This window comes from Mytilus trossulus, chromosome 9 (assembly GCF_036588685.1).
Source record: "Mytilus trossulus isolate FHL-02 chromosome 9, PNRI_Mtr1.1.1.hap1, whole genome shotgun sequence".
Classification (NCBI taxonomy): Eukaryota; Metazoa; Mollusca; class Bivalvia; order Mytilida; family Mytilidae; genus Mytilus; species Mytilus trossulus.
This window is the reverse complement of record NC_086381.1, coordinates 78,375,860-78,447,948: the sequence shown is the minus strand read 5'-3', so window position 1 is coordinate 78,447,948 and position 72,089 is coordinate 78,375,860. Positions and strand designations below refer to the sequence as shown.

The 72,089-nt window shown below is 32.2% G+C and overlaps 2 long non-coding RNA genes across 2 annotated transcripts; one reads left to right on the top strand and one right to left on the bottom strand.

Moving 5' to 3' along the window:
• Positions 1-33,187: 33,187 nt before the first annotated feature.
• LOC134684223 (uncharacterized) lies at positions 33,188-44,123 on the bottom strand. Its single transcript, XR_010101208.1, has 3 exons — positions 44,009-44,123; positions 40,948-41,032; positions 33,188-33,359 (listed from the first exon to the last, which is right to left on the bottom strand). It is a non-coding gene; the product is annotated as an uncharacterized LOC134684223 (long non-coding RNA).
• A 12,944-nt stretch (positions 44,124-57,067) lies between these two features.
• Positions 57,068-67,871, top strand: LOC134683442 (uncharacterized). The gene is made up of 3 exons (XR_010101026.1): positions 57,068-57,183; positions 66,355-66,563; positions 67,567-67,871. It is a non-coding gene; the product is annotated as an uncharacterized LOC134683442 (long non-coding RNA).
• Positions 67,872-72,089: the final 4,218 nt, after the last annotated feature.

The following is a 72,089-nucleotide window of genomic DNA, read 5'->3' as shown; positions in this document are numbered from 1 at the left end:
TATTAGCACTTTCTGAATTTTTACGTATAGGATAGACCTGAGACTACTATAGACCAAGGACATGGAAATATAATCATAAATACGTGCCTCAAATATGTGTAAAAACGAGGATTTAAAAAAAAAAATCGTTTATTGAAAATAACGTTAAAATTAATTATGAAAGTTATGTCCGTATTTATTTTCATTAATACTGCAAATTTAAAGTTATTTTCTTTGTTTAAATATTGCAACATTATTTACTTTTTTTTAAAACAAGGAGGTCACATAATAACCTCTCGGAATACTTTTCGTCATTAAAATGCGACTGATAAGTATAGATATTCAATATGAAAGGACGAATTAAATGTGCCACTTTCATTACGACTGATAACATAAAAATGAATCATGCATGCATTTTAAGCAGACTTAACCATGGCCAGGTAAGCGATAAGATATCGAATACAAAAAGAAGATATGGTTTGGTGTCAATCAAAAAAGCCCCGAAATGACAATGTAAAACAATCAGTCAAAAAAGAAAATAAACAAAGTCCGTATCATCGTATGCGTAACTAAGTTTGCTCACCAGAGGAACGCTAAGCAAGCATTTAAACCCGCGTGTCATAAGTTTGAAGTACGTCGAAATGCAAAGGTATACACGTGGTGAACGCTCTTCCTTCAGGAAAATTTTAATGGAACATAAAAAAATTCATTCAGCTCAAGCGTTTGTCAAGCGTATACCTGTAAACTGCACGTACACAATATACACGCTACACTAGCGTTGAAAACGCTACAGATAAGTTTGAGACGCGTTAAGGGCAAATTGCATACACAAATACTCGTCGCCTTAAAGCTTTCATTCAGGAGAAGAAGCCCGATACGGGTAAAACTTCATCAAACCTTCAGGAGATATTACACCCTCTCCAACCATGCAGCATGAGACTAGACATAGAAGTACAGGAACTACTCCCATTAGTTTGAACTGTACAAGATCTACAAAAATATTCTGCCTGCCTCAAAGGTGCATAGGATCGACCATGGTCCAGCACTAATGATACAAGTACCAACCAGAGTTATAATGACGTGGTAGTAAGTCTTTAAATGCCACCGAGCGGCCTCCAAAAATGAAAAATCTATTTAGTCGGCAATTAAATGCTCCGACCATTAAGATTTTTAAAAAAATCCACAAAACTAAACAGCCTTATTGATTACAAAAAAAATTTACGAAAAAACTTGACCGACATGAATTACGAACAACAACCACTGTACTATACATGTTTCTGGCTTTAGAATGGACATTGGCACATAAACAATGTGGTGGCGATAAACCCAACCCTCCCTAATGAACCAAACCTAAAGGACAACACATCCCAAGAAAAAACTGTTAAATATCAGTTGCAATTCGCGTCCCTAAAAATATGGGTACGGTGCACAATAATCACTTACATGAAAACAAGACACAACTCACTGAAATAATCGCACTTACCGGCGAAAGCTATTTCAAAGCTAGTGAACATGTAGACGAACCAGTGGACATATACGGACTGGTAAACATGTACATGTAAACAGACTGGCGAATGTGACAGACTTATTGACAAACATTCACATATAGACAGACCTGCAGTCGGTAATGTAGAAAGACTAGGAGAAACGCATATATAGGTACGCTTTACGCACACCCAATACACGTTTAAGGTCGTTGTGCACACGATACAGATATGATTGACAGGTTGAATGCATCAAAATTACTAGCGTATTGGTAGCGTGCATGATTGTTTTTAACACGGCCGATGTACGTTGGACCTATACGTTGGTGTGTGAAGCCGGTATTATGATTAAGTAAACAATCAATGTCAGTTTCTAATTCTTATACAACAAAAGTAATATAAACAATACATCTTTATTCAACAATTGTCTAATATATAATGCCAAACAAGCATTTGGGTTTACGATTGCATTTCTTTTTTTTAAAGAAAGCAACTTGTTTTATTATTCTACACATTTTGTCGTAAATTTAGACAAAAGCGTTTTACACGGATTATGTGTTATAATCTTGGACGAAGGTCTTCAGTGCGTTTACTCTATTCAGTTTATTATTTATTCTCGGTTTGGACTATAATAATTTACAAATACGTGCCGGACACTTATTACAGTTTTAATCTTCGGTTATTTCTAATTTTGCATCTATTAATCCTTTATTTGCTTGTGCTTATGATGGTGTCTTCCTCGAATGCCAACATTTTATATGTGACCTATTCCTTGAATGCCAACAAAAATATTTCAATAGATGTTTATATAATAACAATAGGTGTTTTTAGAACTATCTAAATGTTTTTAAAAGTATAAAATAATTAGTGAACTTGATAAAATTGCAACATTTTATTACTTAAGAAAAATGGTAGGTTTTAAGGTTAAAATTATTGTGAATTTTAAAGAAATAAATAAAATTAAAACGTTTTTACAATTCCTTGCTTTCTATTAAAAAAAGATAATTTGGGAACGAAAGTGTTTATTTACATAAGACTTATTAGATATATCAAAGAAATTTTAGTTGAATACAGATATTTCAGAAGAAAAAAGAATTTAAAGATTTATTCAATTCCATTTCATTTTAAATATTTTACAAGTTAATATAAACTATACGAAGATTTCAATTAAACAATTTGTTTGACTTTAAAAATCATCAGAATTAGTTAATATATAAGTGAATCTGATAACTTCCAAGCTGGAAACAATACAAGGTTTTAAGAAATCCATAAAATAGGGTAACAAGAATTCTGATGATTTGTGACCATAACAATCACCTTAACAATTTTATTCTCTATGAAACCTTACTTAAGAAAATTCTAAAAGGTTCCATGGAACTAGATACTAGCTTTTGATCATTAACAAGGTTCTATCCAAGTTTGGCAGAAATCAATGACAGTTTAAGAAAATTATTATCATTTTTAAACCTTTTACCACAGAATGAATATTTGAGGAGGCTGCCGCAAACTACGACGGAATGTAGAATGGCTATGTATCACTTTTGCGACATCAGTGGCAGGCTCGACAAAAAAGAAGAAATATTAAAAACAAGAAAAATATCTGAACAAACTGAACAAAATAAAACATAGTAATCTAACATGAGATACAAAATTTCAAGAAATTCCATCAAGTAATATGGGAGAATATTACAAAATAAGACACACATCTATATAAATGTTGAAAAAAAAACTTTGAAGTCCAAAGAGAATTTGAGCAAATTTGATTTCATGACAGTATGCACATGTTGACTTTGTTTCATTTTAAGATAATCCATATTTATTTAAGTACAAATGCAGTAACAGCAACACATGATTTGTTGTGATAACTACTTGCACCTATTCATTGAACGCCAACATAATTTTACAGGTAAATTGTCGGTAGATCAAAGGATGTTGGCATTCAAGGAATAAACCCTTATGATATATTGTTATTGTTATGCATGCATGTTATATTGCATTTAGTTTGGAGTTTGTTTTTCTATCTTGCCGGACTGCTAAAATAAAAGATTAGGAGCGAGAAAGTCCTTCTCTATTTACATTTAGCCGGAACGCCATTTTACCCAGCTATAGAAATATAAAAACTGAGTTCTTTATGTTTATAAGGGTGAACAATAATTGGAAAATTCGTATATTTTTTTTTAAATGGGAAAGTGCTGCATATAGCATATAATTTGATATTATCTATTCATTTTTATTTTTGTCATTCTTTGACTAACATCTCAAATATCGTTTGACATGTCTGGTTGATACATTAATTTAAAAAAAAAAAAAACTGAATAGATTATCAGTTGGTGTTTCAACTATTTTGGATTTTTTCTATTTCTTTACAAAAAACGTTTTGTATGAATTAACGGTCATACTTCATTATTATTTTACTAACATCATATTAAAATAATACGCGCCTGGAATATTATTTATTTTTTTACCCTGATGTATGGATTGGATATAGACGTTTTATAAACAGTTATTTTATTAGAGGGAAAACTATTGGAGAATAGTCTTAACATGATGGGATAACGTTAACTTCACTGAGGGTTAATCTGTTAAGTTTCTCAATAATAAAGCAATCAAATGTAAATAAAATGCAATTTAATGTCCAATATTATACATATCAAGATGTAATAAAGATGTCATAGAAGTAATTAATAATGTCTTCATTACCTGACAACTGTAACAGATGCTCATCTCTGACCACTATGATAAGCACCATGTATGTAACGGCTTATTCTCATTTCGCCTTAGCTGTCAAAATTTATTTATAAAATTAATCCCAGTTTGCCTTAGTACAAATTTTCAGGTACACACAAATTAACTAACTAAAGGCGAAATGGGAGCTTCTGTAAACAATAAAATTAAGTTATGTTTTGTTTGTATTGCAATTAGTTGATATTTGTTATTTTGATGTCAAATTCTACCATTAAATACTTTTTAAAGGAATGATATATTTTTTTTTTCATTTTTGGTGTCCCACTTTTTATAGTTGCTCTTTTCCCACCTGAAAGTGTTTTTTTTTTTTACTTATGTGTTATATTTTGAAAATAAAGTCTTATTAGAATGACAAATTGGATATGAACATTTCATATTTTAATGAATAAATAAAGACAATTATCATGCAAGTAAAAGGGACTGATATACACATTTGAAAATTATCGCCACTCTTCGGAGAAACAATACAAAAAACTTAAGATAAAGCAATTATTGCTCAAAGAAAGAAAATGGCAAAAAAAATTAAACACATTGAGATCCAATAACTCAAAAGAGTATTGGAAATTACTTAACAGTAGAAAAAAGAGAGCCCAACCTGACATCCCTATCAACAAATTATTCGATTTTTCAAAAATCTGAACGCCGCCCCAGAAATTGAGGAAAATACAAATATTCCAACTGTAAACCGGAATGATGTCGATAGGCCTAATGAAGATCTAAACAGAAGAATTTCTAAAGACGAAATTCTTAAGAGCATCAACAACCTAAAAAATGATAAAGCATTTGGGGATGATCCTATAATAAATGAATATATCAAGTCTACAGCTAGTTTATTCATTGAATTTTACGAAAAAATATTTAACGTTATATTTCGCACTGGTATTAACCTGACAGTTGGCTAGTTGGTTACATTAAGCCTGTTTATAAAAATAAAGGTAACAAGTTGGACCCCAAACATTTTAGACCATTTACCATTTTGAGTTGTATGGGGAAACTTTTCACCGCAATTTTAAGCGAGAGACTAAATCTTTTATCTGAAGAATTCATGACTTTAAACGAAAACCAATGTGGTTTTAGAAAGGATTATTCAACAACCGATAATTTATTTGTGATATATAATTAGCACAGTTTTGGAGATTTTTTAATATTTTTTTTTATTAAAGTTTATGTTATGTAATTAAACAAGTCTGTGAGAAAATATATTTTTTGCTTTCTATTAAACTTTTTGTGTTGCATAATGTGAAGGATAATTAAATTATTTTGATTTTTCTAACTGCATGAATTAAAAAAAAATGCAAACAATATTTCAAGAGAAGCAACTTTCCAACTACATTTATTTTCTTGTAGATTTTTCCTGATTTCACAACTTTTGAAATCACTTAATTTATTTTAAAAAAATAATTAAAGAGAAACAAATCCCTAACTACATGTTGTTCAAATTGCTATAAAAACACAAAGGTTTTATTTGTTTATTTAATATTTTTATCTAAATTCACATTTCGCCTTAGTTCAATTCCCATCTGGCCTTAGTATATTTTATACCTTTTTTACCTGGAATTCACAGCTAAGGCGAAATGGGAACACACCTATGTAACCGAATACAAAATAATCATGCTTGTTTCCATTGCATATAATTGGGGTCTGATTTAAATTTTGTAGATTTTTTGGCTGTTATCAAAGAAGCTACGTGATTGTGCAACATATATATATATATATAAAAAAGAAGTGATATGATTGCTAATAAGACAACTGTCCCCAAAGAGACCAAATGACACAGTGAAAAGACTATATAGATTTATAATTTTATATTTAAACTTTATCTTCCTATATCTATTTAAACGAGAACTCGTGCAGTTATACCTACAAAGTTATATGGTAATGACGTGTGTTTAACCCGCTTTCAAATCCAAATTTAGGAATGCTTGTTGTCCTTTTACCAAATTTATGACACATGTCCTCCTGAAAAATACTGCATTTGAAATTTTGTAAATATATTCTTGGTTCCTCTCCAAAGCAACATACCGTATAGCGGGTTATTTTCACGGATGTGAAATTTCTCGATTTCCATAAAGGTATACGAAATATTTCGGCGGATGTAAAACTTTTATCAATACCCTTACATGTACACATTAAATTGGCGAAATTTATTTTGGCGATTTTATTATATCCGCGTAAATAAGCGAAAATAACCCGCTATACGGTATACATGTATAGCTATTTGAATAAATTGGTGGAAAATTGCTGTGACGTTACGCTCGATATTGTGAAAGATATGAGTATACTGTACATCATTTGAGATGAATATCAATTTAATTTTTTCTACAATAACCAGTCGATGGAAGAAGCGTATCGATAAAAACTTTTCTTATATCAATGAGCGATATTGTCTAATATCAATTGTAAATATGCAGACATTCAATGCGGAAAATGTTGTTTTCGGCAACGAAAAATTAAGAAAATACTAACTTCAAAACTTATTGTTCAAATATAAACAACAATTGAGTCTAAATATACCTTCAGAAGTTAGTTAGAAGCTAAAGTTTATGTCCGTGTAAAATTTGAAGTGCTGTGTTTTTCTTATATACATAAATAAACAATGCGATGCTTTTAAAATATCATTGCGATACTTTTAAAATATCAATGCGATACTATTAAAATATCAATTCGATACTTTTAAAATATCATAGCGGTGTTTTTGTAATATCGATATTAGTAATTATTAGTATTAATATTTGACTGCTGTATCCATATTTTGACCATTTTACCTATTATCTCTGTTTTGTTCATGCATCGTTGTAAATATGACAGAATTTGATGATACTGTCATGCACGTGACAGGTTTAGCGCAATATAACCAGGTTCAATCAACCATTTTCAAAATTTGAAAATGCCAGTACCGATGGGGTTTAATAAACAATGTCGTAATCAAATAGCTAAGCATCAAAATCATTGTTCACATATATATAACATTTAGCAAATTTATAATGAACGCACCGAAATAATATATATCAGATATGCTCGCAACATGGAAGACTTTCTTTTGAAAACAATGAAACTAACTTTTGACAAAGATGAATCATACTGTCCTCGTTCAGATTGATTCGACAAAATTTGGCCTGTGCATTTTTGAATCTCTTTTTTTATACAAATTAGACTGTTGGTTTTCCTGTTTGAGTGGTTTAACACTAGTAATTTTTTGTTTCCTATAGCGTGGTGTTCGCTGAGAGTTTAAGGCCCTACTTTGATCTATACTGGTTTACTTAAAACAAACTATTACTTCTTAATATTTCTATAAATCTTATATCAGATAAACCTCTTATAAATAACTGCTTTCCTGTCCTTCAAAACGTCATTTGGGTGCTGAATCTTTTGTTAAGTGCAATATGAACAATAAAATTGAGAATGGAAATGGGGAATGTGTCAAAGAGACAACAACCCGACCAAATAAAAAACAACAGCAGAAGGTCACCAATAGGTTTTCAATGTAGCGAGAAATTCCCGACACACTTCTAAAGCTTTAAAGGTAATGACAGTTATGTTGTTACAAGAACGATTACGTCAATAAAAATACCAAATAAACAGTACTGAACGATCTAAATGTATAAATATAGAAAAAATATATACACATTTCTAACGTCAACAGACATTTATTCATTTGTTTTCTAAACATTTTTTTTAGTATTCATTAAAGTTACATCTTCTGACATCAGACTCGGACTTCTCTTGAACTGAATTTTAATGTGCGTATTGTTATGCGTTTACTTTTCTACATTGGTAAGAGGTATAGGGGGAAACCTAGTATAGAGGGAGGGTTGAGATCTCACAAACATGTTTAACCCCGCCGCATTTTTGCGCCTGTCCCAAGTCAGGAGCCTCTGGCCTTTGTTAGTCTTGTATTATTTTAATTTTAGTTTCTTGTGTACAATTTGGAAATTAGTATGGCGTTCATTATCACTCAGTCGGAAACCAGGTTGAAATAGAACAAAAGAATCGAAGCTCTTTTTTAGAGAAGGCGATAAATGTTTACTGTATTGTTGACTATAATGACAAAAATTTTAAAAGTTAATAGAAACAAACAAAATTGCAATTTTCTTCTCAATTACACCATTTGCATAAGTTTTCAATTTATCTAGTTCATAGTTGAGCAGAACAATTAAGTATCAAATCGACGACATGGGTATCTTTCAAGTTGGATGAAAAAAATGCATAACCTCCGATTTTTTTGAAAAAATTAACACGGACGGAAAACATATCAATCTATTAGTTCAGTAATTTTCATGTCTGCCCTTCCATTATGTGACTGGAGAAAAAAATCCAAAAAATGGGTAACAACTGTATCGAAAAGAGAAAATCGAGTGCACCTTTTTATGTTAGGGCGTGTTTGAGTTGAGTATTTTGTCTTGATATTATACAAAGCAAGAATATTTCATACATCGTCTCGCTTCAGATTCAATTATTTTTATATATTAAAGCTTCAGTTTGACGTTAAAACACAAAGAAATCACAGTACTAAAAGATGAAATCATGGGTCAAATGGATAGAGTCTATCCTTTCCTTACTTATAATATCAATTTATTTGTATTATGTCGAAAAGCGAGGCTCCGCCGAGCTTTTCTCCTGTTTCGTAGCGAGTACAAATACATTTTTTATTTTCCGACAATGTACATATATTGTTTTTATCCTAAAATTTAAACTCAGCACTCGAAACTTTCGTTGTCGAAAGTAAATCATATCTCTAATGTTTCAAAGAGATCGACAGTTTAAACGCGGACCGCGATGAGAACACCCAAAATGAACTGGTTCAGAAAAAGAAAAATCCAAATTACCCCCTGCTCACATGGGAAGAGGGGCTATTGGTGTTTTACGGTTTTCCATATACAAATAACAAATAACACAAATGTATACTTAATCTCATCTTCACAGGTGAAATGTGTAATAATGTATAACATCGGGAAATATTCTGTAGATGGATATGTCGGATTGTCCTGATAAATTATCATGAAATTAACGCATTTGCAAGTCATGCATTATGATATCTAGACTGACCTCACGTCGTCATTGATTAGAGACAGTGATCAAGTTGAATCTGATTTAAACTTTTTAATTTATTTTTCTGTTCCGTTCCGTTCCACAAAGTACCAATTGCTCTGAGGAATTGGTATTTAACGGAAAAAACGGAAACAGACATCTTTAATGTAATTAAAGTAGTGTTGTCAACGGTTAACCGGTTAACCGGTTAATCGGTCGAACGACCGAATACCGAATACCAAAAACGCTAACCGGTTAACCGGACTTTTTTCAATTTTGATAAATTTGATATAAATCTGTATTCATAAAAAATCATAAAAAATTTCGTCGTGTTAATTAATTTGACAGATCAATTGTCAAGTAAATTGATTGCTATTGTTCATCCTAAACAAATTAAATTGATAAGACTTCAGGGCAGGATCTTAAAGAAACATAATTAGTATACATGTTTTCTTAACAGTAACTTTGAATCAGTAATGAGATTAAATTTTACTAATTACTTCATTATTTCGTTTTTGATCTAATATTGTGTAAACCTACATCAGATGTGCAACCTCCGTAGTGCAAGGGTTAGTCTTACTTTAAATTTAAAAAATTGTGAAATGCAAACCAATGTGAATGTACTCAATGTATACGTGTTAGTACGAGTAACACGCGTTAAGAAAAAAGCAAGCACAGTAAAGAAACAGGTCGTACGAAGACCTATAGTTGTTATTTTCTGAGTCATTTTGGTCTCTATTGGAGAATTGTCTTATTTGCAATCATACCACATCTTCTCTTTTTATAATTAATCATTTCAAATTGAAACACACCGCATTATTTTCGGTTACAACAAGAGAAAAGTAAAGAATAATCGGTTTCAGACAAATGAAATATTCAGTTCTACGATATTAAGATTTTATTTTCAATCTGAAGTTGTTACAAACGCTATATTTGATACGGTATATTTGATTATTAAAAGTCAAACTACGCCAGGAATCCTCACGGACAAGCCTTATAATGTTAAAGGAAAAAATTCAATTCTAAAAGCGTATTTATGTCTCGGATGAAAGGTTGTCAAATGACACTCATACCACATCTTATAGCTATGTGGAGGATTCTATTGAGAAGACTTTCAAACACCAACTTAAACTACCGGTTAACCGGTTAATCGGTCGAACGATTATCCGAGTAACCGGTTAGACAAACGTGTACGATTTGACAACACTAAATTAAAGCAGTATGATAAAAAAATTTGTCTGACACCTCTTTTTGCATGAGTGGTATGTGTTTTAGATAGCATTTTCGACTTGATCAATAATAAAAAAATTTAACACAAAGGCAGGTTACACAAAAAGTCTTTCTCCTTCCATCGATAATTATATTTTAAAAAAGAGGCCTTCAACAGCCCGTTCCGACGATGATTAGAGACAGTGATCAAGTTGAATCTGATTTAAACTTTTTAATTTATTTTTCCGTTCCGTTCCGTTCCGCAAAGTACCAATTGCTCTGAGGATTTGGTATTTAACGGAAAAAACGGAAACAGACATCTTTAATGTAATTAAAGCAGTATGATAAAAAAAATTGTCTGACACCTCTTTTTGCATGAGTGGTATGTGTTTTAGATAGCATTTTCGACTTGATCAATAATAAAAAAATTAACACAAAGGCAGGTTACACAAAAAGTCTTTCTCCTTCCATCGGTAATTATATTTTAAAAAAGAGGCCTTCAACAGCCCGTTCCGACGATGATTAGAGACAGTGATCAAGTTGAATCTGATTTAAACTTTTTAATTTATTTTTCCGTTCCGTTCCGTTCCGCAAAGTACCAATTGCTCTGAGGAATTGGTATTTAACGGAATCAACGGAAACAGACATCTATAATGTAATAAAAGCAGTATGATAAAAACAAGTCAGACCCTTCTTTTTTGAATGAGTGGTAAGTGTTTTAGATAGCATTTCGACTTGATCAATATTTAAATAAACAGCTGCGCCATGAGCGCATGATACGCCCGTCGTCTTGTGAAAAAACATAAATCTTTTTTGAATAACACAGGGTTGTACAGGATGTCATGCTTAGTATATCCTGACTCATTCCTTATTCCCGCTCAATAGGAAGATTGTACAAGATGTATTTGGAAACCCGACGCAACATTAGCCTGTTAAGTTTTAAGCAATAGAGATACAGCGCAACATGTGAAAAAAAACTCTTTTTTTACAAAAAACTCAATAACTCGAAAATATAAAAATGAATCATCACCAAAAAGTATACAGATCTTTAGATTAATATAACAAAGAAGTGTGTAAAGTTTTAAGCAATAATCATAAATCGTTTTTGAGATATGGCGCGACATGTAAACCCCCCCTTTTTTTTTTTACAAAATACTCAATAACTCAAAAATGAAATTTTGAATCATCACCAAAAAGTATACAGATATTAAGATAATTATAACTAAGAAGTATTTAAAGTTTTAAGCCATGATCAAGAATCGTTTTTGAGATACGGTGCGACATGTGAAAAAAAACACACCCCTGTTTTAGTTACAAAGTGCCGTAACTCAAAAAGTTGTAATCTTATTTTCACAAAAAAGTATACAGATCATTTGACCATCATAAGAAACAACTATGTTAAGTTTCATGAAATTTGGATAAGTCGTTCTCAAGTTACGGTGCGACATGTTTACACCGGACAGACGGACGGACGGACGGACAGACGGACGGACGCTGGACATTTGTATACCATAAAACGTCCCGTCAAAATTGACGGACGTATAAAAAATAACACAAAGACAGGTAAGACAAAAGGTATTTCTACTTCCATTGGTAATTATAAATTAAAAAAGGGGCCTTCCGAAGATGATAAGAAACAGTGATCCCCATTTCCATTCTCAATTTTATATTAGAAACAAGGTCTCATCAATATTAAAACATATGTTTAAAATATATCTTCATAAAAAATATGAGCACTAAACACTGGTTTACACTATAATAAAAAAATGTTTGCAAATTGTTAAAACATTTTCGGATTTATCAAAGCACTATAAAAAAAAATGGTAACTCCTTAAAAGTCATAAAACCACAATAATAACTGCTGTTAATCAAAGTATTTATAAAAACTAAAAGTCTGTTATGTTACAAAACATATAGGCAAAGGTCTTACTATAATATCAGCGGGAAATTTCGGTTCTAGAGGTGCATTCCGTATTTAATCTGGTTTTTTTTCCTGACGACAGCTGGTGTGTCCGTAGATATTGTTTAAATTTTCTATATTTTCACTTTTTAATAAGTTTACCTGCACAATGGCGCAGAAGCGATATTTATTTTTTGGCGCAAATGAAAAACTACAACTTTTAAGAATTGGCGCAAAAGCAATTCGTACTTAAATATCAATCAAATTTGACCGTGCCCACAAAACGATTGTTCAAATTACGAATAGTTTCAGCTTAAAATCCATGGCACTCTAAAATGCAGATTTTTGAAATCACATAAATTCCATATCGATATACGTATATTTGGATCTATGCAATATGTTTATCTGGACATCAGCATGCTAGCTTAGTTCCGTCATTTCAATAACATGGATGGCAATATGTTTGATTGATCTAACCATACGTTAACCAGTGTCCTTTGAATACAGTGATCATGCATGATGTGAACATTTTTTTCTATAGACATAGGTAGATTTGATTAATCCAAATAATATAGGTATAAGGCATACCGGTGTCCATGCAATTCATAATGCAAAACAACAATATATAGAAATAAATTATGTTTTTTTTTATGAAATGTATGTGCTTATGCAACATTATTAAACTGCTGTAATGCATTAGTTATAAACTTTGAAAGAACCGATGACTTTTCATTCGTTTTGAAACTCAAATGTACTTAAATAGCACATTTTAAACCGGAAGAAATTGGTTTATCTCTCGAAAAAAACTGAACTGTTCTCGAAAAAAACCCGAACTGCTCTCGAAAAAACTTGGACAGATGGAAATGAATATACCCTTAACATTGCCTTTTAATTACAATAACTAAAACTTTTGTTATAGCATATCTGTAAATGTAAGGATATAAAGACATCATGTGTGCATGCTCTTTGAAATTTGCATTGGTATGTGTATAGAAATTGCTTTTTTCTATATTTTGGCATAAAAGCATTATTAGGCCAAATCAAACTTTTTTAACTGCAAAGTATGTATGGTTGGCAACATCCTTTCATCACAAATACTTACTTAACTTGTTTGATCTTGTAAATTTAGTTTAAGCATTTATTTTACGTGTTAAAGGAAAACATGTCTGTTTGTTTACATTTTTAGTCATAATCTCTCGAAAAAACCTGGACGCTCTCGAAAAAACCCGATCAAATCACTCGAAAAAACACGATCTCAACCGGACACTATACCTACGGTGGTAATACTGATACGTATTATTACATATCAGTAAAAAAAATCTACAAACAGTATGTTAATAAAGAGTTATGAATTCGAAGTAAAATGTACATGGGACAAAATCACAAAAAATACATAGAATAATACAAATTATCAATGAAGAGGTGTTATATGTCAGTTTGGTATGGTCAAGACGTTTGGTAAAGATAACATCCTTTTAAGAGAGTTATAACATCAACTGCTGATATGACCCCTCGATAAAGACAACATAGAAAGTGTCTCAATTGATCCTTTTTTTACTTATAACATTACCTGCTGATATGACCCCTCGATATAAACAACATAGAAAGTGTTTCTATTGATCCTTTGTTTACTTATAACATCACTTGCTGATATGACCCCTTCATAAAGACACCATAGAAAGTGTCCTTATTGATCCTTTGTTTACTTATAACATCACCTGCTGATATGACCCCTTTATATAGACACCATAGAAAGTGTCTCTATTGATCCTTTTTTTACTTATAACATCACCTGCTGATATGACCCCTTCATATAGACACCATTGAAAGTGTCTCTATTGATCCTTTCTTTACTTATAACATCACCTGCTGATATGACCCCTTCATATAGACACCATAGAAAGTGTCTCTATTGATCCTTTTTTTACTTATAACATCACCTGCTGATATGACCCCTTCATATAGACACCATAAAAAAATCTCTATTGATCCTATCTTTTCTTATAACATCACCTGCTGATATTACACTCTAATATAGACACCTTAGAAAGTGTCTCTATTGATCCTTTCTTTACTTATAACATCACCTGATGATATGACCCCTTCATATAGACACCGTAAAAATTGTCGCTATTGATTCTTTCTTTACTTATAACATCAACTGCTGATATGACCCCTCGATAAAGACAACATAGAAAGTGTCTCAATTGATCCTTTCTTTACTTATAACATTACCTGCTGATATGACCCCTTTATATAGACACCATAGAAAGTGTCTCTATTGATCCTTTTTTTACTTATAACATCACCTGCTGATATGACCCCTTCATATAGACACCATTGAAAGTGCCTCTATTGATCCTTTCTTTACTTATAACATCACCTGCTGATATGACCCCTTCATATAGACACCATAGAAAGTGTCCCTACTGATTCGTTGTTTACTTATAACATCACCTGCTGATATGACCCCTTCATATAGACACCATAGAAAGTGTCTCTATTGATCCTTTTTTTACTTATAACATCACCTGCTGATATGACCCCTTCATATAGACACCATAAAAAATCTCTATTGATCCTATCTTTTCTTATAACATCACCTGCTGATATTACTCTCTAATATAGACACCTTAGAAAGTGTCTCCATTGATCCTTTGTTTACTTATAACATCACCTGATGATATGACCCCTTCATATAGACACCGTAAAAATTGTCTCTATTGATTCTTTCTTTACTTATAACATCAACTGCTGATATGACCCCTCGATAAAGACAACATAGAAAGTGTCTCAATTGATCCTTTTTTTACTTATAACATTACCTGCTGATATGACCCCTCGATATAAACAACATAGAAAGTGTCTCTATTGATCCTTTGTTTACTTATAACATCACCTGCTGATATGACCCCTTTATATAGACACCATAGAAAGTGTCTCTATTGATTCTTTTTTTACTTATAACATCACCTGCTGATATGACCCCTTCTTATAGACACCATAGAAGGTGTCTCTATTGATACTTTCTTTACATATAACATCACCTGCTGATATGACCCCTTCATATAGACACCATAGAAAGTGTCCCTATTGATCATTTATTTACTTATAACATCACCTGCTGATATGACCCCTTCACATAGACACCATAGAAAGTGTCTCTATTGATCCTTTTTTTACTTATAACATCACCTGCTGATATGACCCCTTCATTAACTCACCATAGAAAGTGTCTCTATTGATTCTTTCTTTACTTATAACATCACCGCTGATATGACCAATCATATAGACACCATAGAAAGTGTCTCTATTGATCCTTTCTTCACTTATAACATCGCCTGCTGATATGACCCCTTCCTATAGACATTAAAGAAAGTGTTTCTATTTATCCTATCTTCACTTATTACATCACCTACTGATATGACCCCTCGATATAGACATCATAGAAAGTGTCCCTATTGATCCTTTCTTTGCTTATAACATCACCTGCTGATATAACCCCTTCATATATACACCATAGAAAGTGTCCCTATTGATCATTTATTTACTTATAACATCACCTGCTGATATGACCCCTTCATATAGACATCATAGAAGGTGTCTCTATTGATCCATTGTTTACTTATAACATCACCTGATGATGTGAGCCCTTCCTATACACACCATAGAAAGTGTCTCTATTGATCCTTTCTTTACTTATAACATCACCTGCAGATATGACCCCTTCATATAGACATCATAGAAAGTGTCCCTATCGATTCTTTCTTTACTTATAACATCACCTGCTGATATGACCCCTTCCTATAGACATTATAGAAAGTGTATCTATTGATCCTTTCTTAACCTATAACATCACCTGCTGATATGACCCCTTCATATATATACCATAGAAAGTGTCTCATTTGATCCTTTCTTTACTTACAACATCAACAGCTGATATAACCCCTTCCTATAGACATCATAGAAAGTGTCTCTATTGATCCTGTCTTTGCTTATAACATCATCAGCTGATATGACCTCTCGATAAAGACAGCATAGAAAGTGTCCCTATTGATCCTTTCTTTACTTACAACATCAACAGCTGATATAACCCCTTCCTATAGACATCATAGAAAGTGTCTCTATTGAACCTGTCTTTGCTTATAACATCACCAGCTGATATGACCCCTCGATATAGACAGCATAGAAAGTGTCTCATTTTATCCTTTCTTTACTTACAACATCAACAGCTGATATAACACCTTCCTATAGACAGCATAGAAACTGTTTCCATTGATCCTTTCTTTTCTTATTACATCACCGCTGATATGACCAATCATATAGACATCATATAAAGTATCTCTATTAATCCTTTCTTCACTTATAACATCACCGCTGATATGACCAATCATATAGACACCATAGAAAGTGTCTCTATTGATCCTATCTTCACTTATAACATCACCTACTGATATGACCCCTCGATATAGACATCATAGAAAGTGTCCCTATTGATCCTTTCTTTGCTTATAACATCACCTGCTGATATAACCCCTTCAATTATACACCATAGAAAGTGTCCCTATTGATCCTTTATTTACCTATAACATCACCTGCCGATATGACCCCTTCATATAGACATCATAGAAAGTGTCTCTATTGATCCATTGTTTACTTATAACATCACCTGATGATGTGACCCCTTCCTATACACACCATAGAAAGTGTCTCTATTGATCCTTTCTTTACTTATAACATCACCTGCAGATATGATCCCTTCATATAGACATCATAGAAAGTGTCCCTATCGATTCTTTCTTTACTTATAACATCACCTGCTGATATGACCCCTTCCTATAGACATTATAGAAAGTGTCTCTATTGATCCTTTCTTAACCTATAACATCACCTGCTGATATGACCCCTTCATATATATACCATAGAAAGTGTGTCATTTGATCCTTTCTTTACTTACAACATCAACAGCTATTATAACCACTTCCTATAGACATCATAGAAAGTGTCTCTATTGATCCTGTCTTTGCTTATAACATCACCAGCTGATATGACCCCTCGATAAAGACAGCATAGAAAGTGTCCCTATTGATCCTTTCTTTACTTACAACATCAACAGCTGATATAACCCCTTCCTATAGACATCATAGAAAGTGTCTCTATTGATCCTGTCTTTGCTTATAACATCACCAGCTGAAATGACCCCTCGATATAGACAGCATAGAAAGTGTCTCATTTGATCTTTTCTTTACTTACAACATCAACAGCTGATATAACCCCTTCCTATAGACAGCATAGAAAGTGTTTCCATTGATCCTTTCTTTTCTTATAACATCACCTGCTGATATGACCTCTTCCTATTCACACCATGGAAAGTGTCTCTTTTGATCCTTTCTTAACCTATAACATCACCTGCTGATGTGACCCCTTCATATACATACCATAGAAAGTGTCTCATTTGATCCTTTCTTTACTTACAACATCAACAGCTGATATGACCCCTTCCTATAGACATCATAGAAAGTGTCTCTATTGATCCATTGTTTACTTATAACATAACCTGATGATGTGAACCCTTCCTATACACACCATAGAAAGTGTCTCTATTGATCCTTTCTTTACTTATAAAATCACCTTCAGATATGACCCCTTCATATAGACACCATAGAAAGTTTCCCTATTGATTCTTTCTTTATTTATAACATCACCTGCAGATATGACCCCTTCATATAGACACCATAGAAAGTGTCCCTATTGATTATTTCTTTACTTATAACATCACCTGCTGATATGACCCCTTCCTATAGACATTATAGAAAGTGTCTCTATTGATCCTTTCTTAACCTATAACATCACCTGCTGATATGACCCCTTCATATACATACCCTAGAAGGTGTCTCATTTGAACCTTTCTTTACTTACAACATCAACAGCTGAAATGACCCCTTCCTATAGACATAATAGAAAGTGTCTCTATTGATCCTTTCTTTACTTATAACATTAACTGCTGATATGACCCCTCGATATAGACAGCATAGAAAGTGTCTCTTTTGATCCTTTCTTTAATTATAACATCACCTGCTGATATGATCCCTTCCTATTCACACCATAGAGAGTGTCTCTATTGATCCTTTCACATTTCTTTACTTATAACATCACCTTCTGATATGACCCCTTCATATACTCTGAAACTCATTTAGCCTAAGTTTGGCTGAAATTGATACAGCAGTTTCAAAGGAGAAGATTTTTTAAAGTAAGTCAATATGATGAACAATTTCTGAAAAAAGTCTTTAAAGGGCAATTACTCATTATGGGGTCAATTGACAATTTTGGTCAAATTGATTTATTTGTAGATCTTACTTTGCTTAACATTTTTGCTATTAACAGTTTATCTGTATCTATAATAATATTCAAGATAATAAACCAAAAACTGCAAAATTTCTTTAAAATCATCAATTCAGGGGCATTATACCTGCAAAACCAGTTACCAATTTCGGCTGAAAATTTCAGGACAGGTAGACCTTGACCTGATAAATACTTTAACTTTCTGTCTTATTTGCTCTAAATGCTGTTTGAGTTTTTAAGATATAAGCCAAAAACTGCATTTTAACCTGTGTTCTATTTTTAGACATGACGGCCATGTTTTTTTGACGGAATAGAAAATAAAATACAAACTTTATTTTATACACCCTACTGATCATTCAGTTGAAGTTTGGATGAATTTGGTTGAGTAGTTTTAGAGGAGAAGATTTTTTAAAGTTGGCATATATGATGAACAAATTGTGAAAAATTGTCATTAAAAGACAATAACCCCTTAAGGGGTCAATTGACAATTTTGGTCATATAAAACTTATTTGTAGATCTTACTTTGCTGATCATTTTTGCTGGTTACAGTTTATCTTTATCTATAATATATTCAAGATAGTGACCAAAAACTGCAAAATTTCCTTAAAATTACCGTAAGTGGCAGCAACCCAACAATGGTTCGTTTGATTCATCTGAAAATTTCAGGGCTGATAGATCTTGACCTAATAAACAATATTACCGCATGTCAGATTTGCTCCAAATGCTTTCGTTTTTGAGATATATACCAAAAACTGCATTTGACCCCTTTGTTCTATTTTTAGCAATGGTGACCATGTTTGTTGATAAATCACAACTTCGGATACTATTTTTGAACTAGATACCCTAAGGAACATTCAGTTAAAGTTTGGAAGTATTTAGCTTAGTAGTTTCAGAGGAGACGATTCTTGAAATAGTTTACGACGACGACAACAGACGACGACGACGACAGACGACGACGGACGCCAAGTGATGGCATAAGCTCGGTTGGCTATGCCAGGTTAGCTAAAAAAGGATCAATAGGGACACTTTCTATAGTGTCTATATGAAGGGTCATATCAGCAGATGATGTTATAAGTAAAAAAAGGATCAATAGGGACACTTTCTATGGTGTCTATAGGAAGGGGTCATATCAGCAGGTGATAATATAAGTAAAGAAAGGATCAATAGAGACACTTTCTATGATGTCTTTATGACGGGGTCATATCATCAGGTGATGTTATAAGTAAAGAAAGGATCAATAGAGACACTTTCTATGATGTCTTTATGAAGGGGTCATATTAGCAGGTGATGTTATAAGTAAAGAAAGGACCAATAGAGACACTTTCTATGGTGTCTTTATGAAGGGGTCATAACAGCAGGTGATGTTATAAGTACAGAAAGGATCAATAGAGACACTTTCTATGATGTCTATATAAAGGGGTCATATCAGCAGGTGATGTTATAAGTAAAGAAAGGATCAATAGGGACACTTTCTATGATGTCTTTACGAGGGATCATATCAGCAGGTGATGTTATAAGTAAAGAAAGGATCAATAGAGACACTTTCTATGGTGAGTTAATGAAGGGGTCATATCAGCAGGTGATGTTATAAGTAAAGAAAGGATCAATAGAGAAACTTTCTATGATGTCTATATCGAGCGATCATATCAGCAGGTGATGTTATAAGTAAAGAAAGGATCAATAGAGACACTTTCTATGGCATCTTTATGAAGGGGTCATATCAGCAGGTGATGTTATAAGTAAAGAAAGAATCAATATAGACACTTTCTATGGTGTCTATAGGAAGGGGTCTTATCAGCAGGTGATGTTATAAGTAAAGAAAGGATCAATAGAGACACTTTCTATGATGTCTTTATGAAGGGGTCATATCAGCAGGTGATGTTATAAGTAAAGAAAGAATCAATATGGACACTTTCTATGGTGTCTTTAGGAAGGTGTCTTATCAGCAGGTGATGTTATAAGTAAAGAAAGAATCAATATAGACACTTTCTATGGTGTCTATAGGAAGGGGTCTTATCAGCAGGTGATGTTATAAGTAAAGAAAGGATCAATAGAGACACTTTCTATGATGTTTTTATGAAGGGGTCATATCAGCAGGTGATGTTATAAGTAAAGAAAGGATCAATAGGGACACTTTCTATGATGTCTATATCGAGGGATCATATCAGCAGGTGATGTTATAAGTAAAGAAAGGATCAATAGAGACACTGTCTATGATGTCTATATCGAGGGGTCATATCAGCAGGTGATGTTATAAGTAAAGAAAGGATCAATAGAGACACTTTCTATGGTGTCTATATGAAGTGATCATATCAGCAGGTGGTGTTATAAGTAAAGAGAGGATCAATAGAGACACTTTCTATGATGTCTTTATGAAGGGGTCATATCAGCAGGTGATGTTATAAGTAAAGAAAGGATCAATAGAGACACTTTCTATGATGTCTTATGAAGTGGTCACATCAGCAGGTGATGTTATAAGTAAAGAAAGGATCAATAGAGACACTTTCTATGGTGAGTTAATGAAGGGGTCATATCAGCAGGTGATGTTATAAGTAAAGAAAGGACCAATAGAGACACTTTCTATGATGTCTATATCGAGCGATCATATCAGCAGGTGATGTTATAAGTAAAGAAAGGATCAATAGCGACACTTTCTATATGGTGTCTTTATGAAGGGGTCATATCAGCAGGTGATGTTATAAGTAAAGAAAGAATCAATAGAGACACTTTCTATGGTGTCTATAGGAAGGGTTCTTATCAGCAGGTGATGTTATGAGTAAAGAAAGGATCAATAGAGACACTTTCTATGATGTCTTTATGAAGTGGTCATATCAGCAGGTGATGTTATAAGTAAAGAAAGGATCAATAGAGACACTATATATGATGTCTTTATGAAGGGAGCATATCAGCAGGTGATGTTATAAGTAAAGAAAGGATCAATAGAGACACTTTCTATGGTGTCTATATTAAGGGATCATATCAGCAGGTGGTGTTATAAGTAAAGAAAGGATCAATAGAGACACTTTCTATGGTGTCTATATGAAGGGATCATATCAGCAGGTGGTGTTATAAGTAAAGAACGGATCAATAGAGACACTTTCTACGGTGTCTATATAAAGGGATCATATCAACAGGTGATGTTATAAGTAAAGAAAGGATCAAAAGAGACACTTTCTATGGTGTCTATAGAAAGGGGTTTTATCAGTCTGGGATGTTTTAAGTAAAGAAAGGATCAATAGGGACACTGTTTATAGTACCTATAAAAAGTTGTCATATCAGCAGGTGGTGTTATAAGTACAGAAAGGATCAATAGAGACACTTTCTATAGTGTCTTTAGGAAGGGATCATGTCAGCAGGTGATGTTTTAGGTAAATAAAGGATCAATAGAGACACTGTCTTTGGTGTCTTCACGAAGAGATCATATGAAATATATTGTCATAAGTAAAGAAAGGGTTCACAGGGACACTTTCTATGGTGTCTATATGAAGGGGTCATATCAGCAGGTGATGTTATAAATAAAGAAAGGATCAATTGAGACACTTTCAGAATTGTTTATAGGAAGAAGTCGTATCAGCCGATGAGGTTAGAAGTAAAGAAAGGGCCAAAAGAGACACTTTATATATATATTATGGTTCATCTTTCACAAAAAAATATCGAAGAATTTAGTATAATTTTACAAAACATTCATCATGTCTTGTGCAGAAAATATTTAACCACATGTACATCATAGTGTCATCTTTTATCCCAATTTAATATTGTTACATGGGAATTAATGTTAAAGTGTAATGGCAACTTAAGGATGTCTGCTTGCCATGATTTGTATTTTTTGTCAGATTTTCAGAATCCTCTGGTTTTATCCATTTTAATGCCTTAAAAAAAATCCCCATGGACCCCCATTTTTCTTTTTATAAATCTTTTACATGTATAATAATAAGTCATTTGTGAAAGTCTTATAAAATTTTATTTATTTTTTAATAGTATTTGAGCACTTGAACTGGTCAATGATAAAGCTATGAAAAATCAAGAGAGAACATTCTCCCGCTAAAATTCCAATGGCTAATATCTCGAAAACAAGCGCATGTACCACTATATTTTTTTTGCTATTTTGATTCCTAAATTTATTCCCTATCAATACATACTAGTTTTATGAAAAGTTATTTATTTTGAAACTGAGCAGCGAACATCCTTAAATTAAGGGGTATCCCTAACAATGGAAAAAGCTAGGAAAGCATGTTTTAAGATTAAGAAAACAATTTGATTGGATAATCCTTGTAAACTTTTAGAAAAATTATTTGATTCATTAGTAAGTCCAATATTGCTGTATTGTAGTGAGATTTGTGGTGTTTTTGATAATTCGGGAGACAATTCCATTATGAAATCATAAAAGAAATTCTAGTTGTTCATTGCAAAGCGATTAATGCCTTTATTGTAGAGCCGAACTTTGCACGCTACCGTTGTGGTAAAACATCTCATTTTATTTATTAAGTTTTTTTAACATATGTTTAGGTCTGAAAACACACTTGTATCCAAATTTTTCTGGCAACTGAAAAGAAAGAACCCGTGCACAAATAAATGCATTCTATTACACAATCTAGAATTTTCAAACCTACCTGGTGGGGGGGGGGGGGGACTTGACTATATTAAACAATGTTTAACAAGTATTAAACAACGATTATTTGATCAGTGCACACAGGATCAATCATCAAAAATGCACGATTCATCCAAATTAAAAAACTTTATCAATAATTTCATAATTCAAGTCAGCGTAGTTCTTATGTTGATGTTCTAAGTACATGTAATACATTAGAAAGGTAATCTCTGTGTAAAATGAGATTAAGTGCACACAATCTTGCTATTGAAAAGGGCGTCTTTTAGTTTACCCAGGCACCGATGAACGAGTTTGTAATGTATGTAAATCGGGTGAGGTAGAAGATGAAAATATAAACTTTAAAACTGTTATATTAAATATACTTCCGACATGTTGTTGTGAAAATCAGCTTAATATTAAAAGCTGCATTAATAGTAATTCTTTACAAGTCCTAAAAGTGACAAGTTCTTATCTACATAAATATCTGGTATATATAGAAATGTGAATTTGGCTTCTTTTAAAACTATAACATATTTAATTATGTTGTTTAATGGGTTACACGCCATTATTCCGACAGCCCATTAGTCCGATATCCCATTGGACCGACAACCCATTAGTCCGACAACCCAATAGTCCGACAACCCATTGCTCCGACAGCCTAATACTCCGACAACCCATAAGTCCGACACTTATCAAGTCAAGTACCAGGGTATCAGGGTAAAATAAAATTTGTCTGTCTGTATTATTACGTTTAGATATGTACTAACATATTTTAAGAAATATCTCCGTATATATAACATAAGGCTAAGGTTGTTCGAATACTTTCTATATACTCATTATATACTCAATTCAAAATCTGTATAAAGAATATAACAGAAAAGAATATGTCATTTTCCAAATTAAAGGATCTTTAAAGATCATATAAATCAAGAACAACCATTGATGGTACGAGCTACTGATGAGAACATAACGCCCAAACATTTCGGTAGACAGGAAGCGTTTGAGTTATGAATCTAAAAAAGCACCACACAGTATAACTGACTTATATAAATCTTGAAATCAAATTTGAGAAATCATTGTATTGTAGTTCCTGGGGAAAATGTGCCGACAATTTTCCACTTGGCTGTCATGTAATGAGTAATAAATTTGAAAACGCATCACACGACATAGCCGACTTCACTAAACCTTTCAGAAATCCTTGTTATGTAGTTCATGAAAATGATGCAAAGAAAATATTTATGGGACGGACGGACGAACTGATGGATGGACGGTTAGACGGACGGACAGACAGAAATAAAACAGTATACCCCAACTTTTTTTTTAAAGCGGCGGTCTAATGATTGGGTCAACATTCATGCCATTAAGACATTATTAATTATACTATTACGATATAATTATCTTTATAGCCCTATAAGCCTCAGTCACCAAGACAAAATACAAAAAAAAAAAACTAACACATTGATATCAAATAACAGTCGGTATCAAGACATGTACTACATAATTCAAAAGAACTAACAATGTAATCATCATTCCCCCCCCCCCCCATAATAGTAAAAAAATTGTGTTAACATCGAAAAATTATCCAATTTGTCTTACTTTTTAAAGTTTTTACATGTGCTCGAAATATGGTGAAAGAGTTCCTCTCTCAAATTATTATGAAGTGAGCATTCGATTGAAAAATGACTCTCATCCTCAATTTTATCAGCTGTACAATACGATTTTTTTAGTATCTATAGCATTTTCAATGAACCACCTTTCTTAAAATCAATTAAATTTAAATATTTTTCTTCTTCTTGAAGACAATCTTTAAATGAAAAATAAGTGTCAAGTTTCAAACAAAACCCCTAATGTACCATGTTTTTAAAATTAGACAATTTGACAAAGACATGCACAAGCAGGGCAAGAATGTCACACATTGTCTTATATTTTTTACTAGTTTGGCTTTCATACTGCACTCATTCTATGTGAACAGTCAAAATGCGTTGACTGTATATTTCTGCGACAAAATTAATTTAAATAAAACTCAGATGAGTGATACAAGGAGAGAAAGTGTTGCGACCAAAGAGGGTGGGTAGTGTTATCCAACTCCGATATATTTATTTATGTAGTTAATAGTTGGGGAAAACCTCACTCCCCTAATACGCGAAAAGGGAGAACCGAAGATCTAGTTAAGTCTTAGATGCATGATTTTTTAATTAGTTGTTAGTGGCTTTGAACTGGCTTTCAGATAACTGCGAATACTATCAGATCTGTTCCTAGTGTCTTTTTGTTGACGGGATGTACAAGTACCCGGCCACGTCCACTTGTATTTTTGTTAAAGCATTTTTCAACTGATTTTTATAGTTCGTTCTTATTTTGTACTGTTATACCACTGTCGCAGGTTATAGGAGGGTTGGGATCCCGCTAACATGTTAAACCCGCCATATTTATGTATGTGCCTGTCCCAAGTCTGGAGCCCGTAATTAAATGGTTGGCGATTGTTTATGTGTTACATATTTGATTTTCGTTCATATATTTATACAAATAAGGCCGTAAGTTTTCTTTTATAGCTGACTATGCGGTATTAGCTTTGCTCATTGATGAAGGCCGTACGGTAACCTATATATAGTTGTTAATGTATGTGTGATGTATGTCTCTTGTGGATGAGTTGTGTCATTGGCAATCATACCACATCTTCTTTTTTTAAAGAAGGTAAGATCAAGACACACATGCAAAAAATAGCGAAATAGAACAGCACAGACCGATATTGGACACACAGACAACTAAATATAAAGATAGATAAAGTGCATTGACACGTAAGACGAATATTGGAAGAGGGTAAGGACTTAGCAGTTGTTATAGGCATGTGTATCAACTCCAATTTACTGATACTTTAAAATATCCCGCATGGCAAGAATAATTATAATCAAGACGGACAACCACACATATCATAGAGAACGGAGTTGGTCCTTTTAGAGAAAATTTACACATTAGAAAAACGCATTGTCGGAATAATGGGTTGTCGGAATAATGGGTTGTCGGAATAATTGGCTGTCGGAGTAATGGGCTGTCGGAATATTTGGCTGTCGGAGTAATGGGCTGTCGGAATAATGGGCTGTCGGAATAATGGTTGTCGGACTAATGAGATGTCAGCGTTTAATGTACTGAAATATGGGCCTTTGCCAATTATTGTAATTGTGTTTGTGCCAATAAAGTATTTGTATTTGAATTTATTCTGATATAAGAGCAAAGTCCCGCAAGACCCCTTTTAATATTTCACAGAATGATGATTATATTTGTGTTAAACCCCAAAAATGACTCAGGAACTGCAGAAATATGATCACTTTTTTCTTTGAATCGACAGTAAAGTCACTGATGATGTTGGGCGTTCTTTGGATGAATAAATACGCACCAACGTCTAGTCAGAAAGGAGATTTTGCATCCTTTGTCTCGTGATGAGATAAAGTGCCAGGCTCTCTGTACGTTAATAGCCCTTGCAAGAACTTCTCCTTGCAGGGTTTGGAGATGGCTGTTGCAAGGCTAAATTTCAATGTCTCTATCCAATATACCCTCATTTTCAAGTATAATTTCAAATTTTCGACATTGATTTCGATTAAAGACCTTCCGGTTGTATTAATGATCATTGATTTGATATCATCATGAGCATGCATGAAATATTTGGTGCTGAACGTAAAACAAACCACAATCAATTAATTTGATATAACTGTATCAGTGTAAATTAAATATACTTCTTCTGCTAGTGTTGTGGGGGTATACAATACAATAATAATTTATTAACGTCTCACCATCAATAAAATTGAGAATGGAATAATAATATAGTATACACAATTCACATTATAAAAGGAAACTTTAAAATTATTACTGCCATTCTAAAAAGAACTATGAGAGACGGATTAAAAAGGAATTATAGTATTTACATATTTCCAAAAAGCTATTATAAAACAAAAGTTAAATATTAAAACATATTTACATCAATTATAGGTATAAAAACCTGTCTCCTTCCTACGATCTTATAAGTTTGCAGGTTTTGACACATTTTTGTATCACATTAATATTTTCACTCGCTAAAATAAATGAAAGTTTCAAGGAATTCGGCAATAAACAAAAATTTTCGTTTTCAAAGTTTAAAATCTTATACAGTACGTCTCTAAGATCTTCGTACAGCGGACATACAGTCGATACATGCTCCTCCGTTTCAATTATATCGTCACAAACAAAACAATTTCTTTGATCTATTGGAAGACTCTCGTAGCGTGAGCCGTCCTGTCTCCACCCGTATTGGGACAATCCCACAGCGAAACTGAGAGTCAGTTTTAATATGTTGAATAATTGAAAAGTGATTATCCAAATCTTGGAACACAAGAAAAAAAGATAAAGCAAATTAACGCTAGTGATATCAAGGTTCCTCTATAAAAATATATATGAATAAAATGCATAATGATTGTATGTATTGATACAAATTATAAAATACGTTTACACCATGATTACATTGAAAGTGTAAAGATATCCCACATTTATCATGATAATCATGTTCATTGTGAACGAAGTCAAATTTTAGAATGACTACCCTCCCCCTTTTTACATCTTGTAAATTACTCAAATCATCGTTTTGCATTCATTATAAAATCATAGATAAAATTATATTAATTGTGTGGCAAACTTCTTTTAGTGGTGTTCAAACAATAAAATTTTAAGAAAAACATAACCCATTTCCTCCTTTTACTTTAAATATTTTCATTTCACTTGTTGTATTTTTTATCGTTGCAAGATTAATACAATGTATTGTTTTCCAAATGATTTATCAATATTTTATGTACTGTAAAAAAGACAAAACTCTTAAAAGTAAATTCAAATTTAAACAGACCATTTAAATCATACTTTCCTGCAATCTTACATAACTAATGCTAGCTGTTATTTAACTTAATTAATAAAGTAACATGACTAACATGACATTAATTTTTAATTTACAACCCATTAGTGTACAAAGGGAAGCAACTTTAGTTGTTCTACGTAGGGGTAAAATTGGCAGGTTTATGGTGCAAAATCAGCAGGTGCCATATCAGCAGATGAGTGATCTAGACCCGTCTCAATGAATCGGCAACTTGTTGCTAGTGAATTTAGACTGAAATAATTATTTTTTTAAACATATCTCTGTGATAGCATTTTTGTTTTTGCTTTAGGGGTATTCCTCTGTTAATGGATTCTGTACCATAGGAGTATACACGAGCATTGTTGATACAAGAAACTTCATACGGCAACGTACGATGTGTAATATTTGAGAAACGTTTGTCGTAATTTTTGTTTTACAGTATATAACATATTGGTTGCTGCATTACGCAGATTTTTAAATTTATTTTTATTGTGTTAAACCTTTAGACAAATGCAATGACTCAAGTAGATGAGCAATGGATTACAATTACCTACTTCGCCTTCCTTAAGTAAAAATATCTAGTGTATGCGTTTTTTGTTGCTAATTTTCTATGTATGTTTATTTAACTAAATGATTTGGGCGTTTTAAATTTGTATTGAGCATTTACAAAAAAATGTTTTGCTACACACATCGATTAAATTCTTGCTATAAAGGATGTCAAAATAAGTCTTACCTGTAAACCGCAAACTTTCAGAACCATTCTGTAACAAGTTACCATATGCATCAGATATACCATTACTGACTGAACAGATATACCTTCCACTTATCTGATATTGATGTGGAATGTTATGCAGATGCAACGTTCCATTTTGTGATCCAACTAGATATCGGACGTGTTCTCCTTTTTCAGATAGATGTTCCCATTTATTGAAAATGTAGGTGTTGGGGAAACCATTGGCAAGGCAGTTTAAACTGTGCTTTCCAGTAACGAAAACTTGAACATCGGGTGCATCTAAAATGTAATGGCATTCTGTCTTGAAATGTCTATATAAATTGTTGTGATACTAGTCGTGTATTGTTTTGTGTTTTAATCAATTACCAAGATCTTAAAAGTATTTAGTGATATGTATTATTGACAATCACTAAGGTTGTGCTCGTTTTCTTAAGACTGTTTGGGCCTCTAGAGCAGAGAAGTGTTATGTGTCAATCAACAGTCATAATCTGTAAATAAAAACTCAATTCATAAGAACTATTGATAAAGAAAGTAAACCATGTATACTTCCATCTTTTTGTGTGAATTGTTTTACATACAGATGTTATGCACTATTTTATTTTATTTCCATTTTTCCAAGCCGTACAGCATGTTCATTGACATATCTCTAAAATTTACCATTTTATCTCTTATGGAGATTTGAAGTGACACGACCTTTTGTTATTTAAAGAAACACACTTTTTCTAGACAGGACAATGATGGTAATTCGTAAGTGTTGAAAGACTTTTGGTTTGTAATCTTTCTTCCGAACATTTGGTTATCCATGCGCTCACTTAAACATGGGTTTGCAAGTATCTTAGTTCTGAGCTACTCAGCTGGTGATTCCCTTACAGACTAACATACGACGACCATAGGTGTCCATCATGTGTAAGCATTAACTTATGTTTTAGCAAAGACGTACACTTGTAAATTAACAGCTCCTTAGCGAAGATCTAGGCAAACCTATTTAAAAAACTTAAAACTTGTTCTTTGTTAAAGCTTAGATTATTTCATAGATATAATCACGAAATGTTTAATGTGGTACTTACAGTATACCACCAGCATGACGCGAACGTTTTGCAATTCTTTTGTATCCACACATTCGTACTCTTTACGGTGATCTTGTCTGGTTGGTTTCAACGAGTAAGTCACCATGTTGCTGTCACTTGTCGATAATGTAACCATGTTTTGTTTTATTGTTAATCCTTTCGTGTGTTGTCCTTGTATTGCTACACATACAATACTTATATTCTTTCCTTCTTGCCCATACATAATATTGTTGTCGGTCTGGTTTAAAAACTGTATTGCTACACATTGTGATGAAATAGGAGAAAAAAGCTATAAATTGCATGTTGTTTTATTTGATTTGCACTCGTAAATTCACATTTGAAGATACTGTTAGTTCCATGGTGTGTTAGTGACCTAATATGATATATATGCGGTCAGTAAACTCAATATGAGGTGACAGCGAAATATACCGAGTACCACATTTATTTTACCGATCTGCAAACGTGGTATTTATACTATTGGCCTATCAAAGCGATTACGTCTTCAACACTCAGTGTTTACATGATGAGAACCTACTTCCAATTGTATATATATTTTACTATAGATAATTTAGTTGATCTATAACAATAACATCTCCATGCCTTATATATCAAGTACTGTAGTATGCCGCTAGATTGAAACTGGCGAGAAAAGGTAGCACACGGCCCCTGAAAACTTTATTTTATGTAGAACCCAGGTGGTCGTGTGGTCTAGCGGAACGGCGGCTGCAATGCAGGCGATTTGGTGTCACGATATCACAGTAACATGGGTTCGAATCCCGGCGAGGGATGAACAAAAAAATTGCGAAAGCAAATTTACAGATCTAACATTGTTGGGTTGATGTTTAGACGATTTATATATACAACTCGTCTAACTTCGTTGTGTGACAAATCTGCTACTTTTTTTTCATTTCTCAGCCTCAACTTTTAACCCCTTAACGTACCTTTTATAGGATATATATAGATTCTTATATTTATACCAGAACAAGGTATTAAATAAAACTGGAAATCAACATCAATTCTAGAAAACCTCCATTTCTTCTTACCTCTTAATTTCATGGTGTTAGTTCAATTATTTCTTAATTTGATGTAATTACCTTTTTTTTCTGTTTAGTTGTTTTTTTTTCATATTCAACCTTTTAATAATGTTTTACATACATATTGTGCATTATAACTTACCTTAGGAAATAAATTGCAAAACTTGATAGTATGGCTAAACCTTTTCATGATTTGTAAACATGAAAACTTAGAAACTAAGCTTACTCCATGCATGCATGGACGAAGGTAATTAACGTTAAATTAGTCCATGCATGCATGAACTAACACAACAGACTAGTCCATGCATGCATGCACTAAGGCAACTAACCCTAACTTAGTCCATGCTTTCATGGACTAACACAACAGACTTAGTCCATGCATGCATGGACGAAGGCAACCAAGGCTAACTTAGTCCATGCTTGCATGGACGAAGGCAACTAAAATTATTTTTTTTAAAGTTTAAAAAATTTATAAATGCAAAATATTTCAAAAAAATCAAATTTTTCAAAAATTAAAAAAGAATAATTAAATATTTAAAAAAAAAATCTTTTAAAATTTAATTCTTATCAAATAAATGAAAAAAACATGAAAAATTAACAAAATTATTTTTTTCCAAAATGCTAAATAAAGTTAAAATTTCATATTTTTTTCTTCAAAATTAAACAAAAAGAAGAAAAAAATGGTTAATTATCACTGTGTATCATCACCACCAGATATAGATACCCTTGCATATAGGTATAAATGCCACATGAGAATATTCACGTCTGCCAAAAGATTAGAATGTGTTCACATTTTATTTAAATGATAAAAACTCTTCACTGAACAGATCAGTTGGAGCTGAAAATTTGTTTAACATAACCTGGACAGTAGCTGCAATTAGTTCCTGAAAGTTCCTAATCATTTAGTAGTGGTAAGTGTTATTTTAGTTTATTGTTATTATATCTGTAATTAACATGTTTAATCAGACTGAGTTTAATTGAGGTCTGGAGCTGGCATGTCAGTTAACTGCTAGTAGTCTGTTGTTATTTATGTATTATTGTCATTTTATTTATTTTCTTTTGTTACATCTTTTGACATCTGAATCGGACTTCTCTTGAACTGAATTTTGATGTGCGTATTGTTATTCTTTTACTTTTCTACATTGGCTAGAGGTATAGAGGGAGGGTTTAGATCTCATAAACATGTTTAACCCCGCCGCAATTTTGCGCCTGTCCCAAGTCAGGAGCCTCTGGCCTTTGTTAGTCTTGTATGATTTTAAATTTTAGTTTCTTGTGTATAATTCGGAGTTTAGTATGACATCCATTATCACTATACTATTATGCATATTTTAGGGGCCAGCTGAAGGACACCTACGGGTGCGGGAATTCTCGCTACATTGAAGACCCATTGGTTGCCTTCGGCTGTTGTTTGCTCTATGGTCGGGTGGTTGTCGCTTTGACATATTCACCATTTCCCTTCTCAATTTTATGTGTTGCACTATGATTTTTGCCTTTGTCTCAATAGCAGCTAACTTTTTGTATATATTATACATGTACATGCAAGTTGTCAAAACATCAACCCAAAAATGTAAGATCTGTAAGTTTGCTTTCGCAATTTTTTTGTTCTTCCCATGCCGGAATTAATGTTATTGTGCAGTTTGAGCACTCAAAAACATGTTATTATGTCCACTGGTTGTGTTTTGTTGCTGTCTGCCATATTAAATGGATTTCCTTTTTTTTTTTTTGCTTAAATTTGTCTATTAGCTTTCTCTTTTGAAATTAGGTGTGCTGGGCTTATTTTAATTAACATTCATCAGAAACATACAAACAAAAATTTGACAGTAAATGATGTAGATACCATTATCTTGGGACTTAATAAGCCCATGTAAATCTTTAAACTAAGGCTTTTGCTTATTGTTGAAGACTTCAGTTGACCTGTACTTGTTTACATCAGTGCCCTATTATGCAGGGCTAGTAGTTGTCTTAATTGCAATCATTCCATGTATCCTTGCTTTTGTATCATTTAAAGACTTCAATTCTTAAATCATTTAAGTTAACACATTTTAATTTCAAAACATTCAACAGATATTTCCAAATAACAAATTTTGTAAACAACAGATTTAATTGGTAACTGGTAATTATTTTACAGTCAATATGTTTTTATATTTATCAAGAGGCATCATAATCATGTTCATTAAATTCTTTCCTTGTCAGACTATTATACTGATCTCAAAACCAGTGAAAATTGCAAGTAGCTTTTAGTTTCTAGAAGTACTATTTTGATAAGATGTGTAATTTTTCGTCATTTCTTTTGATGTTCTGTCATAATCAGTCAAACTATTTCACCAAGATGTTTTCAAATTCTCCTAGTACTTCAAAGTGCTCTTTTTTCAATAATAATCTGAAATACACAAAATCAACAGGTTAGTAACTTCATAATGTACAAACTTTAACATGTCAGATTAATATGATTAAGAAAATGATGTGCAGCGCAGCCTTGTTATTTGACTGACCAGTTGGTGTATGTTTGGACACAATATTCAAGCTTGATAGACTGTCTGTATTTGGATTTTGATCAAAATTATGAGAAAAAAAAATCCCCCTCCCCCAATTTTTTTCAACCCTCTTTTAGTAATTACCCCAAAACTTAATCCCAGCCTTTTCCTTTGAGGTATGGTACTTTGCAGTACAATTTTAAAGAAATCCATACACTTAAACACAAAATATTGTCTGGAAATTAGAAAAATGCTTGTTTTTGACCCCCTATTTCCTGAACGTTTGAGGCAATTACCCCTTTAAACAATTCCAGTCTACCCTTTGTGATATGGAACCTTGAAGAACAATTTCAGAGAGATTAGTACACTGGCACACAAGTTAATGTCTGGAAACTACAAAAATGCCTCTTTTTTGCCCCTAATTTCTAAACTGTTGGTACCATCACCCCAAAAATCAACCCAACCTTCCTTTTTGGTATTAAACCTTGTGTAAAATTTCATGGATATCCATTATCTTAAACTATATAATTATCCGGAAACCATATGTGTCGACATACATGGCTAACAACAACATCATACCATAATATGACTCAATTTTATTCTTCGAACTTATAAAAATCAGGACGCTGTTTTTTACTTTTTAATTGTTTAACATTTTACAATGGTGGGCTTTTATTAATAGCTTATTACAATATATATGGTAATTATGTTTGCTAAAGGCTGAAAGCAAACCACTGAACTGTCATTGTTCATAAAGATAGTTTTCATGGGCAATCTTAGCACATTTCTTCATTTTTACATGATGATCATTTTGAAAATCAGTCATTGTTATTTGTGGAAACCCTTCTTGGAATTTAGTGAAACTTGAATATATAAGCATAACCATTTTTAAGATAAAAAATTTCAAAATATTTTCATTTCCTGTATCTACATGATCTAATTAATAAACGAGTTTTAGTATTTTTGCAGTTAACATTAATCTGTAGCTTCTTTCTAGGGTTTAATATAAAACCAAGAGTGCACACGCTGAAATGTCTCGCCTTCTTTTGTAGTCCTTAAAATTAAGCTTTATTACAATTGAAACATAACCTTAACATTAACCAAAAAAACTAAAATTTACCACTAAACCATGAAAATGAGGCCAAGGACAGGCAAGGTGAGATGAACCATACAAGGCACACATCTATACAGCTAATAATTCTTCCATACAACTAATATATTTCCATACACCTAATATAGCTATTATAGTAGTAGACTTATTGCATATAGTATTAGATAAAAAGACAAAAATTCAAAAACTTAACTTTGACCACTGACCATGAAAATGAGGTCAAGGGCAGATGACACATACCAGCTAGAAATGTACACCTAACAATCATTCTCTTATTATTTCCATACACCAAATATATTAGACCTATTGCAAATAGTATATGAAAAACAGAAAAAAAAACACAAAAACTCAACTATAATCACTGAACCATGGAAATGAGGTCAAGGTCAGATGACACCTGCCATTTGGACATGTACACCTTACAGTCCTCCATACACCAAATATACTAGACATATTGCTTTTAGTATCTGAGATATGGACTTGACCACCAAAACTTAACCTTGTTCACTGATCCATGAAAGGAGGTCAAGGTCAAGTGAAAACTGTAAGACAGCCATGAGGACCTTGCAAGGTACTCACATACCAAATATAGTTATCCTATTACTTATAATAAGAGAGAATTTCACTTTACAAACCAGATACTCCGCAGGGCACAGCTTTATAGGACCACAGAGGTTGAACCCTGAACAGTTGGGGCAAGTATGGACACAACATTTAAGCTTGATACAGCTCTGAATTTGGGTTGTGATTAAATAGTTGACACAAGATAGGTTTCTGACACAGAATGAATGTGGTCTAAGAACTTATACTTAATAAACTGTTATCACAGAGATATGTATCGCCTTTTTGTAATTTTGATAATGCAATGTTGAAATTAAATAGCAATATTTTAACATGTAAGTTATGCAAATATTCATGTAATTTTAATTATGCAATGTTGAAATTAAATAGCAATATTTTAACATGTAAGTTATGCAAATATTCATGTAATTTTGATAATGCAATGTTGAAATTAAATAGCAATATTTTAACATGTAAGTTATGCAAATATTCAAAGTCTCAGGGCTATGAACAATGACTGAAGGTACATGGCAAAACAATCTCCATGGAATGAGATGTGCCAATGATAAATATAATACAACTGCATACCAATTACCATTGACTCATAATAAGTAGTTCCCTTTAAACGAACCTAAACACAAACATTAACTTTTAAACTATGTAAAAGTTTCAAAGTCAATGAACCATGATCAGGGGTGGGGCTATATAATCTCCATGAAAACAACACTTTCAAATGACAATAAATTTGCATACCAAATATCATTGACTTAACATTAGCAGTTCACTTTAAACTGATATTACCACAAACTAATACATGTAAACTAAGCAAAAGTTTCAAAGTCAATAGACCATGACTGAGGGGGCAGGGCCAAATATTCTCCATGGAAATGAGATGTGCTAATGTTTATAAAACTGAACACCAATTAACATTGGCCTACCACTAATGGTTCCCCTTGAACTGACCTTTTCACAAACTAATACATATTAACTTAGCAAAATTATTAAAGTCTATAGACCATGACTAAGGAGGTGGAGTCAAAAAATCTCCATGAAAATGAGATATGCCAATGCTTATACAACTGCATACCAAATATCATTGACCTACCACTAGTGGTTCACCATAAATTGACCTAATCACAAACTAATACATTGTTGATGCTGCCGCCGCGGGGAACACCATACCTATGTCTCATTTTTTTACTGCGTCAAGGCAAGAAAAAAACTTATAAATTTTAAATTGGACATTTACCTTTTGCTATTATGGTCAAATATCCAAAATATAAATACATGGTTAGATTCAGCATATCATCATGATCATAGAACCCCAAGAATTCAATTTTTGATGAAATTAAATAATGTGCAATTTTAGACCCTTTAGACCTCAAGCATGTCAATGTGGATCAATTTGATAACCGCGGGCCCAAATATTAAAAATCGAAATACATGGTTAGATTCAGCATATTAAAGAACCCCATTTTTGTTAAAATCAAACAAAGTTTAATTTGAACCCCGATTTGGACCAACAGTCCATAATCAACAAGAGGCTGTCACAACGACAGCAAACCGGATTTATTAGCATTTATTTGTGTCCTGGCAATATCACAAGAACCATTACTGATGATTGGTGAAAGTGAAAATTGTCAATATCAAATTTGACCTCTATTTTGTCATCAGTATCAACATATTAAAATTTGAAAAGCTTAGATTGAATGGTTTGTGAGTAAATGCAACAACGTGAATGGAAACACCATTTTACGATCTTTCAAGAACCATAACTCCTGAACGGTAAAAGACAAAATCGTCATTATTGAACTTGACCTCTCTTTTGTCATCAGTAACAACATATTAAAATTTGAAAAGCTTTGGTTGAATGGTTCATGAGAAAATGCACGGACACGACTGGAAACACCATTTTTCAATCTTTCAAGAACCATAACTCCTGAACGGTAAAAGTCAAAATCGTCGTTATTGAACTTGACCTCCATTTTGTCACCAGTAACAACATATTAAAATTTGGGAAGCTTTAGTAGAACAGTTCATGCGTAAATGCACGGACACGACTGGAAACGCCATTTTTTAATCTTTCAAGAACCATAACTCCTGAACGGTAAAAGTCAAAATCGTCATTATTGAACTTGACCTCCATTTTGTCACCAGTAACAACATATTAAAATTTGGGAAGCTTTGGTAGAACAGTTCATGCGTAAATGCACGGACACGACTGGAAATACCATTTTTCAATCTTTCAAGAACCATAACTCCTGAACGGTAAAAGTCAAAATCGTCATTATTGAACTTGACCTCCATTTTGTCACCAGTAACAACATATTAAAATTTGGGAAGCTTTGGTGGAACTGTTCATGCGTAAATGCACGGACACGACTGGAAACGCCATTTTTCAATCTTTCAAGAACCATAACTCCTGAACGGTAAAAGTCAAAATTTGTTTCTGCTCTACCTCTCGAGAAAACTGCAAATGGAATTGTGCTTCAAATAAAAATTGACCTGTATTTCTGATAGTGCTAAATCATTGTACAAGATTAAAAAAAACCATCATTTCTTCCAATCTCAACTTGTCATCTATTTTAATGTATACATTGTATTTGACCTTTTAACCCCACACAGTAGTGGAATTTTCATTTATGCAATCGGTTAAAAATGTACACATTGTATATTTATAGCACCGTTAAGGATTAAAAGATCGAATACAATGTATACACAATTACACATAGAATATTGTTTAAACAAAAAAGGCGTGTCATGAATTTGAACTTGACCTTCATTTAGTTGTCAGTAACAACATATTAAAATTTTAAAAGCTTTGGTTGAACGGTTCTTGAGTTAATGCACGGACAACATTTGATTGCCGCCCGCCCGACCGACCGTTTGTTAAAATCAAACAAAGTTTAATGTTTGACCCTTTGTACCTTAATGTAGACCAATTTGAAAACAGGACCAAAAATTAAAAATCTAAGGGTGCTATAAACAGTTTCGTATAAAAAAATAAAAATTTGCACCCACTGTATCTCTTTTCGAAGCAGGCGAACGTAGCCTGGAGCATAAATTTTTAGAAAGACCAGGTAAAAACCTATGAAATTCATACCGTTTTGAATATGAAAAATGTGCATGTATCATGTCTGCATGGGTGTGCACATGGCCTGATTTCATGTTTTTTATGCATAGATTAGGCAATGTTTTTCCCATTTTCTCTGGATAAAACTTTTTGGTACTATTAAAAGTACAATTTATTTTTATTTCATTATAAACTAGAGAAAATTCTGATTCTAATGATATCTAGTTTTATACAAGTATCTTCATTAACATTAACACCACTATGGGTCAATTAAAGATGGTCCCTCAAAATATGACGTCATAGAAAAAAACTGTTGATTGCACCCTATATACACGGTTAGATTTGACATACAAACAAGAACCCAAATAATTCATTTTTTGATGAAATCAAACAAAGTTTAATTTTGGACCCTTTGGACCCTCATTCCTTAACTGTTTGGGACCAAAACTCCCAAAATCAATTACAACCTTCCTTTTGTGGTCATAAACTTTGTGTTAAAATTTCATAGATTTCTATTCACTTATACTATTAAAGTTATTGTGCAAAAACCAAGAAAAATGCTTTTTTGGGCCCTTTTTGGCCCCTAACTCCTAATCTGTTGGGACCAAAACTTCCAAAATCAATTTGAAACTTCCTTTTTCTAGTCTTTAACCTTGTGTTTAAATTTCATAGGTTTCTATTTACTTATGGCAGATTTTACAATAAGAAGGAATTATTGTTTTTTTGTATCCATCAAAAAAGCAATTGCTGAAACTGTGAAACAGACTGTGTAATGGAGTAATGCATTATGTTATTGAATAAAATGTGTCTTTCTGAGTAAATAAAAATAAAAATTACTCTGTGCTTGAGTTTTTTGTTAGAATTAGAGGGTTTTCAATTTCAAAATATTGGACATGGAATAGACATCATGACCTACTTTACTGACATCCAGCTTATTTGGAGTGGAATTTTGAAGTATTATTTATAAGTTGAGCATTATCACATGGACTTATATTTTAATAAAAAGTCTTCTTTTGTGTTTTAATCATAACTTTAAGGCAGATTTTTATTGGTAAAGGCTAAAAAAGGTAATTTAATAATATTGTTGCTAACGTCACGTCTTTTCCGTCCATTGTGGTATGTCACCATCGCAATTTTCTTGTTGGTTCTCAGACAGGCAATTGTAGTTATTTTTATCCCGGGTTTTATAAATAATTGAAAATATCAATCATATTAAATTTGGATGACGTAAGGGGGTCAAAGGACTTGAGGAATCAATATCATTGGCTGTTTTATTTTTTGCGAACGTTACTACTTGAGGTTTCCGTCCAAATCAGTGTCACGTGAGCAACATATATTTAGATCTGTAACTCTCCTGTATAGGAGTTACGATATCGCCCTTTGCAGAATTAGATTCGGAGTCAGTTCCTTCACATGATGGGGTAGCAAAGAAGGTTAGTTGTATGTAATATCGTTACAAGAGGACCTTAAATGTATTCCGTCCATCAAAAAGACGTTCGCAACAAAACGTAATGTCATGATAGTAGATGTTGCTAATGTTACTATTACGAATTGGTTTCATGTGTATTCATTTGATATAAAGTACACCTGCAAATGACATTCTGTATATTTAGAAATTCTAAACCAGACTGTACAATTTTATTACTTCAGGCATATATTAAACATCACTGTGTGCATACATTTGAACTTTTAAAGATGTTGTTGCTCATGTTACATGTCCAAATGTCGCTAACGTTACTTATTTTTGTCTCCGTCACGTTAGCAACATGAAAGTAGGAGACAGAACACAATACTGTAAAATCTGCCTTATACTAGTTATAGTGTGAAAACCAAATGTCTTCGGATGACAACGACAACGACGCCAACCTGACATACCAATATACGACCAAAATTTTGAATTTTTGCAGTCGTATAAAAATCTTGACTTTTTTTTAAGTAGACACTCAACCATGAAAATTAGGTCAAGGACATTGGACATGTGACTGAGAGAAACTTGGTAACCTGAGGCATCTTTGTATATATTCAAAGTATGAAGCATCCAGGTCTTCATCCTTCTAAAATATAAAGCTTTTAAGAATTCAGCTAACTCCACTGCTGGCCCCTAGAACATTATATATATGTCGAGCTTTCTGCAACAAAAGTTGCAGGCTCGACAATAAGATGATGTGGTATAATAGTCTTTTTTCACATTACATGTATCAACTTTTGACTCTGATTCTATGTTTTTTCAACAGGTTTTAATACCTTCTCTGTGATAAGACATCCTGGTACTCTGTCACTACAAACACCCGAAAGAAGTAAATTCAAAAATATAAATGGTGCAATTTTGGGGGAAGGTTTACTGTTTTCTGATGATTTAGTCATGTATAGAAAACATAATGGCATATGCATTAAACAGTTAACTTCCCTCAAATTTGTTCCGATTAAAGTGGGTACATGTAAATAGTAAATTTGTCTATTGCCAATGACACAATATCCACCTTGAATGACATGGACATCAAATAACTGATACCATGGATACTGTGTTATACTTTCACAGATTTCTATGAAACTTTGCAGATGCTTTTATGATTGCATTTTTAGTTGTGCTAATGTTGATGGTATGTTTTAATATACATGTACTGCCCACTTTAAACAAATTTTATTGTTTCACATACAGTTATTACCAGCTTACCCAATACATCTTTGATGCATACTCGAGGTAGATGTATTAATACAAATATAAACATTACTTTAAATTTATGTTTACCTTCATTTGATATCCTTAATCTTCAGTCAAACTTTCCGACTCCTCAACCATTTTTTTGTCAACAGAGGAAATTTATCTCCTTTATCTACAATAAAATCCTAATTAAAACTAGACCTTACAAAAAACTCTGTGGCTAATTTATTAAATAATTAGGAGTTGACTGACAATTTCAACCATTCATGATACTTATTTGATTATCTTTTCTTGTTGATCATTTTTGCGACTTAACTAAAATTTCTCTCCATCTATATGTTATTTGTTTAGATGACATCAAGTGATGGCTATAATCATTCATTTATAGGTCTAGGTTAGCTTTTAAGGGCATACGATACAGTTACAGAGGAGGTAATGACGTTGCTAATGCAAAATGTTATTTTCGCGACATCAAACTTTAACATACCAGGGGAAAATGCATTTTTCGACTGATTTTTATCATTCAAACTGAATTTATTTGAAAACGAGTTCATGGAACCCCATTTTTCAAAACAGCAATTTGTTTGACTTTCAATTTGCAGGGAGATTATGTGACCCAAATTTTATAAAACTGTAAATAAAGGATTTTTTTTAATTTTGATAAACATAAAGCCAAAAATGACATATTTTTCCTCAATTCATGAACATTTGATAAATACAAGTTATTTCGGAATAAAAAATGCATAATTTTTTCATTTGTTTTTAGGATACTTATAAAATTCAGAAATTACCGATTATTTAAAGTCATAAGAAACCTCAAATCAAAAAAAAATATGCATATGTTTTTTATAACTAAATGGTTAGTTTTCATTAAACAACTTATGTACATATACTTTTTTCTGAGGAAAATTCTTTAATTTGTCCAAATTTAGAAGAAGAGTACTTATTTTTAATTGCTTGCTGCCAGCATAGTGCATAGTGACCCGAGCGTAACCCTCCTCGTAAAAATCCGGTGACCACAATAAGCATGGATCTGTCATTGAAATAAACAAATATCTGATTCTACATGTTAAACACGTGCTCAATACCCATGCTTTTTGTGATTTGTTTACTATAACAGTCAGAGCTCAGACATAAATAAGTCTGAATCTGCTTTTGACTCATAGAGGTCTAAATTTGTAAGTTTTAGGATTTGTCTCCCTTTAATGTAAGACAAAATACGACTTGAATAAGTCCAATATTGTTAAACAAGAAATAATTGACCAGAATCAAAAAGTTGCAAATATCGACTCCTACAAGTCGATGAGTGATCAAAATTGGTTAACTTCAAGACCCACGCATACTTATAAGGAGGTCATGCATCTTAATCAAATAATGACAACATTGAAAACCAATGCTTTGTCTTCTAAAGAAAAATATGAATGAGAGTCTAAAAAATCGGAGATGATGTTAATTAACCTTACAATGCAACCACCTGGAATCACATTTAATGAGGTAAAACATCTGTGTGTAGTAAGGATGTTCAATTAGATAATTAAATATAGATAGCTCAAGTCCTTGTGAACTCTCATACAGGTTTTTGGTGTCATAGGTAGTGTAGTTTGGCCACACAGTAACATTAAGTTTTTTCACCAACATAAATAGACCTAAACAAGTCTGTCATTTTCTGACTTAGATAAGTCTGAAATTGAAACTGCATTTTTATAATAAATACATGTTTCGACTTATTTAAGTCAAAAACAAAAATCGACTTGTTTATGTCTGAGCTCTGACTGTATAAGGTGACAATAGGTTAAACTCGGCTTCAAATCACGGCATTTAATGAGCAGCCATATTTGTTCAATCATAACAAACAGAGAGAGAAAAAAATTGGCGATTATATGATATATATGCGAAAATAATGATAAAATCATGCACATAGGACTAAGTGTATGAATGTATACATCCATTGGTTCAAGAATTGGACAAACATTATTTTTCACCACTCACTCGTTTCATATGACTTTAACAAAAAACAATTTGTGTTTATCTTTTAATAAATAAATTTGGTGTTTTAACTGTCTTCTGATTGGTTAAAATTATTAGTTTTATTTTCAATGTTGTCAATTTTTATGGCGACACGCCCACTCTGACATTGTGTATTAATACGCCAACATGTATGTACGTTGTTATTGTTAATATAAATAATATAAAAAGTCCTTTGAGCCTTATTTTGATAGAAATTTATTTATAATGAATGGCAATAATTTATTTTGATTTTATTGAACCATAAAACTAATTTTTGACTCTTCACATTTTACATAATCCGCTTCACGGATTATTCAATGTGAAGAGTCAAAAATTAGTTTTATGGTTCAATAAATTCAAAATAGATAATAGCCTTTCATTAATAACAAAAAAATTATGTCTTTTTTTCGAAAAAAAAGAAAATACGGCCACATATCTGAATTTTGAGCAAATATACAAAATTTCGACCTCATTTTTCTCAAAAAGTAGCACATGAAGGTATATTTTTTATTACATATTTGATTTAATCAGGTAAAAAATAGCCTATATATATGCAAATTTTCACGAACTTGTAAATACAGAATCAAAACTGTACGGTATGCCCTTAAGAGAAATTCAGCCCATTGTGTAAGGACGAGGATAAAATATTGATTATTAGAACATGCTTTCAGTAACTGCTATAAATCTCAGATGTGTATTTCATGTGTTTTTGTTTTAGGATTTTTTATTGTGCTTTGACTTTGTATTGATCTTTGAATTAAGCCCTTTTCAAATGATTTTTATAGTTTGCTAGTTGAAATGTTGCACCACTGTCATGGTTAGAAGGAGGGTTTCGTGCCAGCAACCATTTTTAATGTTTTACAAACTCCATGTGTCTGTCTCAATTCAGGAGCTTGTAATTCAGTAGTTTGTTGCTGTATATCATAACAGTTTATCGTTCAATGTTTTGTTAATAAATCAGGTCCTAAGTTGTTCATTGGTAATTTCAAGTCCTTGACGTTGTATAGCTCATTGTTGAAGGATGTACAGTTACCTATGGTTGTTAATTTTTGTCTCACTGGTCTCTCATAAAGAGTTGTTTCATTTACAATCATACCACATCTTCTTATTTTTACAAAACATTTAAATAAGTATACTTCACCTTAAAAGCTGCAAACAAAATGGTACAGTCCAAGTTCCTTTTCTCTTTGTTTCTTCAACATCATTCGTATGAATGTATCTGTAACATCTACAAGGAAAAATTGTTTCTGTAAAAATGATAAACGTACTTAAATCTTATACTTAATAAAAAAAAAAATGGGGTCACCGTTCACAACCTGCCTTCGAAAGAAGCATACATTTTTGTAAAGGTACCTTTTTTCTGTTGAACTAATAGCAGAAATAGAGGTATTACCGAAATAGGAGAACTTAATTACAGAAATCGCTCAAATTTTACAATAGCTTAGTTTAAGAACAGCTTAATTGAAAATAATAATAAAAAATAAAGGTCACGGATGAGTTCCAAAAATGGCATTTTTATACCAAAGGGAGATAATTTTGAGCAATTTTAATGATATCTACATTTTACAATTAATTGGAGGCCATCAAAAATTGATTTTTTAAAATAATTTTTGTACCATACATGTATGATAAAGTAACAACTACTTAAGGTAACAAATTAAAGGAGTAGGTAAGGTTCCGATTTTGGCCTCAAATTTCAAAATCATCTAACGAAAGATTTTGGACACTTTTTAAACTCTTAACTGTCTATTTCAATTGATTCAATTAGTTAATGTGAAAGATTTTGACTGACTTAGTCATTAAAAACGCTCAGATTCAAGCTTTCGTATGAAAAATCTATTGAATTTGCCAAAAAATGTCACTTTTCTGATGGTTTTTGTCAAAAAATGAAAGTGGCCACATCTGTGTTCATCCTCAACCTTTGCATGTATATATTTATTATGTATTATCATTAAATACAGTTGAAGAACCTTAGTGAGCACACTCACATACCCCACTTCCCCACATTGTCATTGGAGAAATTAAATTAGTGTAAGAAAAAAAAATTGTATAAGAAAAATTAATTTCCTGCCAATATGCACATCTAAATAGTATGTCCTTATTATCTACAAAATTTCATGAAATTCTGTTGTGTGGTTTCAGAGGAGTTGAGATGACAAACTGTTGCAGAAGTACATGTACATTGAAGCAAATAAGTTCAAAAGGGCATAACTCCTAGGAAAAAAATTGAATCGCAATTTCCCGTTGATATGCACAACTACATAGTATGTCCTTATTTTCTGAAAAGGTTTCATGAAATTTTGTTGTGTGGTTTGAGAGTAGATGAGATGACAAACTGTTGCAGTAGTACATTAAAGTAAATAAGTTCAAAGGGGCGTAACTCCTAGAAAATAAATTGAATCGCAATTTCCGGTCGATATGCACAACTACATAGTATGTCCTTATTATCTGAAAAGGTTTCGTGAAATTCTGTTGTGTGGTTTGAGAGGAGTTGCGATGACAAACTGTTGCAGTAGTACATTAAAGTAAATAAGTTCAAAGGGGCGTAACTCCTAGAAAAAAAATTGAATCGCAATTTCCCATCAATATGCACAACTACATAGTATGTCCTTATTATCTGAAAAGGTTTCATGAAATTCTGATGCATGGTTTGAAAGGAGTTGTGATGACAAGAAACAGGACTGACGGACGGACGAATGGGTCAAAAACATTATACCCTCCGCAACTCGTTGCATGGGGTATAATTAACATTTCAATATTATAAATGAACACGAATAATTACAATATCATAATGCAAGGGGAAAATTTACACTTTCATTTAAGACAGAAACCGTCTAAAATTTACCAAAAAAATCTAAAATTTTGAAGATTTCAGTAATTCAGCATAACTTAATGATGCTAGTACCTGATATATATATGCATTGTATTGTCAAAAACATCCTATATTTATTTAGCAGAAGCATGCTACTTTCCAATAAATAGCTTAAGGATTACATTTTCACAATTTTGTAAAACTGCTTAGTCTGCTATATTTTAGGGCCAAAAAGGGGTCTTACTGAATCTACTCCTTTGTAATGAAAAAATAAATGTTTATTTTTCTCTTAAATTTTTATACATGTACCCTCGAGCCTCCTTATTGTAACTTATAGTAGTTTCTGGTTTTATCATTGTTGAAGGCCATACAGTGACCTAAAGTTGTTAATTAAGTCACCAAAACGGAGTTTTGGAGACTTTATGTTTTTGTCCCGTTTCTTATTATTATTCTTATTCTTCTTTTTGTGACCCCTTAAACTGTCGCACCTGGAACTAGGAAGCAGTAGAGGATGGAAACTTTATATTTTTTACGGGTATAGGTCTGCATCATGGGGGTTGCAGAACCCAATGTCCGTGATACCAGGGTGTCATCTTGGCATAATTAGGGGGGCTCAAAGATGGGTGGGGTCAAAAAAATAGTACATTTCTTAAATTTCCTACTGTATGTGGAGTAGATGGAATAATGATTACTTCTATGAATATTTACAGACACATGTCTGCTTCAACATGGAACTTTTTTTATTTCAGTAGGGGGTCTCCTGGCATAGTTTTAGGGGGGTGAATTTTCATAGAACATTCCAGAACATCAAAGTTAAATTTATTCTAGACACATTTAATGATATATGATGGTATATAATTATGAAGGGAATAAATTGCAGAAGGGGTTAGACTTTGGAATATTCAAAATGGCCGCCGTTACCATGGAAACAGCAAAAATATGAAAAACTTCAAAATGCTTCAAATTTAATGAAACTTATAACAAATGGTCCCTAGCTTATGTAGACTTGACTTTTGAGTTTTGAATTTTCAAAATGGCCGCCGTTGCTATGGAAACAGCAAAAATTTCAAAAAATTTCAAAATGCTTCAAAATTGATAAAACTTAAAACAAATGTTGCCTAGTATATATGGACTTCAATTTTCAGTTTCGAATTTCCAAAATGGCTGCCGTTACCATGGAAATGGCTCAAATGTAAAAAAAAAATCCAAATTCATCATATTTAACGTATCTTTACAAACACTTAATATGGCATCATCGATACCGCAGGACAATGATTTGGGGTCCGTTTTGGTGACTTTTGTGTTAGCATCCTAACACAGGATTACTTGTTTCTAATGTAATTGTGTCTATTGTCTAGAGACTAGATTTGTCTCATTGGCAATCATACAGTATACCATATTTTCCTTTTAATTTGTTGACTTAATATTCTGAATATTTCAACACATATATTCACATATTTTTAAACTAGAAATCAATGGTGGATCTAGAAATTTTCCTAAGAGGGGGTCCCTACTCGAGTCATTCCCTATACAATCAACTAAATTTTTCTAACAAAAGGTGTTGTCAGACCGGGCCCCCTGATTCTGCCTATCTAGAAACATAATAGTGAGTTGTCTCATTGGCAATCATACAGTGTACCACATTTTCTTTTTAATTTGTTGACTTAATATATTTCTTAATATTTTCAACACCTATTCACATATTTTTAAACTAGAAAACAATGGCGGATCTAGAAATTTTCATAAAGGGGGCCCATAGACTGCCTAAGAGGGGGTCCCCACTTCAGTCTTTTCCCCTTACATTATGATATTGTACATCTTCGCTAGCCAAGGGTTACGATCCACTCCTGCTCTCTTCACGAAGAGAGCGGGAGTGGATCGTAACCCTTGGCTAGCGAAGATGGATATAAAGTCAATTGTAAAATACTGGTATAGATTTGAAAATCTTACAACTGAATTCAGTCTTTTCAAAGATGCTTATAAATGCAGCCAAGAGCTTCACAAATCTAACATAACTTCTTCTGCCAGTTCTCATTTGCTAGTAGAAAAAGTTTTTGAAATTAAACAAGAAGTAAAACATTTCGGACAATATAAATTTTTGAACATATCTAGCAAATTAATTCACACTAAATATATTAGCAATTGGTATGCTAGCCAAAATAAAGCATCTGATGGAAAACTGTATAATAATGTGAAATTTAAGCTACAGTCATGCTTCAATGATTCCCTATATATAAACAGTGGCGGATCCAAAAATTTTCATAAGTGGGGGCCCACTGACTGACCTAAGAGGGGGCCGCTCCAGTGATTTCCTATATAAGCAACCAAAAAGGGGGGGGAAGGCCCCCTCCTAAATGATAAATCCGCCTCTGATAAACCAATTTTTTCCCCACAAAAGGGGGGGGGGGGGGGGGGGAGGGGGGGGGCAAGGATCCGACTATGCATTGGGAACATGTGTACATGTATTAAATATACTGTTCCCAGCTGACACCTTATATGTATAGGAAGTGCCCCCTCCCGAGATTCCTGTTTATTCAATTCAATTCAATATTTTATTGGAAAGAGCTCAATAGAGGCATGATCCAAATACAGATAATTAATAATATTAAAACAACACACAAATGAAATAAAGATTCATGGAACAAGTCAAGCCAATTATATGTATACAACTACATTATAAACTGATATTGATACCATAGACTTATATTTCAGTATTATTCTAGATTTTCATATATTTACTTAAAACACACAATATGAGATATTTATATATATACATGTATATGTATATGGACAAACTACTGTCAAGGATTATTATCTGATGAAACGGTATGGTGGTCTCTCAAATCAAGAGCTTCTTCAATATACATGCAAATAGATTTTAATTCCTTTTCAGACATAGGATTTAACATTTTGGTAAAATTTTCATCCAAATTATTTAAATTTATATCATTAATTTTATATTTAGATCTAATTTTGTTATATTGCAGACATTCAATCAAGAAATGAATCTCATTTTCAATTTTTCCTGTGCAAAATTTACAAAATCTCTCATTAGATGGTATTTTTGGTCTTGCATACCTCCCAGTAATTCTATTGCTAATGAGTGTGCATTATTCTTAATTTAGAGAGTTTTTTTCAAATAACCCTTTCCTCCATTGAATTTTTTTTGTTGTTGCATACTTGATTCGCATAGGATTTTTTTGATAAAATGCTGATCATATGCTTTAAAGTATTAAGGCATTGCGAAAAACAACTGTTTCATCAAATAAATTTGAGTCGGATATATATATATATTCCTATGATATTCCTTTTCATAATGGATACCAATTTTATTAAGTCAACTGCAGACACTTTGTAGTCAAAGTGTTTCAACTGAGGTACTACAAAGGCGTCAAAAGGCGTCATTATTGAGTAAGGGGGATGGCGTCAAAAGGCGTCATTATGGAGGAAAGGGTTAAAGGTATTCAATGATATTTAGGAATATTAAAATTTAAATATTCTTGTTTAAATTTTACTAAAAAATAAAAGTTTACCACAGTGTCCATCTTTTATTTTAGAAAGTTCAAATATAATTTTATTTTTGTGGAAATCTTCTAGTTAATGTTTGAAATTAATATTATAATGCTTTTAAAGGGTATTGCAATATATTTCATTAATTCAGATAGTTTATAAGACCATGAATTTTCTCTATTTGTGAGAGTTTTGTCCACTTCAAAAGCAGCCTTGAAAATTTCATGCGGACCACCAGACTGTTCACCAATATTACTGAGACGCTCATAATATTTATACATAAGTTGATAACATTTAATGCGAATGGGTAAAGTGCCCAATTCACACCCCACTGCTAGATTGGAAGACTTTCCATGAACCCCAAGTATGTTTTTAAATATGGAGTTTTGTGTTTTGTCTAATTTACTTTTGTCTAAAAATGCTTCAAAATTTGGTTTGAATTCTGATAACCATACTTCTGATCCATAAGTTAAAATATGAGTTATCATTGAATTAAAAAGCTTGAGCCAAGTCTTAACAGACAAATTTTCACTATATGGTAGTTTTGACTTCAATGCAAAATATGCTGTTTTAGCTTTATCTGAGAGGCTTGACACTGCTTGTATAAATGTTCCAGAGCTATGAAAATCAACTCCTAAGTATTTATAACAATCAATTGCATTAGAACTGTAATAAAAGTAAACATTTTTTTAATTTACTTTTAGCTTTAGAGAAAATTATAATTTTTGTTTTCTTAAGGTTCAAGTCCAGTTTCCATTCAGTACTATATTTTTGTAAAGAATCAAGAGAGTTCTGGAGACCATCTGCATATTCCGATATCAATAATAAATCATCAGCATACAATCATTATGGTTAACTTTTTGACCATTTAAATTTACTGCACTAGTTAAGTTTGTATCTAAGTATTTTTCTATGTCATCAACAAATATATTACTGTAAATTCAGAAATTATTGCGTGCATTTATTATTGCGATTTTGTCATTTTAGACTTAAATGCGATTTTAATTATAATGATTTTGAGAAAAATCCTGTTTAATTCATATCAATGATTTCAAAATGCGACTTAAAATTATTGCGTTTACAAGTCTGTCGCATTTTTCGCAATAATCAAAACCTCGCAATAATTTCTGAATTTACAGTAAATAAAGTTGGACTTAAACTGTCACCTTGCTTGACACCCTGATTATCAAGAAAAGGCTTGGTAAAAATATTTTGATATTTACATGAATGTAAGGGTATTAGAGTACATGTCATGCAGTATGCTATAAAATTTGCCTTGTATTTCTTTATTTTGTAATTTTAAGAACAGAGCTGATCTCCAGACACTGTCAAAAGCCTTTTTAAAATCTACAAAACACACATATAGTTTCTTTTTACATTTAAACAAATATTTGTTTATTATTGTTTTTAAAATAAAGACATGATCTACATGTACAGTTTTGTAATTTTTTTCTAAAACCACCTTGATTTGAAAATAATAAATTATGTGTTTCAAGAAAATCACTAAGTCGTTTTTGTATAATGGATGTACCGTAAAGACTTTACCAAGACAGCTTGTTATGCTTATACCTCTATAGTTCCCACAATCAGATGGGTCACCAGATTTATAAATTGATGTCAATAGAGAAATGTTCCAAATTTTGGGGAATTTTTCTGAGTTAAGTATCTTATTAAAAAGTTTTTTCAAAAGTAAAACTAGAGTGTTTGACCACACCTTTAGAAATTCATTAATTATCAAATCAGGACCTCCAGATTTTCCCTTTTTTAACTTCTTAATACAGTCTTTGATTTCTTTACGTGTAATAGGGACATTAAGGGATGTATTAGAAAAGTTGTGATTTTAGTTCTCTATATTTTGATTTGTATCAGTTGTATCATTATTACTTGAAGCGACAAATTTCTATATATAGTGAATCTCCCATTCTTTGGCAGAAATAGCAGGCTCACAATTATTATTCTTTTTTGTAAATTATTAATGCTTCCCCAAAATTTTTTGGTGTTCTTTGGGTTTATCTCATTAATTTGTTTTATTAAGGAATGAAAAAAATCTTTTTTAATTTATTTTTCAATTTATTGTACTCTCTTTTGCAGTTGCAATAAGTCAATCATAATTAGGGGCTTTACCTAATTTATTTCCAAGGGAACGCACTTCTTTTCTAAGGAGTAAGCAATCATTTGACAGCCATACCTTTTTTTAGGTTTTTCTTTTTATTTGTGTGTCTTTGCAATATGGATTTTTAAAAATTGCTTTAGGGAGCTACCATTAGATTTTTAGGGGGGGGGGGGGGGGGGGGGGGGGGGGGAAATAAAATCTGATATATGTATCCGCCTATACATATATCAGAAACCCCAAATTTTAGAAACTGGTATTTGATAGTATTCCTTGCATTTGAAGTGATAAATAGCATACAGAGAGCTGAATATAAGCGAAAATAATGATATTTTTGCTCGATTAAAAAAAAAAAAAAAAAGGGGGGAGGGGGGCATCACAAGGCTCCTATAGGGTCCTGTCCTCAAGTACCTGTGTAAAAATCATATGGTAGCTCCATTTAGCTACCATTTGATTTTTAGGGGGGGCTATGATGTAAATTTTGTCCTGCCTTTTTTTTAGCTGTAATCTCTGTCCTGCCTTTTTATTTTTCACTGTGTTCGGTCCTGCCAGAGACATATAATACATTGTATTGTATTATATGTTTCTGGTCCTGCCTTTTTTTTTTTAGTTTATCCTGACTTTTATACCAAAATTGTCTTATTTTTTTTTTGCAAGTGTGACATCCTGTCTTTTTTTTTCCTAGCCCCCCCCCCCCCCCCCCCTAAAAATCAAATTGATAGCTCCGTTAAAAGAAACGGATTTTTTTTGGCAGCTCAAGTTTATTAGTCACAAATCAATGGAAAACAATTATCTGGCCATCCCCCGCCATAATCGGCGAACATTTCAACAAACTTCCCCATATTAATTCAAATAATTTACATTCTTAACATGACGGCTAAATATATCTATCATATGGAAAGCCATACGGGACCCCCGACTCCGTGCTAGTTTTACAGTGTAATAATACAGTACTTGTACGGCCGTGTAAGATTACCGAATCCCGTGAATGTTTTTGCCGACTCCGCGAAAGTTTTGGACCGACTCCGTGAAAGTTGTTGACCGATTCCGCGAATGTTTTATACCGACTCCGTGAAAGTTATGAACCGATTCCGTGAAAGTTGTTGACCGACTTCGCGTTTTGGAACGACTCCGTGAAAGTTATTGACCGATTCCGCGAATGTTTAATTCCGACTACCTTAAACTTATGAACCGAGTCCGTGAAAGTTCTTGACAGACTTCGCGAAAAATGTGAACTGACTTATTGAAATATTTTGTAAATTCCTTTTCGTTATAATGTCTGAATGGATTTTTAACATTCAATTCATTCAAGTACGTAACGATACATGCCAAAATGGAACATTGCAAGAATGCAGCCGGCTCTGGTTATTTTATAAACTACATTAGTTCTTGAAATGATTTTTTTTTTTAAATGAAGTGTACATGAGTGTTTGGATTAGAGTCTTCATACTTGTTTTCTTTAATTTTTTCGACTTTTTTTCTCTCTATCCTTTTCTATTCTTCATGATTTACCATCCCATTATTCGTTTTATTTTCTAGCACTCCACTATTCTCATTTCTTTTGTATCTGGCGCCAATTATTCTCATTTCTATATTATTTGCATATTATTCTCTATTTTGTAAACCGTATCCACACCCTCATACGGATATTATTGATATCATGTTTTAAATTGTGATATGGGGAAAAAATATAATGCCTCAAAATGCTTGAATGGCTCGTCCTGTTAATATAATTCACGTGTAGATATCAACTTAATGAATTGTGATGTGGGAACAAACTTAAATATCATATGTTCCCTCAGCAATCACATGAATACAAATGACCAATTACATGTTAGATGTTTCCAAGACAACACCTATAATGTCATATGCATGGGACAGTTTCAAGAGTATGAATTTGTCTAACAATAACTACTAAGTTAAACAAAGTAGTATATTTGGCGAGTATAAAGATGTCTATGGAATTTTTTGTTATTAGATTTATGGAAGATGTGGTATGAGTGCCAATGAGACAACTCTCCATAGAAGTCACAATTTATAAAAGTAAACCATTATAGGTCAAGGTACGGTCTTCAACACGGAGCATTGGCTCACACCGAACAGCAAGCTATAAAGGGCCCCAAAAAATTACTAGTGTAAAACCATTCAAACGAGAAAACCAACGGTCTTATCTATATAAAAAAAACGAGAAACACTTATGAACCACATCAACAAACGACAACAACTGAACATCAGATTCCTGACTTAGGACAGGTACAAAAAATTGCAGCGGGATTAAATGTTTTAATGGTACCAAACCTTCTCCCTTATCTGAAACAATAGTGTAACATCACAACATAGAAAGACACACTATAAAATATCAATTTGAATGGCTAAACTCAATCAAAAAACGTAGTAACACAATGAACATACACTGAATGAATAAATTTGATCTATGATACAATGTAAATACAAAGTTAATAAAAATATTAATATTAATAAAGTCAAAGAAACTAAACAGACTCAAAGGTCAGTAATACAAGATAAAACAAAATAGAGATTTTTGTCATGAAGTCTATTCTCATCTAAAAGGTTGGAGAGTATATATATATATCCTTTGTTTGATATGCTCATCAAGGTGAGTGACACAGGCTCTTAAGAGGTTTTTTTTTAACGCTATGCCAAAATTCGATATTGACAAAAAGAATAACAACGGTATTAAGACACTACATAAAAGCATAAAGACATATAAATTAACCTCATGAAGTAGGATGTTCTCAGGTGCTCCTGGTGGGTAACATGATTCTGGTCAACACGTGAAGCGTCCGGTGCTACTTTTCTCTCATTGTCAGGGTTTATTCGCTATCTTTTTTTACTGTACGAGCGATATATGTATACCGCGATCCACAATGTGAACCTTTTTTGGGAGTGAGATCAGGATAAAGTTCGAATATCACGGCCCAAGCCGCGTGTAAATTTCCAACAAATCTATGGCTTCCATGAATTATTTCTTAAATAAAAAACGTCGTATCAACTATCGGAAGACCTCTCGACCAATCATATTTCCTAATATGCAAATCATATAAGAATTATTACTGGTCTTTTCCCCCTTCCTAAGACAGTTTTACGCTTGAAGAAAGCAAGCTGGATAACGGCTCCTCACACTCGAATTAAGCTTAAGCAAGTCAAGTTTATAAATACATGTATAAGCCCATACCGCATAGTCATCTATAAAAGGCCCAGAAATGAAAAATGTAAAACAATTCAAACGAGAAAACTAACGGCAGGCTAATTTATGTACAAAATAATTCACGAAAATTAAATATGTAAAACAGCAACAAATGACAACCACTGAAGAACAGGCTCCCGACTTGGGACAGGCACATACAGAATGTATATGTTCCATATTCAGACATAAATTCATTTACTCTAGAACCTTTTTAACATGTTTTTTTTAAATAATTGAGTTTTTATAAACAAATCTAGCGGAAATTGTCATAACTCATACTTATTTTATATTTCCTATTTTATAACACTTATGTAGCAATGTTACATAATGTTTTCTTATTTACTAGAACCGATTTGTTAAATTTATTATGCACTTTCTCGTAGCTGAATCTGTGAATCAAGAATAACATAAAATAGTTAATTCTAGCTTTATTAAAATGGAATAATATACATGTACTTCCAAATTTAAATATCAATTATAATATGGGTTTTATTAATGGGCGATATCTTTTTTGCGCCTAAAATGAACTCATTTGCGCCACAACTTATTTACGCCACTTGCTACTTTTGCGCCACTACAATTTAAAAATTATAGGTATCATTTGCGCCAAAAAAACAACATCTAATTGCGCCAATTTTCATGATGAATTTATTTATTTTTACTTATATATATCAACTAAATAATTGACTTCTCTCCTCCTTCATCCATGCATAGGACCATCAATTTACCGCCTGGCAGAGTTATTTTAAAGTCATTTTAATACAAAAAATATGCTGATTCATCTTTGTTTGTTGCAACACCAAATATCATCAAGAATTTGTGAAATTCGGATTGATTTTTTTGTTGAACTGGATGAAGTTTCCTTCTTTCTCTGTTTTATGTATAGTTGAAAGAAGGAGGTTAATATTTCAAATATTAATTATTGTAGAAGGTTGCTCAGATAACATACCAGTTGCTTTTTCGTTTGCATGCTTTTCTCAAAATCTGTCTTTCTAGTTTCTGAGTATAAGTTTCATGTAAATAATCTAAAAGCCTAGAACAACTCCAATATCTGTGTATCTCCATCTTATTTCTCTTACAAATGCCTGACGAAATTTATGTTCTTCGACAACGATGACAAGTTTTACTCTATCAGACTCGTATTTCTCGAACGATATATTATCAGACATCTATATATGATATTTGTATCCTCAAAAGAAAAAAATGATAGACAGTTCTTTTTGTGAAAACTATAACAATTGCTAAACTTGTCTCCTGATTCTGCTACTAGTTGTATGCATGCATTATAAAACAGCAAAAGAAAAAAGATAATCCGCACTAAAAAAAAGAACATCTAATATATTGTATTCATGTGGAGCAAGTTATCAAATTTATGGGCGGTACTGTCAATATAGTAACATAAAAAAAATCCGCATATATTCTCGTTTTATACCGTTTACATAAACAAAGACACCCCCCCCCCCCCCAATAAAATTCCCTTCTAAATTATTTTAGATTTTAGATCAAATATTAAAAAACTATAAGAGGTAAGAATAAAATTGTCAAATACATATTAATACAATGACAAGTAGCGAATAATACAAAATAATTATGCATTATATAATTATAATGGTTTTAATGATTCCATGGAGATCGCTAATGATATGTATGAAATGGACACAGTCGGCAATAAATTGTATTACACGGCCGCGACCATCACTAATTACTAACGTTTTAATCACATTAATTACTACAGAGTCGGCATCAATCTTACACGGCCGCGAATGTGCTATGTAATTAAATAAAGTTATCAAAGTCGGCATCAATCTTACACGGCCGCGAATGTGCTATGTAATTGAAAGAAAGTTATCAAAGTCGGCATCTATCTTGCACGGCCGAGTATGTCAACTGGCATTGCGTTTGGAGTGTTTGTTAAATAAGTCGGGCTATATCATTCGCGGAGTCGGTCAGGAACTTTCACGGAATCGGTCCAAAACTTTCACGGAGTCGGTCCAAAACATTCGCGGAATCGGAAAAAATATTCACGGGTTCGGTAATCTTACACGGCCGTGAAAGTACTATATAAAACATGCACGGAGTCGGGGGGTCCCATGTGGCTTTCCATACTATCAGGCCGAACGTTCCCGGAATCTTCCGTTGAGACCCCCCCTTTTTTTCAAAACGGGTATTTTTATGCGTGTTTCCTTAATGGCAGTTTTGAAAGAGAAATAATAGTAAGTAACTTTTTACCTAGAAAATTTAAGTTTTATGCATTTTTAACACATCTTCATCTTCATCCTCAAGTTTCGTTTGCTCTGTCTTTTACGGTCTCCTTTCGTACAGAAAAGTGAGGGCATATTACTACACGAATATTTATTATTAAAGTCGCAACATCCCTAGAAAGATCAATAAAATACAAACGTGTATTGATATCATGGTTTGTTCTACAAAGAACGATGAAATGTCTTGTCATTCTAAATCACATTAAAACTCGACAGCGGACTATTTTTATGTGCATTTAGAACTTTGTTGACAGATTGCGATTCGTGCTCTCGTCGTCTGTCAAAGATGATTCGCAAATATTTTTCATACTAGAAGCAAGGAGATTGAAAATTATTCACAGGAAAAACAGTTTGTTTTGAGGCAAACAAAATCAACATTCAATTAAATAAAAAAGAGAGTTAAGGAATTTACGTGGTAAGATTTTAATAGAACAAGCGAAAAAAGGATCTGAAAATGCATTTATGAGGGGGAGGACAGGGGGTACTCTTTTTCCTTCTCCCACCCCTTTTTCTCCTTTCTCCTACCCCTCTTCTCCTTATTTTTTTTTTAAATTACCGGAAAAAAGAGAGATATTTTATTTTTTCATATTTTATTTTTTTCTCCAACTTCTCCTTAATTTCCCAACCTTCCTCTCCTTTCTCCTACCCCCTTTCTCCCATCCCTTTCTCCTACCTCCTTTCTCCCTGTCTCCCTTATCCCTGTCCTCCCCCTCATTTATATCTGATACTGATCATAACTCGTGAATAAAAATGGTACATTTATCTGGTCTCAGTTGGGCTGCTGTGTCAGGATTTGACTGTCAAAGTGATACAAAACTCTAGAATTCTTCTGTATATACAAATACACCGTGACAGTAGCTAATCAAGAAATTATTAAAAGGGGGCACCTCTAGTGCCTGTGGTCCTAGTGTAACAGTACTAGTCCAAATAATTATGACGTCTGGCAAGGCTATTTTTATTTTTTTTCTGGGACGCCCCAGAAAAAAAAATAGAAATAGCCTTGCCAGACGTCATAATTAGTTGGAATAGTGTAACAGTAAATTTGTTCTCCTTACTTTTTTTCCTAGTTAGTCAAGTCCATGTCCATGCATGATTTTACTAGGAATTAAAGTCCCAGGACAAATGTTTCTAGGAAAATCAGTCCATAGCTAGTAATTTATGTTTGTAACTTGTTTTCCTAGGAAAATATGTCACAAGACTTGTTTTTCTAATAGTTTTTTTGTATCATAAAATATATTTAAAATAGAAGATTTTTTTTTGTATAGATAAGATTGGAAAATAGAAGAATTTGTTTTCCAATAAAAATGAAGAATATTTCCTTAATAACCTATACTAGCTAATTATTAAAAACATAAATATTCAGTTTCCTTTGCTTATAACATTTTTATAATAAAAGACATGGACATTTTTAGTCCAAATAATTATGACGTCTTGATAGGCTTTTATATTTGTTTTCTTTGACGCCTTACTTCGTCAAATTATGATGTCTTGTAAGTTGAAAGGCTTTTATATTTTTTTTCTTTGACGCCTTACTTAGTTTGCGAAGTAAATTAAGGCTTCAAAGAAAAAAAATATAATAGGCTTTCAAGCTGTCATAATTATTTGGACTAGGACATTTTTACCTAGGAATTCAATACTAATGACATGGACATGATTTTCTAGGAAAATATGACATGGACATGATTTTCTAGGAAAATATGACATGGACATGATTTTTTTTTACAGCTAATTTCCTAATGCATGTAATGCAAAACTTTGGTTGGCTTGCCTTCTTTGTTTGTATAATTGTTTATACAAGCTTTGTTAATAAGATTAACATGATGGTCATCTTTATATAATATATATATATAGGCATAGTTTAACCTGTATATTTAATATTTGAATTTAATTGGATATTATCCTAATGAGTGTACAATTTAAATACAAAGCAAGCAAGCTATTAACTTAAGTCTTGCTCTACATGCTTTAGGAAATTAGCTGTAACAGATTGGTACACAACTCTTTCGTTTTGTCTATAACAATGTTAAAACATATTACATTCATATTCACTTTTAAAAATTAAAGGCATAGACATTTAAACCTACATGTAGGACTTCTAATGACATGGACATGACTTTGTGGGAAAATTAATAGTCTGGGGACATTTTATCAAAAATTTAACTATGTGACTCTTAAACATTACTTAAACATAAGATTTAAATTTGCAGATGCAAGTAATTGAATCTTTTATAGGATTTTATAGGACATGATTACCTAGGAAAATTTGTCTGGGGACATATATAACTAATATCGGACTAAATATATACTAGTAAATTCTGTAACCATGGACTTTTTATACTATATAGTAATTTTTGTCCGCCCTGACATATTTTACCAGGACAAATTTATCACTCACACTTGTACTTGTTAGCCCTGGATCAATTTGCTCTGATTTTTTTTTTGTACTCCAGTTGCATAATGTTAATTATTTGAACATTACATGTAAAAGTTTGTTGAAAAATTTGCTGAATTTTTGTATTGCCTCAACCAATTTATTATTTCCCCTATTTGCTTAGTCACTGTCATGATAGTAGAACACTGGAGTACAATAGATATAGGAAGATGTGGTGTGAGTGCCAATGAGACAACTCTCCATCCAAATAACAATTTAAAAATAAAACCATTATAGGTTAAAGTACGGCCTTCAACACGGAGCCTTGGCTCACACCGAACAACAAGCTATAAAGGGCCCCAAAATTACTAGTGTACAACCATTCAAACGGGAAAACCAACGGTCTAATCTATATAAACAAAACGAGAAACGAGTAACACGTATATATTACATAATGTATTAATTTATCTTCATTGCTATTGTTTAACAAAATAATTTGTTTTTTAATACAAGTCTCAGAATATATACAAAATGTAATTTTAAACGAACTTGTAAATCCTTGTATAAAATTCCTGTTTTCGTGATTTTCAGTTCGTACATGCATGACATCATTGTTTTTATTAATTCCAAGCTGACTACTAGCTTAATTATCAATCAAAACAAAAAGTTTTTTTTTTTATTATTGATCCATCAAAAGACAATTATCACAAAAATCAGTGAGAATAATTTACATGTTATTGAACAATTAACTTTCCTAAAAACTTTAAAATATTTATGTTTTTTTTATAAATTTTAAGCTATACAATTCTTACTTGCATCTCTGAAATGTGCTTCTATGTGGTTTTGTTAGCAATTTCTGTACAGGTCTGCTAAAGGCTCAAATTGACATTTCACCCAATTTCACCATTTTCCCGCCAAAATTTGGGTTTTAAGGCAAAAATTTTATTTTTCCTTATTGGTGACCCTTGTATTTGCCAGGGACGCATACATGTATATAAGTCCTTGTATTTGCTTAATATTTGAAGCTTTGTAAATTACAGATTTGGACCAGGTCACACCTGAGGTGTCACAGACAGTTTTTATTTGATATCCCATAAAAATATGTCAGCACCTCTATTTTCCCTATCATTTCATTGAAAATGGTCCCTTTAACATGCTTGTACCTATTTAAAGTAAAATTTTGAGCTTAAATGGTCTGGAACCCCTATTTTTTTCGAAAAATTTAAGGTACTCTTTGTAAAGATTAAAATAATACGGCATTCTGATAGAGACTTTGAATAAGTCTGAGCCATCTTAACTGTGTAAAATCAAAAGTAGCAGCACGAAATAAAGTTAAAATGAATATGAGTCCCCTGTATTATATTTTAAACACCGCTTTTTATACGACCGCAAATTTTGAAAAAATTTTCGTCGTATATTGCTATCACGTTGGCGTCGTCGTCGTCGTCGTCGTCGTCGTCGTCGGCGTCGTCGTCGTCGTCGTCGTCCGAATACTTTTAGTTTTCGCACTCTAACTTTAGTAAAAGTGAATAGAAATCTATGAAATTTTAATACAAGGTTAATGACCACAAAAGGAAGGTTGGTATTGATTTTGGGAGTTTTGGTCCCAACATTTTAGGAATTAAGGGCCAAAAAGGGCCCAAATAAGCATTTTCTTTGTTTTCGCACTATAACTTTAGTTTAAGTTAATAGAAATCAATGAAATTTTGACACAAGGTTTATAACCACAAAAGAAAGGTTGGTATTGATTTTGGGAGTTTTGATTCCAACAGTTTAGGAATAAGGGGCCAAAAAAGGGCCCAAATAAGCATTATTCTTGGTTTTCGCACAATTACTTTAGTGTAAGTAAATAGAAATCAATGAAATTTAAACACAATGTTTATGACCACAAAAGGAAGGTTGGTATTGATTTTGGGAGTTTAGGTCCCAACAGTTTAGGAATTAGGGACCAAAAAGGGACCCAAATAATCATTTTTCTTGGTTTTCGCACCATAACTTTAGTATAAGTAAATAGAAATCTATGAAATTTAAACACAAGGTTTATGACCATAAAAGAAAGGTTGGTATTGATTTTGGGAGTTTTGGTCCCAACAGTTTAGGAATAAGGGGCCCAAAGGGTCCAAAATTAAACTTTGTTTGATTTTATCCAAAATTGAATAATTCAAATTCTTTGATATGCCGAATCTAACTGTGTATGTAAATTCTTAATTTTTGGTCCCGTTTTCAAATTGGTCTACATTAAGGTTCAAAGGGTCCAAAATAAAACTTAGTTTGATTTTGACAAAAATTGAATCAGTTGGGTTCTTTGATCATGTTGATATGCTGAATTTAAAAATGTACTTAGATTTTTTAATGTTGGCCCAGTTTTCAAGTTGGTCCAAATCGGGGTCCAAAATTAAACTTTGTTTGATTTCATCAGAAATTGAATAAATTGGGTTCTTTGATATGCCAAATCTAACTGTGTATGTTGATTCTTCATTTTTGGTCCTGTTTTTAAATTGGTCTACATTAAAGTCCAAAGGGTCCAAAATTAAACTTAGTTTGATTTTAACAAAAATTAAATTCTTGGGCTTCTTTGATATGCTTTATCTAAACATGTACTTTGATTTTTGATTATGGGGCCAGTTTTCAAGTTGGTCCAAATCAGGATTCAAAATTATTACATTAAGTATTCTGGAATAGCAAGAAATTTTCAATTGCACAGTATTGCACAATAACAAGAAATATCAAATTGCAGAGTATTGTGCAATAGCAATTATTTTTTCAATTGGAGTTATCTTTCTTTGTATAGAATAGTAGTTGAATCAACTTTAATCATTGTTTTATACAATATACAATGTATTTTCATTTTTACTACCAACTGATAAATTAAAACAATCTTTACCATTCAGTGATAACAAGCACTTTTTATAACATTTTAATATTGTATGATGTATTTAGATGAGCAGTTATTGTTGCAAACTTCATTAGAAATTTGAATTGAAATCAGTACATTATAACTTTAGTATAAGTGAATAGAAATCTATGAAATTTAAACACAAGGTTTATGACCATAAAAGGAAGGTTGGTATTGATTTTGGGAGTTTTGGTCCCAACAGTTTAGGAATTTTGGGCCCAAAGGGTCCAAAATTAAACTTTGTTTGATTTTGACAAAAATTGAATCCTTGGGGTTCTTTGATATGCTGAATCTAAAAATGTACTTAGATTTTAATTATTGGTCCAGTTTTCAAGTTGGTCTACACTAAGGTCCAAAGGGTCCAAAATCATAATGTGACATAAACCTATGTTGTGTCAACTATTTAATCACAATCCACATTTAAAGCTGTATCAAACTTAAAAGTTGTGTCCATACTTGTCCCATCTGTTCAGGATTCTACATCTGCGGTCGTATAATGCTGCGCCCTGCGAAGCAACTGGTTTGATGATCAAGTAATTCCTAAATGAATACTGGAAAATAGCTGTAGAATGCTCTCCGAACATAAAATTTGCATCAAATAATAAAAAGCTTCATTTTAATCAACATAGAAATATGTTTGGAATTTGACGATTTATTGGGTATATATATAGGACTTAAATCTATGGTGGGTTCCAAATCTATGGCAGATTCCTAATCTATGGTAAATGTGACGTCATGCCATCCCAAATCTATGGCAAGTTTTGTAATTCCCTAATCTATGGCGGATTTATGTTGTTTCCAAATCTATGGCAAGTTTTGTGCAAATGGAAAACAATTCAGTTCATTGTTTACCAATGACTTGTCATGAGCAAGTGGAAAAATACGACAACGGGAGCATGTCTATAAATGTTTGTGAAATAAACATTCCATAATGGTCAACCATAAAAAAAATCATAAATGATAAAAGCATATGCCTTAATACAGACTTCAATATTAAAATGAGGACTTTTTGTGCTCTGTAAAAAATAAACATTCTTTAATCTGTGCATGGTACCTGTTTAACGAATTCATTAAACAAACTAATAAAACAAAGTCAGAATAATAACAAACCAGGATCGAGGCCGCTAATTATACAAAATAAAATAAAAAAAAGTAACGGCCAAGAAAAATAAACAGTTTGAATTTTCAAATAATATTTATTTCAGCGATATCGTTAATACATCTTTTTTTTATTTGCCGACGATTTAAATCAAATTTGTATCCGGTAATTTTATATATCATAGAAACTTTGCCAGCCGTAGACAGTAAACTACTAGATATAGGAAGATGTGGTATGAGTGCCAATGAGACAACTGTCCATCCAAGTTACAATTTATAAGTAAACCAGTATAGGTCAAGGTACGGCCTTCAACACTGAGCCTTTGTTCACACTGAACAGTAAACTATAAAGGGCTCTAAAAATTCTTTTTCTAAAATATGCGTTACTTAAAATAGCGGCTCCATAATTCATCGCGGGACTCGGCCAGTACAGCGCATTTGGTCCATCTTCGGGATAATATGTCACATCTTCCTTTAAACCACCTGAAAATTGTTGCCAGGGAAATATCTTTATCTTGAATGGTGTTCAAATCTATGGGTTCCGCCATCGTTATCTGCTGCGAAGATGTAATATGGCGGTATATTCAATTGTGGCGTTATACAGTACCCTTTTCACAAGATCTGCCATAGATTTGGAGTAAACAAAAATCTGCCATAGATTTGAGTTGTTTGGCGTTTGTAACGTCACATTTGCCATAGATTAGGAATCTGCCACAGATTTGGAACCCGCCATAGATTTGAGTCCTACATATATGATATTGCCTTCACTCAGTTATAAATTAGAAAAAAAGTAATGTTTAGATCACCTAGCCCAAAGGGCCTAGTGAGCTTTTCCCATCACTTTGCATCCGGCGTTGTAACCTTTACAAAAATCTTCTAGAACTCTGAAACTACTGGGCCAAATTAAACCAAACTTGGCCACAATCATCATTGTGGTATCTTGTTTAAAAAATATGTCAGATGACCTGGCCAACCAGCCAAAATGGCCGCCATTGCTAAAAATAGAACATAGGGGTAAAATACAGTTTTTGGCTTATAACTCAAAAACCAAAGCATTTAGAGCATATATCTGACAAGGGTATAATTGGTATAATTGTTTAACAGGTGAAGATCTATCTGACCTGAAATTTTCAGATGAATCAGACAACCCATTGTTGGGTTGCTGCCCCTGAATTAGTAATTTTAAGGAAATTTTGCTGTTTTTGGTTTTTATCTTTAATATTATTATAGAAAGAGATAAACTGTAAACAGCAATAATGTTCAGCAAAGAAAGATTTACAAATAAGTCAACATGACCGAAATGGTCAACAAGGTCAATTAACCCCTATGGAGTTATAGTCAATTTTTAACAATTTTCATAAAATTTGTAAATGTTTACTAACATTTTCCACTAAAACTACTTGGTCAAGTTCATTATATATAGAGATAATTTTAAGCAGCAAGAATGTTCAGTAAAGTAAGATGTACAAACACATCACCATCACCAAAACACAATTTTGTCATGAATCCATCTGCTTCCTTTGTTTAATATTCACATACATGTAGACCAAGGTGAGCGACACAGGTTCTTTAGAGCCTCTAGTTTAAAGTCTAGAATACCTTTTTATGCAACCATAAAATTTTTGCAATCATATAATTATATTGGTATCACATCGTCTTTGTGGTCAGCTGAGCATCGTTCAAAGACGGATGGTTTCCAGATAATAACTTTAGTATAAGTTAATCATGTTAATAGAAATGAATAGAATTTTAACACAATGTTTAAAACAACAAAAGGAAGCTTGGGGTTGATATTGAGGGTTATGGTCCCTAAGGTTTAGGATAAGGGGACCAAAACAAGCATTTATCTAGTTTCAGGACAATAAGTTGTGTATAAGTATTTCAATTCCTCTGAAATTGTACCACAATGTTCAATATTATAAGATTTGAAGAAGGTTGGAATTTATTGTTAGGGTTATGGGGCAAACAGTCAAGAATGATGGGCCAAACACAAGCATTTTTGTAGTTTCAAGTTAATGACTTGTGTAAAAGTGTATGATCTTTCTGAAATTATACCCCAATGCTCTATACCACTATGGGATGGTTAGGATTGGCTGAGGGTATAGATACAACCATTTATGAATAAGGGGCAAAAAAGATGAAAAACAGTTATTTTTCTGGTTAGAGGATAGTCAAGACAATTTGAAAGCTGTGTAAGGGAGGTAATCCAAAAGTTATATTTGAATTATTTCACACAACTTTTAAGGTGGTACCTAACACTACAGGGAGATAACTCTGTAAAGTCAGCTAAACGTTTTAATTACGTTGTTTTGTTAAAGGGATATTAGGCTTTTCAATGATCAAAATGAGTGTTTGTCAAACTGCTATATAACCAGTGTAATTTTTCTGATAAAACGGTTGGTTCCAAAAAATTAAAATTTTTATATTTTTGTCAAAGGGTCAAAGTAAATACTTTAAGAAAATTAAACGAGCCAAATTAATTTTAGTTCAAGTGTTGGGTACCACCTTAAAGATGTGATTTTGAAATTTACCAACATATAACTTCAGTATTAATATAATCCATTGGAAATTTGCCAATAACTTAAGTTTAATTAAAAAAAATGCCAATAGTTTTAGCATAAGTAAATATAAATCTTTGAAGTTTGAAACCACAAAAAGGAAGGTTTGGATTGATTTGGGGGTTAATTTATGGACCCTTTGGTGTAGGAAAAAGGGGTATAAAAGGGGCCCAAATAATCAATTTTCTATTGTCCAGACAATAATTTGTAGAACAGTTTATAGAATTGCCTGAAGTTTCCACACCACAAAACTCCAAAGGATAGTTAGGGTTGGAATATTATGTTTTCTAGTCTGTGCGTCCTTTCATCTGTTTGTTTGTCTGTCCATCCATTCTTCCCACTTCAGGTTAATGTTTTTGGTCAAGAAAGTTTTTGATGAAGCTGAAATCCAATCAACTTGAAACTTAGTACAAATGTTCCTTATGATATGATCTTTCTTTTTTTAAAACAAAATTAAAGACTTTTGACCCCATTTTTATGGTTCACTGAACATAGAAATTAAAAGTGTTCCCTCAGTTTCAGGTTAAAGTCTTTTTAGTCAAGGTAGTTTTTGATGAAGTTAAAGTCCAATCAATTTGAAACTTAGTACACATTTATCATTAAAAAAGCTGATTGTGTCGTTTCATATTAATTAAAATTTATTTACCTAATTTATAATTTCAGCTTTTCCATGCATTGTAAGATTTCCAGAATATAGAACATGTAGTTCCTGATAAAAAAAAAACAACAAAAGATTGCTACGATAAAACTGTTGAGTAACTATTTGTAATACAGAATGCATCAAGATGGTGGTATGCTACATATATAATATTGATACTATGACAGATGATTAAAGAAACTGAAGACATAACCAAATGCTGAAGTCAGCAAAGGTATGATTATAACTGTTACTGATGTTTGAAGAAGTGTGTCATTATAGCATCTTCAAATATTTCAATCAAACATGGTTCAGTACTTCAGACTAGTTTTAATTTCAAAGAATTAAATGGCTACTAACATCCATTGCTAATTACAGCTTATTAACCTCCTGTTAAAAAAAAGAGGGGTGAAATATACCATATAGCAACATTCAAACTCATAAATCGAAAATAAACTGACAACGCCATGGCTAAAAATGAAAAAGACAAACAGACAATTAAAAGTACACTAGAAACAACATTAAAAACTAAAAACTGAGCCACACAAACCCCACCAAAAACTGGGGGTGATCTTAGGGTCTCTAGAAGGGTAAGCAGATCCTGCTCCACATGTGGCACCCTTCGTGTTGCACATGTTATTACAAACTTGGTATATAGTCTAATTCGGTAGGTCACATTCATGAAAAGGAAAGGGGATTGTAGGTACGAAGTAAGAAACATCCGATATCATCTGTGAAATGGTTTATCCATAATGGTCAACCAACTGTGATGATTGGGTAACCTGTATTATATTCAGGGGTGAATCCAGACATTTCTAAAGGGGGGGTTCAAACTATATGTCTCCATTCAAGTGCATTGATCGTCTCAAAAAAGGGGGGTTCCAACCACCAGAACCCTTCCCTTGGATCCACCACTGATATTTGAGAAATTGCCACAATACATTTTGTTGATATCAAATTAAAGTTGAGAAGCTATGGTAATCTATATATGTTTATCTACTTTTCATTTTCTACTCTCACCTTGATTAGTAAATAAATAAAAATCATGTTGGAAGAAAAATTTAGTCATGTGTATATGTTTTAGGAACTAATTGTGGTATATTCTTCAGATTGAAACATGCAACAGAAAGTTCAATCATGACCATAAAGCAGGCAAGACATTTCTGAATTCAGTATGTACAATCTTGTAGAAAAATGTCAAACTATGTCAAAGCATATTTTTTGTTTTGTTTTTTCAGATTAAGATATAAGGAGTAGATATTTTCCTGAAGATCTCATTTATGTCTCGAATGTGAATGGAACAGAAGCTATCATGATGATTCTTTAAAGAAAAGATACAGAAACACAAGCTCCTGTAGACACTTATGAAAAAGAAGAAGATGTTTTTGCAATGAATATGTGTGAATGTGATAAATTATGGCAAATCAACATAGTCAATTAACAACAATATGTTCTACAAATTTCCTAGATTTATAAGTTTCATAACATTTAGTTGAGGCAAACTAAAGTTAGATAACGGAAAACAAAAAAAATTGCAAATAAATATTGTTATTAAATACTCAGTTTTAGTTATTTTTATTTTGATATTAAAAAATATACTGTATTAGATAAAAAAAACTAGTTATACATTTAAAAAAATAGTAACACTCATGTCTCCCTGCATTAGAAGTTGCATAATTTAGCATTTACAGATGAAATATAATTGTGAGTAAAGTTCAACATGTGAAATAGTCTGACTGGATATGACAGAACATCAAAAGAAATGACGAAAAATTACACATCTTATCAAAATAGTACTACTAGAAACTAAAAGCTACTTGCAATTTTCTCGGTTTTGAGATCAGTAACAGTCTGACAAGGAAAGAATTTAATGAACATGATTATGATGCCTCTTGATAAATATAAAAACATATTGACTGTAAAATAATTACCAGTTACCAATTATATCTGTTGTTTACAAAATTTGTTATTTGGAAATATCTGTTGAATGTTTTGAAATTAAAATGTGTTAACTGAAATGATTAAAGAATTGAAGTCTTTAAATGATACAAAAGCAAGGATACTTTGAATGATTGCAATTGAGACAACTACTAGCCCTGCATAGTAGGGCCCTGATGTAAACATGTACAGGTCACCTGAAGTCTTCAACAATGAGCAAAACCTGAATTTAAAGATCGTTATACATGGGCTTATTAAGTCCCAAGATAATGGTATCTACATCCTTTGCTTTCAAATTTTTGTTAGTATGTTTCTGATGAATGTTAATTAAAATAAGCCCAGCACACTTAATTTGTGAACTGTTTTTTTTATTTAATTTCAAAAGAGAAAGCTAATAGACAAATTTAAGCAAATAACAAAAAAAGGAAATCCATTTAATATGGCAGACAGCAACCAAACACAACCAGTGGACATAATGAACATGTTTTTGAATGCTCAAACTGCAATAATAACATTAGACACAAAAACATCTTATATAATGCTGGATTACACAAAAGTGTTTAAATCACATGCTCTTCTCTGGTGTTTAAAAATTGTACAGATTTGGTGTCACAATATCTCAGTAGCATGGATTAGAATCCCGGCATGGGAAGAACAAAAAATTTGTGAAAGCAAATTTGCAGATCTTACATTGTTGGGTTGATGATTTTACGACTAAATGCATGTACATGTACAATATATACAAAAAGTTAGCTGCTATTGAGACAAAGGCAAAAATCATAGTGCAACAAAACATGTTTATTACAGATATGATAACAACAAACTAAAATAACACTTACCACTACTAACACTACAAACTGCTCAGAGTCTGAATTGACCAGTTTTTGTGCTCGACCAGTAAAATCGAGCACACATTTTACTTGACTAGTCTCGACATTGTCTCGACTGGACTTAACTGTACTTAAGTGTACTCGACTAGGTCTCGACTTTACTTAATTAGTCTAAAATGGTCTTGACCAAGGCTCGACCTGTCTCGACCTGACTTGACTAGTCTCGACTCAGTCTGAACCAGTCTCGACCTGTCTCGACTCAGTCTGAACCAGTCTAGACCTGTCTCGACTAGTCTTGACCTTCAAATTTAGTTTTCACTGGTATAAAGAAGCCCATCTAACTAAATTAAATATTGATCTGACAAAATTCAAGTTTGATAACTGGCTGTGAAATAAAAAAAAAATTTTTTTACAATAGGTAAAAATAAAAATTATTATATAAATCCAGATAGGCATCTTTAAATTTTCTAATAACTTTTTCAAATCAACTTGGATTTTCATCAAACTATGCACTCATCTAAAATATATATCAAGCTTATTGAATCCCATTTCATTTACTTTTTTGTTGTATAGCTATGAAATTTAAGAATTAAAGTCATCTCGGTAAAAAAAGCTAGGATTTGCAATTTGGACAAAATAGAGATAGGCATCTTTAATTTTTTTAATAACTTTTTCAAAATCACTTGGATTTTCATCAAACTATGTATCTATCTTAGATATATATCAAGCTTTCTGAATCCCATTTCATTTACTTTTTTGTTGTATTGCTGTAAAATTTAAGAATTAAAGTCATCTTGGTAAAAAAAGCTAGGATTTGCAATTTGGACAAAATAGAGATAGGCATCTTTAATTTTTTTAATATCTTTTTCAAATCAACTTGGATTTTCATCAAACTATGTAGCTATCTTAGATATATATCAAGCTTTCTGAATCCCATTTCATTTACTTTTTTGTTGTATTGCTGTAAAGTCATCTCAGTAAAAAAAGCTAGGATTTGCAATTTGGACAAAATAGAGATAGGCATCTTCAATTTTTTTAATAACTTTTTCAAATCAACTTGGATTGTCTTCAAACTATGCAGCTATCTTAGATATATATGAAGCTTACTGAATCCCATTTCATTTACTTTTTTATTGTATTGCTGTAAAATTTAAGAATTAAAGAAATGTTGGTAAAAAAAGCTAGGATTTGCAAATTCGGACAAAATAGAGATAGTACACTTTAAATTTTCTAATAACTTTTTCAAAATCACTTGGATTGTCATCAAACTATGCAGCTATCTTAGATATATACCAAGCTTATAGAATCCCATTTCATTAACTTTTTTGTTGTATTGCTGTAAAATTTAAGAATTAAAGTCATCTCGGTAAAAAAAGCTAGGATTTGCAATTCAGACAAAATAGAGATAGGCATCTTTAATTTTTTTAATAACTTTTTCAAATCAACTTGGATTGTCATCAAACTATGCAGCTATCTTAGATATATATCAAGCTTACTTAATCCCATTTCATTTACTTTTGTTTTGTATAGCTGTAAAATTTAAGAATTAAAGTCATCTCAGTAAAAAAAGCTAGGATTTGCAATTTGGACAAAATAGAGATAGGCATCTTTAATTTTTTTAATAATTTTTTCAAATCAACTTGGATTGTCTTCAAGCTATGCAGCTATCTTAGATATATATCAAGCTTACTGAATCCCATTTCATTTACTTTTTTATTGTATTGCTGTAAAATTTTAGAATTAAAGAAATGTTGGTAAAAAAAGCTAGGATTTGCAATTTCGGACAAAATAGAGATAGTACACTTTAAATTTTCTAATAACTTTTTCAAAATCACTTGGATTGTCATCAAACTATGCAGCTATCTTAGATATAAATCAAGCTTATAGAATCCCATTTCATTTACTTTTTTGTTGTATTGCTGTAAAATTTAAGAATTAAAGTCATCTCGGTAAAAAAAACTAGGATTTGCAATTCAGACAAAATAGAGATAGGCATCTTTAATTTTTTTAATAACTTTTTCAAAACAACATGGATGTTCATCAAACTATGCAGCTATCTTAGATATATATCAAGCTTACTGAATCCCATTTCATTTACTTTTTAGTTGTATTGCTGTAAAATTTAAGAATTAAAGTCATCTCAGTAAAAAAAGCTAGGATTTGCAATTTGGACAAAATAGAGATAGGCATCTTTAATTTTTTTAATAACTTTTTCAAATCAACTTGGATTGTCATCAAACTATGCAGCTATCTTAGATATAAATCAAGCTTACTGAATCCCATTTCATTTACTTTTTATTGTATTGCTGTAAAATTTAAGAATTAAAGAAATGTTGGTAAAAAAAGCTAGGATTTGCAATTCGGACAAAATAGAGATAGTACACTTTAAATTTTCTAATAACTTTTTTCAAATCAACTTGGATTTTCATCAAACTAGGCAGCTCTCTTAGATATATATCAAGCTTACTGAATCCCAGGTTATTTTGTTTTTGTTGAATTGCTGTCAAATTTAAGAATTTAATTAATCTAGGTCAAGAAAGCTAGAATTTGCAGTTCAAACAAAATAAAGATATATAGTACACTTTAATTTTTTTAATATTTTTTTCAAGTCAACTTGGATTTATTCAAACTATATAGCTACCTTGTTGATGTATTAATCTTACTGAATCCCAGGTTGTTATTTAGTTTGGTGTATTGGTGTCAAATTTAAGAATTAATTTAATCTGGGTAAAAAAAGCTAGGATTTGCAGTTTTGACAAAATAGAGATAGTACACTTTAAACTTGTTAATAACTTTTTCAAATCAACTTGGATTTTATTCAAACTATATAGCTACATTGGTGATGTATCAGTCTTACTGAAACATAGGTTGTTATTTAGTTTGGTGTATTTCTGTCAAATTTAAGAATTTAATTAGTCTACATGTAGGTCAAAAAGCTACAATATTAGATCAATATCTTTCCTCATAATTTTGGGAAAAGTATATATAAATTA